Source organism: Sitophilus oryzae, unplaced genomic scaffold (assembly GCF_002938485.1).
Source record: "Sitophilus oryzae breed Bouriz unplaced genomic scaffold, Soryzae_2.0 scaffold_816_pilon_pilon, whole genome shotgun sequence".
Taxonomy (NCBI): domain Eukaryota; kingdom Metazoa; phylum Arthropoda; class Insecta; order Coleoptera; family Curculionidae; genus Sitophilus; species Sitophilus oryzae.
Genome location: NW_022147435.1, coordinates 140,747 through 210,508, shown reverse-complemented (window position 1 = coordinate 210,508; position 69,762 = coordinate 140,747). Strand labels below are relative to the sequence as shown.

At 32.7% G+C, this 69,762-nt stretch overlaps 4 protein-coding genes across 6 annotated transcripts; 3 read left to right on the top strand and 1 right to left on the bottom strand.

Moving 5' to 3' along the window:
* The first annotated feature begins 18,019 nt into the window (after window positions 1–18,019).
* LOC115889622 (zinc finger protein GLIS2 homolog) lies at window positions 18,020–40,063 on the top strand. 2 transcript variants are annotated; one of them, XM_030909672.1, is made up of 4 exons: window positions 18,020–18,251; window positions 38,110–38,269; window positions 38,490–38,719; window positions 39,240–40,063. In XM_030909672.1, exons 2-4 carry the CDS (start codon window positions 38,111–38,113, stop codon window positions 39,868–39,870), a joined length of 1,020 nt encoding a protein of 339 aa, XP_030765532.1. In that variant the 5' UTR covers window positions 18,020–18,251; window position 38,110; the 3' UTR covers window positions 39,871–40,063. The 2 variants fall into 2 exon arrangements, with proteins under 2 accessions (XP_030765532.1, XP_030765531.1); XM_030909671.1 differs by lacking the exon at window positions 18,020–18,251 and having other exon boundaries at window positions 37,723–38,269.
* Window positions 40,064–40,782: 719 nt separating this feature from the next.
* Window positions 40,783–53,632, bottom strand: LOC115889619 (nucleoporin p54-like). The gene is made up of 9 exons (XM_030909668.1): window positions 53,363–53,632; window positions 51,131–51,385; window positions 50,803–50,946; window positions 50,280–50,579; window positions 48,313–48,607; window positions 47,403–47,511; window positions 47,152–47,341; window positions 45,632–46,008; window positions 40,783–41,092 (listed from the first exon to the last, which is right to left on the bottom strand). The coding sequence occupies exons 1-9, from the start codon at window positions 53,409–53,411 to the stop codon at window positions 40,865–40,867; spliced, it is 1,947 nt and encodes a 648-aa protein (XP_030765528.1). The 5' UTR covers window positions 53,412–53,632; the 3' UTR covers window positions 40,783–40,864.
* On the top strand, window positions 52,420–53,441 carry LOC115889620. 2 transcript variants are annotated; one of them, XM_030909670.1, is made up of 3 exons: window positions 52,420–52,567; window positions 52,624–52,819; window positions 52,970–53,441. In XM_030909670.1, the coding sequence occupies exons 1-3, from the start codon at window positions 52,511–52,513 to the stop codon at window positions 53,296–53,298; spliced, it is 582 nt and encodes a 193-aa protein (XP_030765530.1). In that variant the 5' UTR covers window positions 52,420–52,510; the 3' UTR covers window positions 53,299–53,441. The 2 variants fall into 2 exon arrangements, with proteins under 2 accessions (XP_030765530.1, XP_030765529.1); XM_030909669.1 differs by having other exon boundaries at window positions 52,624–53,441.
* Window positions 53,633–54,337: 705 nt separating the features above from the next.
* Window positions 54,338–67,844, top strand: LOC115889624 (F-box only protein 28). The gene is made up of 11 exons (XM_030909675.1): window positions 54,338–54,652; window positions 55,592–55,889; window positions 59,171–59,279; window positions 61,918–62,205; window positions 62,910–63,066; window positions 63,838–63,929; window positions 63,992–64,203; window positions 65,399–65,610; window positions 66,132–66,253; window positions 66,311–66,498; window positions 67,691–67,844. Exons 2-10 carry the CDS (start codon window positions 55,678–55,680, stop codon window positions 66,461–66,463), a joined length of 1,557 nt encoding a protein of 518 aa, XP_030765535.1. The 5' UTR covers window positions 54,338–54,652; window positions 55,592–55,677; the 3' UTR covers window positions 66,464–66,498; window positions 67,691–67,844.
* Window positions 67,845–69,762: the final 1,918 nt, after the last annotated feature.

Sequence of the window (69,762 nt, the reverse complement as noted above, 5' to 3'; positions counted from 1 at the left end):
TCATTGTACTTCGTTCAGTTACGTATTGCTATTACAATATTTTATTTAAAAAACGGTCAAGTTTCGAAAAACGCTTAAACAGAAAAATCTGGTCATTGATTGTCACGATCCTGCTTAAAGCGCTTGACGTAAAAGGCGGATTTTTGGAAAACAGGTTAACTTTAAAGTGTAGAGGTTCGATAGAAGGGATTTTTCGAAACTCGAATTCTAAGAGGTGAAACTATCCCTCAAATATTAAAATATTTTTTATTTAAAAACCGGTGATTTTTCAGGAAAAAAACTCACCAACACGTATATTTTATTTGTTGTTTTTACATATTTTAATTTTTTATAAATTTATACAGGGTGTTTCAAAATATGACCATTGCGTAATCACGATTCTGCTTAAACTGCTCGACGTTTAAAGCTGATTTTGGCAAACAAATTGACTTTAGGATGTAGAGATTCGATAAGGAGAGGTTCCTCGAATCTCAAATCCCAAGAGGGTGAAACCGCCCTCAAATATTACAATATTTGTTATTTAAAAGCAAGCTAGTCTTTCAGGAAAGCTTTAGCAGACAAGCAATTTATTTGGTTTTTACATATTTTTGAATTTTTAACAAATCATACAGGGTGTTCCAAAGTTGGGTAATTTCTTAACCACGATTCTGCTTAAACTGCTTGTGGCAAAAGCTTTTTTGGGAAACGGATTTTCGAAAGTCAAATTCCAACGAGATGAAACTACCCCTGATAGAATATAAAATTCTGTATACGACAAGTATAGCTTTGACTCTTATGGAATTTTTTCTTAATATTTTTCAACAATTTTTTTTTTTTTTCTTGTTTTTTTTTCCAGCTTTAAGACAATATAAGCGGAACTAGCGCTGTCTCTCCCGGGCTCTCCCTCAGCACTATTAACATTTCAGCTCAAACTAAGTCATATTCTGATAGAATACTAAAATTTCTGAACCACGACAAGTAGTTTTTAACTTCTTCAAAATTTTATTAATATTTTTTCAACTTGGTACAAACACAGGTCCTGTTTTTTCAACTTAGGGCAAAATAAAAGAAACAGCGTTGCTCTTCTGAGCTCTCCTCAACTCTGGCCAACATTTCAGCTCAAACTAAGTCATATTCCGATGAATGCTGCCCCTCAAATATTACCCAAGTTATATAACAATATCGCCACTGTGTTTTTCCTCATCTTGACTGTGTGAAAATGTTATCAGTTTGTATGTTAATGGAAATTCTTGCTTTGTATCATCACCATTACAAATGACACATTCGAGCGCGAACGAAGTCGCTGGTACACGCTAGTATAATAATATATTATATTTCAATCTGCCACCCAAAATTCCAAACACACGTGCTTGGATTAAGGCTTGATTAAGGTTTGCAGAGCTTAGCATTTGCCATAAAATACCGAGCACACGTTTACAAAACCATATAAATTATATATCACTGTAATCACAAAACTTCAATATATTTCCGTATTGTAACGGAATTTTAAATCATGTCTTTATTTACGAGAAAATTTAGTCCAAACACCAATATAAGGAATATTTTGTTGATGTTTCCATCAAAATCTTAAAAAAATAAGAAGTTGTTTAAAAATGTGCTACAGTACGGATATCACGTATAATCTTATACTTTAATTTCCGCTTCCCTAACTGTTTATTGTAAAAATACTTGACCAGTTTTACATAAAAAACGTTAAATGCCGAACGCTTATTTTGGTATTTTTTTGGACTACTGAAATGGACTCTTAATCAAGTCTGGGAGGAGTATTGGCAATATTTAACTAAAAACTTGGATTAGACTGGATTTTCTATTATGATTGGTATAAATTATTTTTTGTGCCAATTTTATTTTATACTACATTTTCTTATTGACAAATCTCTTTCTGGGAGGGGTAAATACCCCCATTACCCCTCCCGTATATGCGCCCCTGCTCATAATAGTCTGGAATGAATTATTCCCAGATGTTCGCGAGAGATATTCTGTATTAATAATTTTATTTCAAATATTTATTTCTTTTATTACACTAAATTTAACTGAATAGATTATTTTCAAATTAATTTCCAGAAATTCCCCACTTTGTATAACATAAGAAAGACACGTGGATCATATCAGAAATGGAAAATTTTATCTAAACAATGTGCATCTCTATTACTGAATGTAGGTACCGTATGCTCGAAAAAACGGCGTCAGCTGGCTATGAAATGAAGATTTTTTTTTTTTTTTTATTATGTAAATTCATATGAGAAGCTTAAGACAAATCTTTTTAAAACTGACTTATTGCAGCTCTGGTTATAATATAAATCATATTAATACTAGCCTCCGGTATTCATAGAATATATATTTTTAAATACAATATTTTTAAAAAATACAAAATAATTTGAATATGAATTTTTAAAATCAAGAAAAATGTAACCTTTAAATTTAGAAAAAACTTGGAGCATCATACAGCGTATTTTTAGGCTCTTGCCCGAATATATTTTGCTAAGAACTACATAAGTTAAATTTAAACCCGCATATAATATTTCGTAAATACAAAAACCTAGAGCAAATAAACTGTGGAGGAAGTTAAAAGTCATATATTCTAGAAAAGAAATAATATGGAATGGGAAATATAACTGTTTCTGAATTTCAGGAAAACCAAAAGAAATAAGAAGTAACTTTGAAAGTTGTATAATTACCTACTAATTGTTATAAAAAAATAAAAATAGATTATTTTTTAAAATTTAACAATTTTTTTTTTTTTTTTTTGGAAAATTTTGAAATTTCTCACTTCACATTCAAAACTCACAAAAAACCTCTCTTTTAGTTTTAAAGGCTTTAAAAATGTACTCCAACATTACACAAATGACATATATTTTTATATATTTCTTTTTATAATATAGAACAATATTTGCCTAGTTTTGGAAGAAGATCCAAAAATCCAAAAAAAGGTAAGTTTCATAATGAGTGAAAATCAACAAAAACAAATTTAATTTTAAACAGAGAATATTAAAAGAGATTTTAATTATTTTCACAAGTAATAGTCTGTATTGCCTCCTCGAGCCTCCATGCAAGCTGTGAGACAACGTGGCATGCTCTCAATTAAGTTGTTCAGAAGATGTTGAGGAATGGCTTCCCATGTTTCGCGCGCAGCAATTTCAATTTATTTAAGATACGGGTGGGATCATTCCTTTTGGTAATATGGCGTTTAGCATGTCCCAAGCATGCTCGATCACATTCATATCTGGAGACATCGGTGGCCACCACAGTTTTTTATACCCTCTTCCTCACAAAATTCGCGAACCGCTAAAGTGCGATGGGGAGGAGATGGGGACGAAATACGGCGGCAGGCGTTTGTTTTTGGTATGATGGAAAGAGCAAACACGGATAGGGAATTTTTAAAACATATGTTTCACTGACGTTTACCTTAAATAATGAACTTCGAACTTTGAACTTAATGTTCAAAATTATCGATATTGAAACAAGAAATAAAAACAGGATATTCGGACACAATATTATCGGTCCATTATTTCTTACGCGAGATTTAAATACAGAATATTATTTGGGAACTACTCGAAATCATATTTTTACCTGCTTTACATGATGCCGTTAGGGAAAATCAGGAAGTTTGGTACCAAATGGATAGCTGCCAGGCACATAGTACCCTGGCTGGGAATATTTAGACAATAGTTTTAACGGAACCGTTATAGGTCTAAATCATACAGTAAATTAGCTAGCAAGGTCTCCTGATATTTCGCCAACTGATTTCTTTCTCTGAGGCCATTTAAAAAACAGGATTATACAAGGATAAAAATACCCAAATCTAGACAGGTTAAAAAAAAACCTAATAGAATTTCAGTTTACCAACTAGCGAGTGAAAGAAGAGAATTTTATGATCGCCTGATTTATTGTCTAGCAGTCGATGGAGGAATATTTGAACATCTTAAATCCTGAAGTTCTAACAATTTAATAGTACCTGAATTAATAAGTTATTAGATATTGTAATAATACTATAATTAACCTTGAAATTGATTACTTTATTTTACTTTAATTCATATTAATTTGTATTTCTTTAAGATTTCCGATGGAGGAATGAGTTTTCAATAATAATAAAGCAATAAATAGGTAAATTTTGAAATGACAACTTCATTTGACAGTTATCTTTTATCTTGACTGGTGCTCATAAAGTAAATACAGGGCCATAAGAAGATATTTAAAAAGAAATAGGCGATAACTCGTAAACGAGCTAATCAAAAATATCTAAATTTATTCTTTTGAATGTAGATTTTAGTGCTCTTCAATAAACCTAAATAGGAATTATTCTCTAAAATAATTAGGGAAGTCAATATTTGGACAGTTTAATATTTGCATGGGATTTCCTTTTTCCCGCTCGACGATGCAACACACGGTATGCAATAATTTTGGCCATGTGTGAGATATCATGAAAATATCCTAATATTAAAAGATGCCCTTACATTTGAATAAGAAATTCACTTCGAAAATAGTTTTTCCTTCTCTATCGCGATGATTGGAGCGTCGTGAGTTGCGAGGAAAACCAAACAAATCTGGAAAATGTTAGCGTTAACCGCGTTTTTCCTGCCAAGAAAATGGACGCAACAGCGTGCGTAAGATCGAGTCTAGACGACAGCAATGTCGCGATCTGGAATGAATGAACAGAATAAAATCTTTTTATATTTGTTTCGGTAGGTTAGTGATACCCATTGGCAACTAAAACCACTTCGAAAAAAGAACTGTGACGATAGTTTGAATGCATGATGACAAAAATAAATCGATTTTCTAGAAGGAAGATTTATTTTTAATTATTACTGAAAAAAATGGGTTAGTTCTAACTTTAATGTATTTTTTTAGTTTATAATCCAATAATTATATATTTGCAACAATATGTCCTAAATCAACAGAATGAATAGAAGAATTAAGTTAACTTGGAGTACGTAGGTTGCTTTTAAGTTTTTTACAATGTAAACAAAGAAACGAACAAGTTATAGGAAACAAAAGTGTTGTTGCTTTTCGAAATATTCGCTTTTAATGCCGGGTCCAGACCAAGGTGACAAAAACTAAACACGATTTCGAGACAAAAACAAGACCAACTTGCGACAAAAAATGGGGAATTCTGACAAGACAAACTTGAGACAAATTGTCCACACCGCAAGGACAAAAGTACAACAAAGTCAAAAGTTTAGTTGTTGCGAATGAGTTTTATTAACCATGTATGATTTCACTGGTCTCCTACTGTTCATCCTACACGCCATCCACACTGCGCCGACAATTTGTCGTAAATTATACGAACAAAACATAGACACTTTGACCTTTACCGACTTAAGACAGGGACAGAAAAGTCTCCGAATTTTAAAACAAAATAAAAATGAGACAAAAATGTCACAGAAATATTTCCAAACTGGTTGTAGGCATGTAGGCATTGCAAGTGGCTTGAACATTGATGCTCTAATATCCCTTGCGATTTATATTCATCAGCGAAAAAAGGTGGGTTTTTATTTTATGTGAGTGCAATCGATCACACCCACTGCACATGGAAAAGTGTACTTTGTTTGCCATCTTTCTTTGGCTTCTATAACATCTGCCGGAGTGCAAGGGAATTTTATCCACTGTCCACATTTTTCTATCATCTGGTCAGCAACTTGAGTCACAACTTTAAAAACAACGTTTTGATTTACTCCGGTATAAACCTACCTAACCGAAGAATATATGCCATTAAATTAAAAAATATGCCAATAAATGTATCTCCACACTGATACCACGACCATAAAAATCGGATTACAAAATCAAAGTTGTAACATCAAACTTAGTCAAATTTTAAAAGGTGTAATGGTCTCTAATTTAAGCTATGTTTGTACAACAGTACCTTAGAAACTTACTTAAAGGTACTGAATGATCATCAGTTATAACATCCCTCCTAAAATTCTCCAAACGCGCCAAGGAAATCTCCTTCCTGCTCATCGACTTCCTTCTTTCAATTTTCCTCTTCACCAACGGCATGATGACGAAACTATTCAACTTAACACGAACTTCACACTATATTTTACCGCAATAAAAACACTGATATCGAAAAAACTGTCGAAACCACCACTACTATCATAAGAAACCTTCGCAAACGTGAGAAACCATCGTCATTGACATGATCATTCGTCGTAGAGATGCTAAAATCGACGGGAAATTAACACTAAACGCTTTTAAAAAGTCGCTAATAAATGGAGCGTGGCACCAAGACACATATCACCGCGGTACCACCTAAAAATATCGATCGGAAACCGACGCGAACTGGAAAATCGGGAAAATTTTCGGGAAGAAGCTTTCCAAAAAGCGTTTCCCGAAGAGTGGACGCGCAAAGTAGGGACAGGTTTAAATAGTTTTGGCGGTTCGCACGCACTCCGTGTCCCGGAAAATGAATTTTGCGCCGATGTTGTCTGGATAAGTCCCTCGGGAAATGGAAAATGAACGCCTTCGGGTGGGTTTATTTATATCCTTGTTTCTATAGACGCGGAAAGCTTGCGTGCGTGTAGGCTGATGTGCTTAAAAAGCCAAATTTTAATCTCGGTTTTTTTGGCAATTAAATTAATAATTAATCCATATGGGAACTGATGATTTTTAGCCAAAGAAAAAAATAATTGATTGGAGTTTCAGGTTAAAGATAGTTGATATTATACACTCAAAACGCAACAGACAAATTTTTGGTTAAGTTTAAAAGTGTTGTATACAGGGTGTACCTCTGTTCGCCTCGGTTGATTGATTATACGAAAACGGAAAGATGTAGAAACAAAATATTTTGTGGGTACATGTGGGGAGGCAATGTGCACAATTTTTTTTTTATTATTTTTTCAATATACAGTGTGTTTCCAGAACTAATATCCATACCAAAAGTTATATTTTTTCTTATGGAACACCCAGTATTTTATTCATTTTGAGTTCTTGAGCTCAAAAGCCATTTTATAGGGTTAAATATTATGTTTTAAAATCTTTGGTTTTTGAGATATTTAAAGATGTTTAACTTTGCATGTTACAATAGAATAAATTAATAACACCCTGTGCATTACATTACTTTACTGCAAAATGTTATTGCTTCCTTAAATGTATATTCATGGGTATCAAAAATTGCTGATCTATTTTAAGTTTATCTTACATAAAAACTTCGTTATTTCAAATACAACACCTGTATTTTTTTAAATAAATCAGTTTTTTTTTTTTTTTTTTTTCAAACTATATTAGGGTTTCTATACCTATCTAGCACAACCTAATATAGTTTTAAAAAAAAAAACTTCTTAAATAAAATTGCAATCAAGGTGGCTGGTGTCGCCATATCAATTTTCTAGTGAGAGTTCTTCTTCTTCTTTCTTCTTAAACTCTCCTTTTCAGGAGAGTTGCGTTGCCTAGGCTGCCAGGACCATTCTGGCAGTACTTTTTCTCTTTCTTTTTTCTATTTTCTTTTTTTTTTTGGGTGGTCAAGTTTTATGAACTTTCACCGGTAATAACTATTTTAAAATCGACAGTTACTTTATTATTATTATTTATAATTTATAACAGTTTACTTAAAATTACTAATAGTTTAATATAAGTAAGTATTCCTATTTGTATCCAAGAAAAATAAAGCAGTATCTACTGGCGGAACAGTGGATATATTACTAGTGATTTTATTTTGTGGAAAAATTGCTTTTTTGGCCTCAAGGGCTTTATGCTCAAAGATATCTAACCGGAACTTCCTGATAAGCGTTCTTTTGAAAAACTACTTAGTACTGGTAGTATGGTTTATAAAAAACTTATTAGGCAAAAACCTGTCATTGGAGGTGAAAGAAAATGTATTTACCGTAATTGGCTCTTTTAAGAAAAATCATATATCTACAAGTCATTGTAAAATAAATCAAGAGCTACTTCTTCGTTTTCTTGAGGTAGAATAATAAATACATATTTAATAAATATTACTTATTAAACTATTGAGAGAAATAAATTAAATAAAGTAAACTGCTATAAATTTAAATAATTTTAAATTAAGTCCATAAACTATTGTCGACTTTAAAAATAGTTACTAACAATGTATTTATATAAATTAAATAAAATAATTTTATTTAAAAATCGCTTTTATTCCAAAGCCTGAGCTAGATAGGTATGAGAAACCTAATATGGTTTGAAAGAGCATTTAAATCTGCTTCAATTCTTAAAAATACAGGAAATGCAACAATAACGAAGACTATAAACGCTCAAATAGATAAGTATTTTGATGCCTAATATAAGTATGGAAACAATAACGACAGCAATAAGTTTATTCCCTACCTTTAAACTTAGCACAGAATTAATTCTGGAAATTAAAAAAAAAAAAAAAAAAAAAAAATAATCTATTCTATTGTAACATCTAAATTGGTATCTTTAAATATCTCAAAAAACAATTTTTTTTTATTTATTTAACAATAAACATGACACTCAAGGAATCAAAATAATTAAGAAATACTGGGTGTTTTTTGTAGAATTGAATTCTGAAACCCTCCATATATTCAAAATAATTTTAAATTATTACTTTTTTTTTTTTTTTATTTTGTTTCTTTTTATATTTTAAATTTTAGGTTTTTCCTACAGCAGCGCCGTCTTAAGTCTTCCTTTTTTAAGCGGTTTTATTTATTTTTTTTTTTTTTTTTTTTATTTATTTGGGTCAAAATTAGAAATTGAAATTTAAGTACCTTCCTGTTGTCAGATTGATCTGAAATTTGGTACACACCTTTAGTTCCGATGACAATACAATATAGTAATATCAATAACATTGTAAATCTAAGATGGCCGCCGGTACAAAATGGCGGATTTCATATTTTCCCACAACCCCCCCAATATGGGTATGAAATGAAAGGGCTACACTAGTAGAATACTGTGATTATGACAAAATTTAAAATTCAAGATGGACGTCGTTACAAAATGGAGTATTAGGTGAGGGCATGAGTAGTCGTGTCCAGAACAGTTGTATCCAAGATTGTGTGACGTTAGAAGGACAGATAAAAAAAATAGGTGATGAATTTGTGAAAATATTGCGGTCCAACATTGACGTTACAAAAGGATTGGTAAATGTTGCTATAGGCCACATTACATAAATTGTTTGGCCTCAGTTCCGTCGAACCCAAATGTAAGAAACAGATGTACCATCAGTTTGGATTGACTTTGGCAGAGACAGCATACACGTTATACACCCGAAAGCCATATAGTTTCCAGCAAAATTCAATTATGGTACGGCTGAAAGAAGGATGTTACCCTTAATTTTTGTCATGGGCATCCACCGTCCATAAAATGCAGGGCAGCACAGTCGACCATGCAGTAGTGTAGTTGGGCTCAAAATTGTTTGAGGAAGGGCAAGCATACGTGGCTCTAAGTCGAGTCAAGTCTCTGGAAGGGCTATGTATTGAGAAATTAGATTGTAATAAATTATCAGGTATAAAACCATGTAATAATGATGCACTAAATGGATTAAAATAGAATGAGGAATATTCGGTAGGCATTTCCGTTAAATACTAAAAACTAGAAAATAAAAATCAGTAAAAAATTTTTTAAGTTAAACGGTTTTATCTTATGTGCACTGAAAACTTTAGAAAATAATAATAATATTGGGTATTTTGAACCTAGTTCAGAAATATTTTAGTACTAGGCAGAATAGCTTTTAGGCATATTAGACTAAAATAAAAACGTGGGGCCCATTAACTATTGCTGTAATACTTTCTTCTATACTAAGTGTGGATTGCATCGATTTACTATAATCGTAACTGGAGATTTTGACAATCAATAACCAGCCGTGGCGGCTTCACCAGCGAACGCCGAGCTCATGATCTATCAAAGTATAAAGATATGCTTTGCCATAGGTAGGATTTCAGAGGGGCCCCACGTTTTTATTTTAGTCTAATATGCCTAAAAGCTATTCTGCCTAGTACTAAAATATTGCTTTTCCAAATATGCTAATGATCCAGATTTGTTCCATTTGAAAAAATTGAGATATGATTAAAAATACAATTTGGGCATCTTTTAACCGGCCAGGACAATGCAAGAAAAACATCAGACAATCAAATCTATTTTCCAAGGCTCCTTGATTAAGAATTAGTGTTTTTAACACAGACCCATGGCACTCTAGATTGAAATTTAAAATACGAGTTTGTTTTTAAGCAAAAATGTCAAAAGTTGACATATAATATGTCATTCTACTCAGAGAATAAAGTAGAAATATACCGAGGGGTGCCATTTAAAAATCAAAAGTTGTAGTCATTTCCGGTGAAACAGGAAGTGAGCAAAAACAATTGAATACGTCAATCATCAATCATCATACCAAATGTCGTTTTTTTTATATGAAAAAATAAAAAAGTTATAGGAGGTGAGTCACTTTCGAAACGCACCCGGTATATTAGCAATCTGATAAGACGAGCTTTCTATATGCATTACATATTTAGTATTTTAAATAATAATGGTTTAAAAATATTTTTCTCTCTGTAAAAAGCATATTTGCGTGACATAGAATTATTCAAAACTAAATTTTATAGCTCCATGGTTCATGGTTCACGGGGCGTTAAAAAGGTAGAATAGTAGATACTACCGCACAAAAACTCGTTTGAAATGTACGACTTTGAGTGGGAGACAACAAGAAGAGCGAAGAAAAACAAGAATCTTCTCGCCCTGTATACAGGAGCTGATCTTGTTCAAACCGGATTTATCTTATTCCTGGATCAATCGATACCCCGCACCTTTGTTGTCCTTTTCGATTAGTGGGACTTTCAGGAATTGTTACGTCCACTGATCAATAATTGAAATTGAAAAAAAAAATATTTTAGGAACTATATACAAAAATGTGTATAGCCTAAACGTCAGATTTAGTGATTACCACAGTTACTGCGGCATAAAAAGAAAACGTGGCCTATCTATTTCAAAAATTCAATTGTTCGAATGTCATATAATAATGGCTGTAGCTGTCATGGAATTGAGTTATTAAAAAATTATCATAAATCATTTTTTCCAAATGGGAACCCGCTTTTTTTATTTAGAAGAGCGAAAAGGTTTTTCAATTTATTATTTTTTGATTATACATGTTACTATACTTAAAAAAAATCGGTTTTAAGTGATTTAAGATTTAGTTTTAAAGCGTATATTTTTCTTGATTTTAACAAGTAGCCTATGACTTTAAACGTCAAGTGATGTAAAACAATATATCTGACCATGTTATAGTGTGATACTTTGTTAAAAAATCAATCTGTCATCAATTGTTATTTTCAAGTCAACTTTGCGCCGTTTTCTTTCGATAATATGGTAGGTATAGTCTGTGAAACGAATAACTTTGAATTTGACGGTTCCCGCGGACTTTTCTAGTGTTAATTTTATTAGGTTAGCAACTTGCGGCCATGTTGACGCAATGCCGTCTCTAATAGAATAGCCAATATATAAAATGACAGCGATCTTTATTTCATAGCCATCACTGACGCCTTTTTTTCTATGATATTGTATTATTTGCAAATATAATTTTATGAACATTGATACTTGCAAAATATACATATAAATTTTGTGAATGCAAATAATAATACATCACTATTGGTAGATGTTGAATGTTTCTGTTAAGTTAGATCGATTTTCAAACCCCAAAATTTAAAATATATTTTACATTTTACCCATTATCTTATGTACCGATTCATTATTTGTATATTGTAAAACATTTGCTGCATTTGTATGGTTCATAGTTTATTTACCAAAGTATTTATTACCATAAATAGGTATATATATATATATATATATATTGTATTTATTAACTGTATATTATGTATATTTCATGTAAACTATATCATTTTTAAAATACAAACCAAAAATACGAAGAATAATTATTTTTTCATGTATTCTACAACTTATTTATTAATCCGTAGTATCTAACTAGTGTGACGTCATAAATCTCGCTTCGTCGCTGTTCTATTAGAGACGGCATTGGTCTGATATTTAGAAATGTCAAAAGCTGATGACATTTTACTTTTGACATTATGACATTTCGTGTTGATTTTTGCAAGAAGAATAAGAACTGTCACTTGTTTTATTATTTTTCTTTTCTATTTCACGAATAAAAAGAGTTACCTATCTGATTCGTTCAGGCACTAAATTTAAAGAATATCAGTAACTTTTTTGACAGAGGGATTTTATATTTGCCATGTTGGTAAAAAATAACGGTCAAAATTCAAAGTAATTCATTTTATAGACTATACAGGGTTGTTCACCACCAAAGACATCTTCCTAAATCTATGTTCACCACATACGACACGGAGTATTGTGGCTAAACGATGATATTTTTACAAATTGTAAGTTTGGGGTTCGTTGAAGGACTATTAGAGCTACAATTTAAAAATATTTTTACAAGATACAGAGTGTCCCAAATAAATAAAAAATATCAAAGTTGTATTTTTTAAATGGAACACCGTGTATATTATTACATTTTTAGTTTCTACGATTAAAATAAAGGTAAATTTGATTAAGGTTTATTATACTTAAACCTTACCGTTTTTGAAATATTTTCAATTTTGTGAACTTGCAGTAAAAATTTTAAAGCTTCATTTCTCCAAGGGTATCAATGTTTTTAATACTAAATATTCAATGAAGTTTATTTATTGATCAGTTATTGTGTTGCAATAATAAAAATAATACTACCTTATACAGAGTGTCTAAAAATTTATTTTAAATAATTATTAGCTTCAAACGGCAATAACTTCTTTAATTTAAATGGAATGCCCTGTATATTTTAGGAGAATCAGATGGACAATTAAATTGTCTATCAAATTGTATTATACCATTTTTTACCTATCCCTTCAAGTTTTCGTAGAAAATGCATTTTCTTATAATTTAGACCTCATTTATCAATATATCCATGGAATATTGACATTTTAGATTGTTTTTAAAGCAACAAATCTAATATTATCGTTTTGCTAAAAACGATAATATTACTAGTCTGTAAAAGAAAACTATTTAAATCTTTATAAAAGAGTATACCATTAATTAAATATAACACCATTATTTCCGCCCATATACTAATTAATTACATACTTAATTGTGTTCGTTAATAAATTATTATAAATAAATGTGGATTTGAGTCAGAAATCAATATAATAATAAGTTATCAAATTAAAGTCTCTTTGTTATAAATAAGCATTTATTAAAAAATGAAATATCATTTTAAGGTGTTACTTTTATCACACTGTCTAATGCCCATACAAAATTCAGTTTTTTAGTATTTGGAGCAATTATTATTAATCAACGCAAACAGTCAGTTAATGTAGTTTGAATACTGGAATCATATTAATTGATCCTCTTTAACAAATATTTAAACGGTTTTTTTTTATTTTTTAATGAAATAAACGAATTATATCGACAATATTAGTATCTGTACTCTTTAAAAATTTGGTAGATCTTTAAAAATAATCTAAAATGTCAATAGTCCATGGGTATATTGATAAATAAGTTCTAAATTACAAGAAAATGCATTTTCTACGGAAACTTAAAGAGATAGGTAAAAAATGGTATAATATAATTTGATAGACAATTAAATTGTGCATCTGATTCTCGTAAAATATAGAGGGTGTTCCATTTAAATTAAACAAGTTATTGCCGTTTGAAGCTAATAATTATTTAAAATAAATTTTTAGACACTCTGTATAAGGTAGTATTATTTTTATTATTGCAACACAATAACTGATCAGTAAATAAACTTCAGTAAATATTTAGTATTAAAAACTTTGATACCCTTGGAGAAATAAAGCCTTAAAATTTTTACTGCAATTTCACAAAATTGAAAATATTTCAAAAACGGTAAAGTTTAAGTATCATAAACCTTAATCAAATTTACCTTTATTTTAATCATAGAAACTAAAAATGTAATAATATACAGGGTGTTCCATTTAAAAAAATACAACTTAGATATTGTTTACTTATTTGGGACACTCTGTATCATGTAAAATTATTTTTAAATTGTACCTCTAATAGTCCTTCATCGAACCCAAAACTTACAATTTGTAAAGATCTCATCGTTTAGCTAGAATACTCCGTGTCGTATGTGGTGAACAACCCAGTATATTATCACGATACAACATTTTCAATAATTTCCAACTCTTTGGTTTCCCCATCCCTGTTTCTCAGCTCGACGGTACCGGCCACCAACTGTTTTAATATCCTTGCTGGGGGCATCCCGATACCTTTTTAGCACCAGTCCGTCAGAGAAAGAGACAGACAAAGCAGTACCGGGCAGTACTAGAGTGAGACGGGATGCGCGCGCGATGGCCCACGGTTAGTCTATTAAAACTCCTTTGTATGGGGTCCGTTTTTGATTGGTTCCAGTGGCGTAACGTCACAGATACTATAATAAAAATAGAAAAACTGTCATTGATATAATATTATTATTTAATAAAATAACATGGAAGATTTTATTTGTGAATGTCCTTACTGCCTGAGCCTTGCTGATAATATTTTTTCCAAACTAATTAGCAGAAATATATCGCTAAGTATTGCCTTGGGGCTCTAAATATGTTAAATGTTTGTGTAAATAATTCAAATTCCATTCAATAAGCTTTGACTAACAAGTTAAAAGTATTTTTCTACTTCTAATAGTGATAACTATATTTATAGTAATGATATGGCTAGAGAGTATAGTAATTTGAACCTGTTAGACACATCAGTTCGTGAATTTTTGCATGATTTGCCTTATTTCAGCAATGTTAAATTATTATTTATTTATGCTAATTACTCAATCAACTGATTTTTAATCCAAAAATACGTAGTAGTTACGTAGTGTATGGAATATTGTATTGTTTAATCAAAATAAGTTAATTGCACATAATTTACCTATTTATTTCGATTTTTTTCAAATAATTTCTGAAGTAACGTCAATATTTGGATGAAAATTGGTGTCTGGGAGTTTTTTGACATGAGAAATTTGATTTTGATGTCAATATGACTTCTACACAAGAGGATACGCGCGCCATACTAATTTCTGTCCTTTATGATTATTGCCTTGTGCACACATGCAGCAATGATACAAACTTACAAATTACAAACAAGTAATAAGGAAAATCAATGAATATCTAAAAAAAACAAATATAAATTAGTAAAAACCTTAGGTAAAAACCGACCAACACCACCAAATAACCAACTAACCAATGAATTAACACCCTCCAAATAACCACGCTAACCAACCCGCCAAATAACTGAACCAATCCAACCAAAAAGAGTGAAAAGTGAAACCAATGCAATCAAATCACGCTATAAGCGTTTTTTTATAAAAAAAAATATAAAAAAGTTTTGGTACGATGTGAGATTTGAACCACGGACCATTCGCTTACAAAGCAGCAGTGACCTCAACCACGGAGCCACAGGTGTGCTCTTGCAGAAATACTATCGCTAGACGTTACTTTCCGCCGTTTTAGGATGTCTCGGCATGCGCATGCGCACATGCGATAATCATAAAGGACGGATTTAGGTATGGCGCGCGTATCTATTAATGACTTCTACTTGTAGGTAGCGCCACCCATAAAATAATTAACTAGAAAGAAGTGTCAACTCTGTGTTAAATCGTGGAAACACAATACGCCACCGAAAGCCTTCGTTGTCGTCTGGAGAACTAATTTTCCAATTGACAGGTTGACATGATGGCTTCATTTTTATTTCCGTTTCCGGTTATTCAATGGCGGGCCCTCTTTCAGTTTAAATGTATTTTGTACTCTTTCTTATCATAAATAAAACAAAACAAAATTTTATTCAAACATATTTATTTGAAATATGAGACAACGGGACTAAATAAATAAATATAAAAATAAAGAATTGAATGATTTCTACAGCAATTACTTAATTATATGCAATTTTGACGTAAATTAGTAAGGTATAAGCATGACTTACAGTAATTTGTAAATAAATACGCGTATTCACAGCCATCAAGGATAGAAAACGGGGGCAGACATGAAAACAGGAGCCTTATACAAAATCTCTGAAACAGAAAAACAAATTTTTTTATACTAAAATTAACAATGTAAAAATATCAAGGTATAAAATATAAATATACTGTTTAAAAAAAGCGCCCATTATTCCCAAAGAGACCTGGTTTGTAAATCAAAAAGAAGCAAAAAGAGACTCTTAGTCGGATAACAATCAGATTGTATCAGTCAGATTTACTGCATTATTGACAATAAATCGCACATACTGGAGATAACTAATGTTGGCTATAGTTAAAAATGATCTTACCTTGCTATAAATTGTTTCCATTTTCAAAAAAATCGCCGATCATAAACATAACAAAATTTTCTTGCATCTAAAAATACAGAAATAGTGTTTATTTACTACCTATTTTTAATATACATGGGACATACCTAGTATTGCAGAAACGTCTTTTTCTCCAGGATTGTTCATGTAATAATATATTTTATATGCTTTACTACCTTTATATTTATAAATTTCTGCCGAAATATCAAATTGAATTTACAAAACAAAACTAACCGGAGAGAATTAAAATGGCGTCGAAATTTGTTCTAGAACAAATCTGAAGTTGTCTCTAAAATCTGTCACTTCTAAACTGTGAAGTTAGACAATAGTTAGACAGAAACATTGCTGTCCTTGTCTAGGCGGCCATACTTGTCGTCAGGAGATGACAGGATTGACACTAATGACTGTTTCCAATTTTCCTATTTCACTGTCACCCCCCTGGCGCCACCTACATGTGTTTTAACTGTTTTGAAGAGTAATAAATTTCCCCGTCCGTACCTGTATAAAATTACTGAGTGAAAAGATCTACATTTCCGTGTTTTTTTACGTAATAGATGTCTCTTCGAGATTTAAAACATTTCAAATTTATCATTTCAGTTTAATATTTAGTCAACACGTTTAATTTATGTCAATGATGACAGATGACAGGTATTGATAATTTCGATTCCAAATATCTCGAGAACCATTACTCGTAGCGATTTTTACGAAGAGACATTTTTTACCAAAAAATGTCATAAATGTATATTTTTTTAGTTAGTAGTTCTATATAGGTACGGGCAAAAAGTTATTACAGTTCAAACCAGTTAAAAAATATATAGATGGCGACCTTTACAAGTAGGAGTCATATTGGCACCAAAATCAAATTTCTCATGTCAAAAAACTCCCAGACACCAATTTTCATCCAAATATTGACGTTACTTCAGAAATTATTTGGAAAAAATCGTAATAAAAATGAAACTTCTACACCCTGTATCTCCGAAACTAAGCATTTTAGGACATACATTTATACCAACTTTTTTACTTATTTTTATCTGCAGAATATGCTGCCGAAGTTTCCGAAATACAGTTCGAACCACCCTGTAGAGGTAAATTGTTTCCAATGAACTTATTTTGGTTCCAAAAATATGTAGTAGTTCTATGTTCATGGAATATTGGGACACCCTGTGTACTAGATAATTATTAACATAGGAGATTTTTAATGGTATAGTAATTGATAAAACTATTTCTTGTTATACAGGGTGTCCCAGAAATAAGTGCAAGTATTTTATTTTCTCTCTATCGTTTTTCAAATAAGTCCAAAATAACGGAGTTATTTTACTTTGAAAATGTCAAACAAAAAATGTTTTTTTATTAAAATTTTGAGAACCACTGGATCTTTTCTGGATTTTCTTTCTTGTAAATTTAATCTAATATTTATGTTGCCATATTATCAAGAAATTATGTTTTTCAACTAAAAACTAAAAAAACAAAATATTTTTCAAAAAATTTCGAATTTTCAAATTTTTTTTCGCGAAAAGAACTTCATAGGCGTGTTTCTGGGGTTGAACTATACTACCAGTTCAAATACTTGCACTTATTTCTGGGACACCGTGTATAGGTGTAAAAGATAAACAATAGAAATTTCTTCAGTTATAATAGATAGCAATAAAATAACTTACGGTGTCGAGCGGCTACGCCACTGGCCGTGGATGTAACATGTGCTTTTTTATACAGTTTGGAAATATAAAAAAGGCAACAACACCCGCCTCGGCGGTGGCCGAACCTAGGCCCTACGCAGGGGACAAAACAATAATGCGGGGCTGCCCACCTCTCGCAATCTCGTATTCATTCCGCTTTTGGTTTTTTCATCGCCAAGAACATCCTTCAAAAAACAGATTTTTAACACGAACCGCGTCTGTTACGGTAGTACTTCGCATATTTTTTTACGATTCTTTTGTTTTCGATTTTTTTAACACAAAAAGTCGCGATTTAAGTGAGTGCTGGAGTGAATTTCTTAGAATATTTTTTAAATGGTATGTTGTTTTTTCTTTTGTTTAATTTTTATTTTTTAGTGGTATGTTGTAGGTCACTAAATTACGTTTTTAATTAATTTATTTTTTATTATTTTGTTTTAATTTACCCTTTCATTTAGTTTCGTTTTTTTTTCTATAATTATTTTTTTGTTTTTTTTTATTATTATACCTTTTTTATTTTTTTATTTTGTTTTAATTAATTCTTTGCTTTAGTTCTGCGTTCTTTTTCTCAATAATTATAGGTTTAAAACCTTATTATTTACCACAAAAATTATTATGTGTATAGTTTAAAATTCGAGAAAATTATATATTTATATATGGAAATAGATTTGTGTGTCTGGTAACATTCTAGCCTTTTTTAATCTTTCAGTGTTTTTCAGTTTATCTCAATTTTTAGCTCGATTTTTAGTAAATGACATCTAGAGATTGACTTCGATAAAATTATCATCGATTTTAATTCCCCAGTCGTCTTTGACGCCGTTTTTTTTTCAATCAAGCGGAGAAGTGTTTAATACAAAATGGAACTCTTCAATGTTCGCTACAAGGATAATGTAAAATATTTTATCGTTATCAAAACGTTTATAATAACCATTAACCTCCAAACGAAACTGGTTAGAGCTGGTTCGGAATCCAGATCGGAAAACAAACAATGTTTACACATAAGAACGGTTATGTGTTAGTTATCGGCCTACCACCAGCAGAGATAAATCGTAAGATTTGGCCGTTGGAGTTGGCCAAGACAAGACGAGGTCACGAAAAAGACCTCTACCGTCTGATATAACGGGGAATTTTAACAAAAATAAGCTTTATTCTGGTGATTTGGTTTAGTTTTGATTCTTTTTCAAATAAAAAATTTGATTTTTTGAGTTTATTGCTGGTTGGAAAAGGAGCATCCGAGACGACAACCAACCATAAACTTTGGTACGACTGAGATTGGAGATGGAGAACTAACCTCTGTAAAACTGTCTCATATATTGGCTTTTGTCAAAGTTCTGAGACTCTATGATGAATTATAACTCAAGAAAGGGGGACACAATAGATCTATAAGGTCGCGGTGATGAAATTCCCCCTCCCATACAATCTACCTGGCGACTGGTAGATCAAGACACGATGCATTCAGGAGCAGAGGCCGTTCTTCAACCAGTTGGCATGACGACTTAAGGCGTATCCCCAGTAACTGGATGCAAATGGCTCAGAAGTAATGCAAGCAAACGAGGGAGCCCTACGTCCAGCAGTGGACTTTAGTGGCTGGTTGATCATGATGATGATGATACAATCTACTAAAGAGTATAATAAGGCTCATCGCTCATCATTGTCATTCATCAAAGCAGAACAATTCAGCGTTGCTACAAAGGTATTTGGGTGGCCAACAAATCTCCAGAATGGTGGAAAAAATCACCAGGACAGAAACAGATAAACAAGTTCACACTAGAACACACACCAAAGCTTAGACGGACGACCTGATAAGTAACGACAGGAAAACTGTCAAGACTGTAGTGGTTTTTCTAACAAGGCATTGCAAGCTCACCATGCATTTGAAACTAGTGATGGGATTGACAGACGAAGCCATGTGAATATTCAGTCAATCATCAAAAAAGAATGGCAGAAGACAGTCTTCTATGTTAATGACTAAACCTGGCAAATGTGTGATTCTTATTTGTACAAGAAGCTATACGGAAAGTTCAGTCTCCAAATTACTGGATTTTGTGAAAAGGTTACTATAATCTACTGAAGAATGCTTAAATAAATAAATAAACAACGCTTTATTGTACAAAAAACCAAAACGGCTTCATCGACAAAGCACTCACAAAACAAACAAAAGCACAAAAAAATACAAACAACAAAAAATACACAATACAAATAATACAATTCAAATAAATTTAAGTCATTAAAATAACAAAAAGAATATACATGGACAATTGCAGAACAGTACGCAGTAAATAGATATAATTTTAGAGTTATAAAATATTAAATACTTGACTTTTGACCAGTGTGTGAGATGATCAAAAGTTTAAAATTCAAAATTGTTCATAATTAAACGTCAACAAAAAAGTCGTTTACCGTATATAGGGCTCTCTCCAGTAAGTATGATTTTAAAGTTTTACGAAATGCGGGAAAGAATGAAAGCGACTTGATATTCAAAGGCAGATGATTGTACATTTTTTTGGCATTGTACAGTATTGAACCTTTAACTAGTTCTGAGCTCGGGGATGGCAGATAAAGATCGTGCTCCGCATTCCTAAGTGGATAGTTATGAGATGGACCTTCGGGAATAACAGATATGTGCTTGCGGATTAAGCAAACGGATTCAAAAATGAATAAAGAAGGAAGAGTCAGTATTTTGAAATTTTTAAAGAAATTCTGGCAGTGAGTTCTACTGTTCAGTCCCAATAAATATCGAACTGCTCTCTTTTGGAGTCTAAAAATACGATCAAATTTTGTTGCGTAGCAAGTACCCCAGAATGGAAGGGCATAACGAAGATATGACTCAAAAATGGCATAATAGGCTATTCTAGAGGTTGAGAAGTTAAGTTCCTACTTAAGCAGGACTATATGAATTAATAAAAAATCGGTAAAAAAACTTTTAAGTTAAACGGTTTTATCTTATGTGCACTGAAAACTAGAAAATAATAATAACAATTAGGTATTTTGAACTTCTAGTTCAGAAATATTTTAGTACTAGGCAGAATAGCTTTTAGGCATATTAGACTAAAATAAAAACGTGGGGCCCATTAACTATTGCTGTAATACTTTCTTCTGTACTAAGTGTGGATTGCATCGAGTTACTATAATCGTAACTGGAGATTTCGACAATCAATAACCAGCCGTGGCGGCTTCACCAGCGAACGCCGAGCTCATGATCTACCAAAGTATAAAGATATGCTTTTCCATAGGTAGGATTTCAGAGGGGCCCCACGTTTTTATTTCAGTTTAATATGCCTAAAAGCTATTCTGCCTAGTACTAAAATATTTCTGAACTAGAAGTTCAAAATACCTAATTGTTATTATTATTTTCTAGTTTTCAGTGCACATAAGATAAAACCGTTTAACTTAAAAGTTTTTTTACCGATTTTTTATTTTCTAGTTTTTAGTATTTAACGGAAATGCCTACCGAATATTCCTCATTCTATTTAATTCATTTAGTGCATCATTATTGCATGGTTTTTTACCTGATAATTTATTACAATCTAATTCCTCAATACATAGCCCTTCCAGAGACTTGACTCGACTTAGAGCCACGTATGCTTGCCCTTCCTCAAACAATTTTTAGCCCAAATACACTACTGCATGGTCGACTGTGCTGTCATGCATTTTATGGACGGTGGATGCCCATGACAAAATTAAGGGTAACATCCTTCTTTCAGCCGTACCATAATTGAATTTTGCTGGAAACTGTATGGCTTTCGGGTGTATAACGTGTATGCCGTCTCTGCCAAAGTGATCCAAACTGATGGTACATCTGTTTCGTACATTTGGGTTCGACGGAACTGAGGCCAAACAATTTCTGTAATGTGGCCTATAGCACCATTTACCAATCCTTTTGTAACGTCAATGTTGGACCGCAACATTTTCACAAATTCATCACCTATTTTTTTTTTATCTGTCCTTCTAACGTCACACAATCTTGGACACAACTGTTCTGGACACGACTACTCATGCCCTCACCTAATACGCCATTTTGTAACCACGTCCATCTTGGATTTTAAATTTTGTCATAATCACAGTATTCTACTAGTGTAGCCCTTTCATTTGATATCCATATTGAGGGGGTTGTGGAAAAATATGAAATCCGCCATTTTGTACCGGCGGCCATCTTAGATTTACAATGTTATTGATATTACTATATTGTATTGTCATCGGAACTAAAGGTGTGTACCAAATTTCAGATCAATCTGACAACAGGAAGGTACTTAAATTTCAATTTCTAATTTTGACCCAAATAAACAAACAAATAAATAAATACCGTAGGGGTCGAGCTAAATAAAACCGTTTAAAAAGTAAGCTAGTCATTTAACCATTCTGTGACTTCAAGTGTGAATATCTTGTTGAACTACAAAAAAAAACAGTTCAAGGCAGTTGGTTAGGTTATAATTCAAAAACCACTTTATCAGATTTGTGAGAAAGGACAGAATCGGCAGAAGATGTACAGAGAAGGAATCAACTCCAATAGGCACATTCCGTGTTAGTTTGAGGCCTACATAGCAGTTTGGTAGTTATAGCTATACCAAAACAGGAAGAAATATAGTGGCCGAGAGAACACCAAAATAATGCCAGAAGAGATAAGCCAATTTTAAGTTATTTTACATTATACATCATCATCATTTTCAGCTCATTCAACCGTTTTCTTTGTTTGGGTACAATGCTGTAATTTTTGTGATCCATCTAGTGTCCATTCTTTTTGCCAGGTGTTCTGCCTATTGTCACTCGAGAGATTTGACTCTGTGGATGACATTTATTACCTGGGTATTTTGACGTATCCACTCAATTTTACGGTCTCTCTTGGTTATTCCCAGCATATTTCGTTCCATTGGGCGTTGTGCGTCCTGCAGTTTCTTTATGATGTCCATTTTAAGTGTCCAGGTTTTGGGTGCCTAGGTCAGGACTGGTAGTACACATTGGTCGAATGTTTTCTTCTTTATATAAAGTGGCATTCTAGATTTCAATATGGTTGAGTTTCTTCCATAAGGACTCCATGCTAATTTAATTCTTCTGTTGATTTCTGGTATATAGTAGTGATCCCGAGCTGTGTATTAGTTGTCCCAAATAGATATATTCCTCTACTATCTCTAGTGTTGTGTTTTTTATTAGAATGTCTCTTTTGTATACATATTATATATTAAATAACAGGAAAATAAAGAAGAATAAACGTGTTTTTTTTTCGTTACAGGCAAATTTCTAGCAAGCTTGAAAGACAAACACTTGCTGAAGACAAACAGACTATTCAACATGCAAATAATATAGTATTTAAACGCTAAAAATGCATAATCCCGTACCCCGTACCCTGGATACAGCAATTTTGCTGTAAACAAATCTAACGTCTCACAGTGTAACGAAATTAGGAAATGCAGGACATTAGCCCAAAAAACAAAAAATTTAATTCATCAAGTTTTTTATATAGATGGATAAAGGACATCCCAGAGCTCCACCATGTGAGATATTTCTTGAGTTGACCTCTTAGTCGGGGAGTTATGGCGGGTTAAAGTTCTGGTTTCCTTAATTTACCAAATCTGTACAAAAATTTCATACAATGAAATTTATTATTTTCAGAAGTTTCTTTGTGTTGTTCAATTCCAACAATTTTTTCCGTAAGGAGAGGTCTTTTACCAACAACAAACCAAAATTTGAAAAAAATTGGGACATTTTTTTCAAGTCTAGTTTCTACATGTTTGTTATGTCTTTCAAAAAAACGCTTACATTCGCGCAAGGTTATATATACAAAACATCATAGAGTGAACCTTCTAGTATAGTGTTGCATATAAATTTCATCCACCTAGATCCGAACCTGGAAGAAAAAAATAAATTTCTTCGGCAATAATTACGTTTTCCGTTGATTCGACCGTAGTTTTTATCCGTAATTTTTTGTGCTATAATATAATTCTTTATTGAAAAAGCTATACGCTTTCTAGGAACATACTGAATGCTTTTAGGGGCGAGGAACCATCCTCACATTGGGGTGGGGGACAGTTTACAACAATTCAGAAAATCTCAACATTGGAGAAAAATTACTCAAGAGAATATTTTTTCAAACCGGCAAAATTTTCTTCGATGTATTTAACACTCCACCCTCAATGCTGCATCATTGTTGGAGCCAAACTATTGAAGATCTTTTGCACAACTTATTGATATATTCAGATCTTCTACTTTCACATCTGCGACCAAAGCACTCTAAAAATAAAAAAGTAGACTTGTTTCCGGAAGCGAAAGAGCTCCTGTATATGGATGGAGAAGAAATTGAGAATTATTTTTAAGCATGTTTTATGTAAGTGCCTTACATATTATGTTATTTTGAAATAATATACACCCCACATAAATTATCGCATCACTTATTAATTTGGAAAACTGCAAAGTATTCTTAAATTCTCTTGGTTAACAATAATCTGAAAAGTTATTTGCATTAATAGCAACTTGTTAAGGAATGGAAAGTATACCATAACTCAGGCAGACCTTAGATTTAAGTTTTTCACATAAAAATGTTTGAAGTGTTTCAAGAATAAATACTACGAAAAATATAAGTGTTGCGAAATTTTTTGTGAGGTGTGTATTATGGTTTCCTTTGTTGAAGTTGAATACGTTTTTTTCGCATATTACCATATTATTTAATACTGTTAAAAGATATTAGCCACTTGTGTCGTTCTCTTTGAGTTTTGCAGTCTTATCTAATTTATCCTTGATTATTTGAATATTTAGGAATGTTGATTGAGTTTTGACATATTAGCGAGAGATAAATGATTGTTCGACAGTAATTTGATAACGTTTTTGGTCCATAAGAGCTATAAACTCTTCGTAAATAAAAAATATACCTGTAAAGTCCTTTTATAAAACTTCGTATTTTTTGTGACTTTTCATTACGCCTTTTTTTACTCTTTTCGCCCTGTAGCAAAAATTCCTTGTCATATTATTTAATTTCCGTCAAAAAATGTCAGCAAGAATAGTGATAACTGAAGAAAAATGCCAATGTCCCACTATTTTAGTTTTCGTTACACTGTGCGTCTGTCTAAGCTCTTCAATACCCAAATCAAACAAGTGGATTTAATTACGAAGTGTCATGAGATGGGCCAGGGGGGTACCGGAGTGAGGGGGGACGAGATTAAACACACATAATAACGACTAAAAATAGAGTATCTCACTCGTTGCCTTGATTATTGTTGTTGCAACTGTCTAGGCACTCGACAGCCAATCGTCGTGTTTTTCGATTGAGAAAAAAGTGTCGTTGTCTACCGAAAACCTTATAACTGGTTTCTGTTCAAATATTGACACGAACTTTTGTCGAAGTACGAAAATATCTCGCATTAATCCCATCGGTATCTGTGTGTGTTTGTTAGATTTTTAGATAAATAATGTACTATATACAGAGTGATTTATTGTTGCTAAAAAGCACCATGTTGAGTTTTCTCTTTGGTTGTTCTGTTGTACGAACCCTAACAACTATATGTTGGGACAAGGTCTTTTTTTGCAATAAAAATAGTAATTTGTTAAAACGACTCAATTTATTTTGTTTATTATTCTAAATTCAAACATTACAATATTATCTAGACAATTTTACTATATTTTTATAACTTTGCAAACAAATCACTATTAATAATAGCTTATTTTGCCAAAATCAAGCCAAATTTGCTGACAACTATATATTGAAATATCTAGTAAGCCATGAACTTTTTCAAAAATCTGAAAGGCGCATATTTATGACCCAACAAAACTGCAATTCTTTCCCCATTTAACCGACTCTCTATCTCCAGTAGTTTCCGAGATGCCCATAGACAACATCGTAGGAAACTCACCCTGTATAACTTGGTAATATTTGAGGGATAGTTTCATCTCGTTGGAATTTGACTTTCGAAAAATCCGTTTGCCAAAAATAAGCTTTTTACGTCAAGCAGTTTAAGCAGAATCGTGATTACTCAATGGTCATATTTTATGAAACACCCTGTATAAATTTATAAAAAATCTTAAAATATGTATAACAACAAAATAAAATATACGTTTTTAAGAGTTTTTCCGAAAAACTCACCGGTTTTTAAATAAAAAATATTTTAATATTTGAGGGATAGTTTCACCCCCTTAGAATTCGAGTTTCGAAAAATCCCTTCTTATCGAACCTCTACACCCTAAAGTCAATCTGTCTTCCAAAAATCAGCTTTTTACGTCAAGCGCTTTAAGCAGGTAATCACGATCCTGCTCAATCAATGACCAGATTTTTCGAAACACCTTGTATACATTTTTAAAAAATCTTAAAATATGTAATAAAACAATATAAAATATACGCGTTTAAGCGTTTTTTCGGAAACTTGGCCGTTTTTTAAATAAAAAATATTGTAATATTTGAGGGGTGGTTTCACCCTCTTGGAATTGGAATTTCGAAAAATCCCTTCTTATCGAACCTCTACACCCTAGAATCAACCTGTATGCCAAAATTGAGCTTCTTACGTTGAGTGGTTTGAGCAGGATCGTGATTAATCAGTATGTCACTTAAGGATTTTATATATTGGTATAGATTATTTTTTTCAAATGGAAATCCACTTTTTTTATTTCACTAGTGAAAAGGTTTTTCAATTCGTTACTTCTTGATTATATGTTCCTATACCTAACATATATCGTTTTTAAGTTATTTAAGATTTTGTTTTAAAGCCGTGAATTTTTCTTGATTTTTCCCTCCAAAAATTTTAAATATTTTTTTCTCTCAAAAACGGTTAATGTTAGGTATAGAGTGTTTGATATAAAAATTCATAAAATTTCATTGAGAATTTAAATATGTAATAAAAAAGGGGGGACCCATTTAAAATAAGAAAGTTGCTGTCAACTTCCGGTATTTCCGGAAGTGCCACCATACTGGAACTATTTTGAATCGATAGATCTCATTGTGAAACAATGATGTGCAAAAAATCCCAGATCTAGATGTTGTAGTTTTCTAGAAACTTCTAATGCACGCACAGCTTGGGACACCCTGTATAATAGTAATAATATAATAAATATATAGTATAGTAATAAATAATTACTACGAATAATATAATACGTACAAAAACAATTATTAGTATTTGTTATCTAAATAGTTGGATTTATAATTGAAAAATTAGCCAAATAAATTGCGAAACAGTATCGTAAACAATAAAATTAGAACGCTATAATATACAATTGTATTTTAGTGTAGAATGGAGATAAATTTAGATGCATTTTTAATTTATTAAGAAAAAACTATATTGAAATTATAAGCTGATACGCCACTGATAGAAACGAGGTCTGAGTAATAGAAGTGATTATTTTTAGTTCAAAATATCGGAGTTTTTGATAATGGGGTAAAGATGAGACAATTGACATAAAACTTGACATTATATAATTTGAATTTAAATAAAACCAAGTAATAACATCTAGAGCTTGACGTCGCCAAAATTATCATCGATTGTCATTTCGCAGCCGTCTTTGACGCCGTTTTTTTCGATCGAATGGTACATTTAGTTAAAGAGCCTCAAATTTTTTGCATCCTATACATATATTTAAAAAAATATGCCAGCATACTTAGTATAAAGAAAAAGAAACTCGATATGGTGTTTTTTGAATTAGTGGACCACCCTGTAATACTTACATAACCACTAAACGTTTAAAAAACTCATGAATAAACTAAACGATTAGAATTTTATGGTAAATACGAGAAAAAATATCTGTAAAATATCCAGAACGAATGGTTACCAAATCAAATAATTGTTTATGTTAGAACACCCGAGAGGTCATGTTACTGGCCTCCTGGTCGAATTTGGCGAATGTAAACAATGCCAATGTGAAATAATGCGCCAAAAATTTCATATATTAATGTCCGAATTCAATAGAAATATTTACAATAAAATAGAGCGATCAACAAAATGTACTTATCTTTCAGGAAAAGTAGAAAAAGAGTATTTATTTAACAAGTCAAATTTTAGAAGACGTTTGATTTTTTTTGTAGTTGTGTTGAGAGAAAAAATTTTATAAACTGACCCTCATCAGTCATCGGATTGAGAAAAATTACCTGAAAGACATGTAATTTCTTTGATTCAAAACTCTTTTTTCATAAAATATAAATATACATTGGTGATAATATAATGTTCTGCCATCGTTCATCGTCACGTCGTATATTAACGAACTCTCTTTCACTTGACAGCCAGATGAAAAGAGATTGGTGACGCCATTACGGCATTTTCTAAATTACTGCACGTTGTTTTTAGCATGGCTGGGAAACTTAAATGGAAATGACTATGATGATCGATGGAAATGATCGATGAATGCAACATAAAGTTTAGACTGCTGCTCTTTTACTTTTTCCTGTAGTTGGCGGATGGAAAATATGGAATCGACGGTGCCACGGTTGGTACAATATCAGGTCGCACAACGTTCAAACAAAATAAGCTGAAAATATCCAAAAAAGACCGTAAAAGAATAGAGTGGATAGAACAAAAGACCCAGGTAATAGATGTCATCCACAGAATCAAATTCCTCAAGTGGCAATAAGCAGGGTACCTGGCAAGAAGGACGAACAACAGATGGACTATAAAAATTACAGCATGGTACCCACGATGAATTTAGAGAACTAGAAGAAGATCAAACCTGAGATGGGACCATGATATTAGGTAATTAGCAGGGATTACTTGGGCCCGCATAGCCAACAATAGATAACAATGGGCCTAACTGCAAAGAGAATATCTAAATATGTGAGGGAGCCTACACCATAATTGGAAATGGACAAAATACACAAAAAATAACATCGTTTCTAGAAACAGTGACACAGAAATATGTGAAAATTAATCAAATCACAGATCTAAGACAACAAAAACTATGTTCTCCCCTCAAATGATACTAGTTCTCCTAATCCAAAGTCATTTGTTGACATATTATGAATTCCCACTCACTTTTGTAGTACCTATATCTAAAAATATATGAACAAATATGCATAAACCTTAAGTGTTTAGGACAAATTCAATGACAGATAATAGACCTGTTGAATGCAGGATTTGATCAAGTGAATTTTTGACGTCAATGATCCCTCAATTAGATGGCTAGTTTTTTTCGCAAAAAGAAGATGCAAACTCGACAAAACAAACATTGCGTACACTCGAAAATACGTTATCTTATAATAGTCTAGCAAATGTCGACGGTACTGGTTATAACCGGTTCGAGATTATGCAAATAAAAATAGTTAAAATTCCCAATTCAGATGCTTTTCGCGGATTATTTTTATTATACTGGTTTTTGTGCGATACCGAGGCGATTCTCGATAAAACGTACGAATTTTCAATTGAAATTTGATAGCTGAATTAAAAAGAAAATCGAAGATATAGAGGTCTACTTTTTACGCCACACTGTATGTCGCTATATGTACAGGGTGGTAGTAGATTGTAGTACAGTAGTGTCTGTAGATTGTATGGGAGGGGGGAGTTAACCACCGCGACTTTTTTTTGAGAAACTCCTAATGACTTTGCAAAACTTTGTTAAAAATTATATATTCAAATAAAACTATATTAGTTATTATTAGTTTTAGGGAAAAAGATAGTACGCGTCCTTATTCAGGTAAATTACCTCTTAATTAACTACTTCCGAACCCTGATTACTATTAGCTTTGTAAAACTAGTAAATCTGAATCAAGTAATAAACTATCAATTTCATTTATAATAAATCTTTCAAATGGTGTTTTTAGTTCATTTACCTGGACTGTAGTATTTTGGCCATATAAATAGATTTCTAATTTCAGATGTAAATGTCCTATGTATTTAATAATTAAAAAAAGCCGAATTTTTCATCTGTATATGTGATAAACCAAAGTATACTCTCCTTATCAAAATGCTGATCACACATCCTGCTGTATTTTTTCACCACAAATTCATCACGATGAATAGCTTGGAGCCACTATTTCTGAATATTCCTATCATTAGGAAAGTGAAAACCGTGGTTTTTGAGGTTAGACCGTAATTTACAGCGCGGCACGGAACACTATAAGACATTATAAACCTTTTAAATTGTATAATTGCACACACTTATAATCACTTTATAGTTTAAATACCTCTTTTTACAGATTTATAACTTTTTTCACCCTTCCATTACCGATTATAATTACCACGGCATCACACCTACCGATAAATCGATGACTGTAGAGGGCGTAGAATATCGATAAAATACATAATATATACTATAAAAAATATCTATTTTTTATTGTTTTTTCTCATATTATACACTATTGTGAACTTAAAATATTCCTTTACTAAATTTGATTGATAAAAAGTGAGAGATAAACATTTATTGACTGGTATGATTTTTTCCGTATTCTATTAAAACTATTTTTATATACTCTAATATTTTTAAAAACTCGGAAAAAGACATTTTAAAACTTCGAAATATATCTGGTGAGTGAACAAAGATCCACAATTTGAACTTTTATCGGGTAATTATCAATGCTGCTAAATAGAGTTGGGCCTCCAGTTGGTGACGTCACGAGATTTTTACGTCACAGCTGCCTGGCCTTGTTATTACGGTGGTTACGTTCTGGTTCAGTTAGTGGAGTGTTCGCTCCTTTTCTAGCTAGATCGTTTGCTTTTTCATTGCCTTCTATCCCTTGGTGAGTGCGAGCAGCTACACAGAGTAGGAGGACTTTATTTTCTGTGCCTAATTTGTTCAGCTTCTCTAGGCATTTTTTTACCAACTTCGAATTGATGGTTACTGAGTTGATCGCTTTTAGGGCTTTCTTGTTTCCGATAGTTCCTATCTAAGATAAGTTGTACACATCTTTCGATAGCCTAGATTTCTGCCTGTAGAATGCTGGGGTAGGTACCCATTGGTTCGGAGTATTTAGTTTTCGGCCCAAATACTTCTATCCCTATTCCTGCTTTGGTTTTGGAAGAATTAGTTTCATACTTTATGGTATGGACTTTTAACTTCAAAGCAAACGTTTTTATTGCTCAACACTACATTGAGGTGTTACTCAAAGTTGGTATATCATCCACTGGGAGTTGAAAGAGTGTGAATTTCCTTACAGAGTGATGAAAATTGGTCTGTTTTAACAGAGAACCCTTATTTCTAGACTAGAGAGATCAAAACCGACATAGATGTCATGGACTCGATTTCTGAGACATATTTGAAATAAAAGAAAGAATTCACTTAAATTATTACTTAAAGAATTACTGAAATTATTACCAATTTGAAAACAAACCGAATTAGTTTAAAGTAAAGTACTTCTCTTGAAGAATCGCCCACTTATCGTCTTTACCAATGTATTCAGTTCTCTCATTCGGGTGTCCTATTTACAAGTACCACCTGAAAGAGGGTTAACAATGCTAGACTTTGCTAGTTGAATATATTTAGTTGGTCAAGATGTGACTTAGTTTCCATTTCACTAGTCCGAAAAAGTAACAAAATAAGCGTTCGGCATTTAACGTTTTATGTAAAACTGGCTAGGTATTTTTACACAAATGAAGAAGTTAATTAAAGATAAAGGATTATACTATATCCGTATTGTAGCACATTTTTAGGAAACTCCTTTATTTTTAAGATTTTGATGGTCAAACATCAACAAAATATTCTTCATGTTTGGACTAAATTTTCTCGAAAATAAAGGCATAATTTAAAATTCCGTTACAATACGGAAATAGATTGAAGTTTTGTGATTACAGTGATATATAATTTATATGGTTTTGTAACAAATTGCTCACTATTTTATGGCAAATGCTGAAGCTCTGCAAACCTTAATCAAGCCTTAATCAAAGCACGTTTGTTTGGAATTTTGGATGTGGCTCAACACGACAAGATCTGGCTAAGCCTTAGGCAGATTTCTGAAATATAATATTTATTTCCTTCGGCCACACTTTTCTATTAATGTAACAAAAACATCTTGGATATTGTTGTTAATGCTGTATTTTAACAGCTAAAATCTCGTAATCCTACAAGACACACACACCTTGTAATTACAAGGTGGAAGTTTTTCATTGAAAATTCGACAACCTGATACAAACTGAACATATATTCGTCGCCGATACGTTATCTAAATATTTTGAAAATGAAAATAAATTATATATTTCGATTGGGGCCAAATCGGGGATGTAGGACGGACGCGTTGCGTTATATTTCGTAATTCTCGTAATACGCTAAAGTAATTTCGAGATAGGATTTATTAGGTGTATTGAACTGGATTAGAAGTGCCCAGACTTTTTTATGTCCGATAACGATGACGCTTCATAAAATGCGATTTATTTTGTTTGTTTTTGGAAACTAAAAATATATAAACTTGAACAAAATGGAGGTACAATTTTATATTTTCCGTTGAGTCTTTAGATTTAATCAAATTTTTTCACATCAGAGTTTTTTTCATTTAATATTAATATTATTTTATTACATCCACATATGTAATACTGACATACTGTATGGTGTGGAAGAATGGATACTGAAAGTAACAAACAATAAAAAGAATTAAAGCCTTCAAAATATGGACCCTACGACAAATGACGAGAATGTCCTGGGTCGACCGTGTGAAAAATAAAGACATTCTCAGAAGAGCTGGTCTAAAAGAACGTGAACTCTACAAAATCACCAAAAAGAGAAAAATAGCCTGTTTGGAACACATACTACGTGGAAAAAGCTATAATTTTCAACGCCTAACTCCCCAGGGTTTGTTGCTCAATAAAAATTGGAAATAAAATAGCAAAACCATTTAAAATATCAAAAGGATTAAGACAATGGTGTTGCCTGTCACCAACTCTATTTAAAATATACGTCAACCAAGCTTTAAAGCAGTGGAAAAGCAAGTGTAGGGGCATGAGTATACCAATAAGTGAAGATTCTTGTTTATACACTTTGTTTGCAATTCGCTGTTGATCAGGTTATTTGTGCAGGAGAGAAAGATGACTTGGCATATATGATACGGAAACTTAAAGAGGAATACCAAGTTTGGGGACTGGAGATGAACATCACGGAAACTAAATATCTCTGCCTTGGGTAGGATCAAACAGCAATAAAACTGGATAATGAATATATACAAACATGTAACGAATACAAATACCTAGGCGTTACTTTCGATAAATCCGGGAAAGACGACAGCGAAATAAGCTCGAGAATAGTCAAGGCCAGAAATGCAATAAAATGTCTGAATAATATACTCTGCAGTAACGAAATAAGTAAAGACAGAAAACTAAGGATTTATGATGCGATAATCAAGAGCATGCATTGAGAAGTTATACTGGAACCAAACAGCACAAATAAAATTGTCCAATACCATGTCCATTCCCATACAAGTTAGAAGGGGGGTGCGACAGGGTTGCGTGCTGTCTTCACTCCTATTTAATTTATACTCAGAAGCTATTTTCCAAGAGGCCCTGCAGGATGTGGAAATGGGGGTCAAAGTTAATGGAGTGTGGATTAATAATATCCGCTATGCCGACGATACGGTCTTAATTGCAGACAATATACGACAACTGGTCAACAAGGTAGGAGAACAGAGCAAAGCAATGGGTTTAAACATCAACATCAAGAAAACTAAATTTATGATTATATCCAGAAACCCAGATATGTTTATAAACTCCGTCCTAACATTTAACTCAAGGCCCATAGAAAGAGTAGATAAATTTAAGTACTTGGGCATCTGGCTCTCCGAAGATTGGACATCAGACAAAGAAATTAAATGTCGCATCGAACAAGCTCGGCAGGCATACTTGAGGTTTCGAAAAGTACTTGTCTGTTCTGATTTTGACCTTAGTCTTAGATTAAGATTCGCAAAGTGTTATGTGTGGTCGGTGCTCCTTTATGGTATGGAAGGTTGGACATTGGAAGCAGCTACCATCAACAAATTGGAGGCTTTTGAGATGTGGCTATATCGCAGAATCCTGAAGACACCTTGGACGGCTAGATTGACAAATGAGGAAGTTCTCAGACGCGTTGACAAAGAGCGTAAATTATTTGAACTGATTAAAAAGAAAAAGACCGCATACCTGGGGCACATAATGCGAAACCCCAAATATCAATTCTTGCATTTGTTGATAGAAGGCAAGATCGAAGGCCGGAGGGGTATCGGAAGGAAGAAAATGTCTTGGCTGAGGAATATTAAACAGTGGACAGGGCTACTCGATGTTCAGTCGTTAATACACACCGCCCGGAACAGAGAAGCAATGGAAAATGTTATCGCAAACATCCAATAATGGATCTGCACTAGAAGAAGAAGAATCGAGAGCAATCATGGAGGATTAACGGAGAATAACAAAAGAAAATGACTGGCGATAGAAATGGACGCGATAAGGAGATCAGCACGAACATCAAGGCTGGATAGAGTCCGAAACGAGACAATCAGGGATAAAATGGGTAGACAGAAAACTATAGTAGAGGAAATAGGAGAGTGCCCAGCTGAAGTGGTATGGACATGTGAGAAGGGTGGACAACACGCGACTGCCTCAGAAGATACTAAACCGGCTTCCACAAAAGAGAAGGAAACGGGGAAGACCAAGGACAAACTGGATGGAGGGTGTCAAGAAGGCGATGAGCTCAAGGGATCTGCGTGACGGAGACTGGGATGTACGAAACCAATGGCGACTAAGTATCGCACAACGTCGAAGGACGTTTCAAAAGCGATTCTTATATACCTATATGGACAGGCATACAGGAATACAAGCACTCCAAGCACAGGAACCCCCTGGGAACCGAAAACATTCCGAATAACCTTCAAAACACGCAAAATGACACCGAATCGAGCTATGGAGGAAGCAGCTTAATCCGTCTAGTCTGTGGTGCCATCGAAAATAGTCCCGATAAGCGGCTGATAAGACTCGACGCGACCGGGGATACCGGTTCGAACCGGTTACCGGGTCAGGCATCCAACTTGTAGCGGGCTCTTATCAAACCCCCTGACAAGAAAAAGCCGCGAACCGGATCGCGCCGGTTCGCCAAGACGTAATTCTCTTTATTCGAAATCGAAATGTAAATATGCTCGCGACTTTGCCCCCCTTGATGTGTGTTAATTATGTTAGTATCAGTGCAGGACCGTAATTTTATAAAAGTTTATTACTTTTTTTGCATATATGATACTCTTTGATAGATGAAAGCATTAAACAAGTGGCAACAGAGACACCTTAAAGGTTGTCGCCCACTAGACCGCGGCGCGACGCGGCGCGGCGCCATGTGGAAATTTCTTTTGTCTGCTTGCCATGTATTTAAATGGACCAACGCACATTAGAGCGCGCAGCGCAGAAGCGCGCCACGGAATTTCCGTCAAGAAGTCGGAGGACTTCTCTAGCAACTTTTTCCGTCTCCCGCGTTTCGGCGCGTTGCAGTGTGCGTACTCACAAGGGAGATAATTTTGCATTCGAGTCTTTTCAGTTGGCTTTTTGACTAGGAACTAGTGATATGTATCAATGGCAGAATTGTATTTTTAAAGGTAAATTAGGCAAATCGATTTTCATAAATTAATATGATATTTTTTTTAGTTTTCCCTCACTAGAGACAGATGGACGAAATGCCTTTCTATCAAAGATTTAATATAATTGAGGGGTGTAGAGGCAAAACCGGCAATCTCCACTTTTTAACAAAAGTGACAATTTTTAAATTCTAATTATCTAAATATATAAAAAAGATCAGGGTTTTTTTGACCACATAACTAATATACACATCAGAATAAATAAGAATTATCAAAAATATTAGTAATTTGTCTCTTCTGAAAAAATATGATGAGTAGATATACCCGGTGTTTTTTCTTCTAAAACCCTCAATTGAGGAGTGCGTAAAATGTTTCCTTTATATTTTGTAATACTGGAAAAAATGATTTTGCCTTTTATTAAATCTGGAAAAAGATGGTAAAATTCTCCAAATTTCTTTCTTTTTTTGTTAATCGTATGAGTCCAAACTTTTCCTCACCCCCTCTTCCTCTTCCTCTGTTAGAAGAGCACAAAAAATACGCTTTCGTCCGTACTTGAACTCATTGCTTTAAAAACTAAACTACAGTAAGTAAAAAACACTTCGATTATAACTAAATAGCGTTGCCGCGTTTCAAAAGCGCGCTATAGTGGGCGCAGTCCCTTCGCACCCGGAAAAAATTCTCTTCCCAGCGCCGCGCCGCGCAGCGGTCTAGTGGGCGACAACCTTAAGGTCTGATTTCCTAGCGACGCGACGCGACGTCTGGCGTCAACGGCCCGCCGCGCACTGGTTTGTTTCCTTATAAAGCGATGCATTACTTTTCATGGATATACAGGTTTAGCCACGTACGTTCAAAAAACGAACCAGTGTACGGCAAGATGCAGACGCCAGATGTCGCTAGGAAATCGCACCTTGATTATGAGTTTAAAATAAACGCGACGCGTCGCATCGCATAGTTTTCTGTGTGAACTTACACTTAGTCAGCCCTGCGCCGAATTATATCTATGGTTGGCAATAATGAATTTAAAAATCGCGCTCTCCATTACGTATCTATAAGTTTCATTGATATCGCTTATACATGTACAGGGTGGGTCAAATTCGACGCTTTTAAATGGAAACACCCTTTTCTATAGGAGATAGGCGAAAACTAATATCGGTGTCTGGAGCACAATTTTCATCAAAAACATGATTGTGAAAACCGCACATCAATATCTGTTACAATTTCGGAGTTACGGGGTGTTTTCAAAAATGTGCATTCTTAACAAATCGCTGTAACTTTTGTGCTATGGAAAATTTTGTATTTCTATGAAAACATTTCCAAAGCACCTTTTTACGTAGAATTTAATGGTTTAAGTATAATTTTTTTAAAAATAATAATTTAAGAGTTATCAACAGAAAAATTGATTTTTTATTTGCGATTTTTTATATACCCTATATCTCGAAGAGGAATCGAGCAAAATATCAAGTGTGTTATATTTTTGGAAAGGTAATTTTAAATTCTTTTGAGTAAATTAAAAATATACAGGGTGTCCCATATAAAAAATCAACTTTTCTGTTGATAATTCTTAAATTATTAATTTTAAAAAAATTATACTTAAACCATTGAATTCTACGTAAAAAAGGTGCTTTGGAAATGTTTTCATAAAAATGCAAAATTTTCCATAGCTAGCAAAAAAGTTACAGCGATTTGTTAAAAATGCATATTTTTGAAAAACACCCCGTAACTCCGAAACGGTAACAGATATCGATATGCGGTTTTCACCATCATGTTTTTGACAAAATCGAAATTCGAATTAAAGAACATAAAGATTATTTAAGAAAGGGAGATTTTCCCAAATCTAAGATTTGTCAGCATTCATGGAACACAGGGCACAGAATAAATTTTAATAACGCCAAAATTATAATGATAGAAGCGATATCCTCTAAAAGAAAAATAAAAGAGGCTTTTTGAATACAATCTAATAAAAATAAATGTATTGCTCATGCATCTGTAGATGTTAGTAATATGTATAGCAATAGCTTCTTTGATTTTAAATAAACATAGCTTACGTAAAAATTAAAAATAATCATACAGAAAGTTTGGGGCTTTTTGGTTATACCTTATTAAGTAATTGTTATCAGGTATTAATTGTTAATTTTGTTTAACTTGATATAAATGTCATTTTAACAGAACGTCAACGGTTTTTGTAGACGTACCCTGTTTTAAAAAACTAAAGTGCTCTCGAATAGTTGAATTTAAATATTTTAAATAGTTTTTTTCTTTATTCTTTGTATTTTTTTTTTTGCTTCCGACGACGGAAAGAGATAAATTTTCCGAAACGTTAGGCAAATTTGTATATCTGTAAACCTAACTACTGACAAGTAGTTTCCGTTGAATTAATGCCGACAGTGTTTACAAAAAATAACTATTTTATTTTGTAGATTTTCTTGTAGTGGCGAAATACCCATATAAGATTTTTTTGGAGAAAATTTAATATATCTGATCCTCTTGTTTCACGGGCAAGTACCAAGTACGATCCTGCCAATTCAAACAAATCGTTATCAGTCACGATATAATTAAAAGCTAAAACCATCTTTTAAATACACATAACCAGTTTCCTTCAAATATACCGGATTTTGGACATAGCGCTTCATTTGTCGACATCCCACCGGCCAGTTTACATTATATTGTTTAAACAATTGCCTCAGCACACTAGTTTTTTCCATTACTTTGTTTAATTTACTCATATATTACTTATAAAAGTATTTTTAATATATAAAAAATAAAAATAATTATGTTGTCAACTTATAACAGAATGGTAGTGGGACAACCTCTCCAGTACTACCAGGGCTACGACAGTTCTCCTCCATTAAATCCAGGATTTTCATACTTTAAGCAATTTGAAAACTATTCTACGCCTATGGAGCACCATGAAGAGTACCCCATGACAATTTCACCTAGCAATAGCACCCAGGTGAGCCAAAAAAACTTTTCTTTTCATATTCGGGGACTTTACAGTGAGATAAAAAGTTATTTTAAATGTTTTACTCAAGGTCAAGTAGATGGGAGTGATTTAATATAATTTTCAGTGGCGTATAAAGTGAAAAAGATTAAATATGAAATTTATTTTGACTTTCTTTTATTACATGTCAATTTTCTGGGACACCCTGTATATATTTATGTTTTATTTACAGAGTGACAGTGATAATTCGGTGTCTAGCATCGAAGTGCCGTCGCAGTCCATAGAGATACCGAAAAAAGATGAAAAAAGACAGTGCCTTTGGCAAAACTGTGGAATAATTTTCACGTCGTTGAATGAGTTGGCCAGTCACGTGGGAAACTGTCATTCGTCCAGCGGACCGGGAGGCTTATTCTTCTGTGGATGGGACGGATGTACGAGGAACAACAAAGGATTCAATGCTAGGTAGCTAACTAAACCTATTTCAACCCCTCGTATATTTAAAAAAATTACTTTGGCTTGAAGAAAAACGAATATTTAAACAATTTTAGAATAAATCGTCATAAACATATGTTTTTAGCTCCCTGTATGATATTTAATCGGTTTCTTTAGACAGATCGAATATACATATTGACTTTCCAATAAACTGAGATCACGATTTTACCAATGCTTACTCAAAAGCATGTTTTTATCAATATTACTTTTATTTTTATCTCGAAAACTATTAGAGATAGATATAGGAATGTATCATCCAAAATTAATGAGAAATAAAAAAAATATATTTCAAAAATATCATAATTACAGTGTTCGATTTAAAATACTTTTTAAATGAAGTGGCAATACTGTAATGCTGAAGAGAATAAGTAAGAATCCAAATTTTCAAAATAATCCTACAGTCCATTCTCATTAAACATCTAATCGTGAATCACCCTCACCCTGTATAATATAATCCTTTAAAATTAATGAATTTCTCCTCTTCTTTCAGATACAAGATGTTAGTCCATGTCCGCACTCACACAAACGAAAAACCCCACAAATGTTACCAATGCGAAAAATCCTTCTCCAGAGCAGAAAACCTAAAAATTCATTCAAGGTCCCACAGCGGGGAAAAACCCTACGCCTGTCCCGTTCCAGGCTGCAACAAAGCCTACTCCAACTCCAGCGATCGTTTCAAGCATACCAGAACCCACTCGGTCGAAAAACCGTACCAATGCAAGGTCCCAGGGTGCCAAAAACGGTACACCGACCCGAGCAGCCTAAGGAAACATGTCAAGACCTACAAGCATTTCGTCAGTGACAGTTCTGAGGCCAGCCATCAAGTAGCCGTGCCCAAATCACCAGAAACAATTGAAAATCGTGTGGAATTCGTGCAAGAAACAATAGAAAACCACGTTCCTGTCATAACTGTCAACAACATCAACTGTGAGGCTCGTGCTCAAGGTCATACAGAGGACATCTTCAGGCTGGGTGCCTTTATTGACATTAAAAGTGACAGTTACGGGTTTGTTGACACTTATGACAGAAAAAAACTGTATAGACCGTATGAAATTGGCACTGAAAGTATACCAATGGAGTTGGATACTCCTCTAGATCTAAGTTTGAGAAGAAATGTCTGATATGATTACGTGTTATTTTTTTTTTTTTGATTGCAAGACTGTGTTTTCTATTTTTATTATTCAGTATTAATGAGTGTTTTTGTTTGTTTGTATCGTTATGTATACCAGACAGTAATAAAAGTATGTGATAATGCTATAAAATTATATATTTATTATATTTGTATTTAATAAAGTTTAAGACAGATATTGTTAAGCAATGTTGTTTTTCTTAATTACCATTTTAAACTGAAAAAAAAACATTCAAAATATTAAATAAAAACCAGAGATATTTAATACTTCCTGCCATTACTCGCTGAGGAGTATTTGACACGCATCAGAAGATGGTTTCATGAGCTTTTCTGTGACTGAAAAGCCCGATACGTGATGTTATCTCTCTTCCGCACTCCGGACATTCAAAAATCTCATTAATTTGTTGCCTCTTTATGCCTCTGTCGTTGTTAACTGAGTTTACGATTCTTCTCCATGTGCTGAATTTCAGAGTCGATATTGGGCTTTTCCGAAATCAAACTGCCGAGATAATTCAATTCCGCTACATATTCCAATAGTTCTTCTTCGATTTTTATAGCATTGTTGTGATTTTCCGGGGGACTGCACATGATTTTAGTTTTATTGATGTTCAGCTTATGACCCAAAGCCTCGTATGCCCAGGTATATGTGTTCAGCAGTTCTTGTAATTGCTGTAACGTTTTTGCAACTATAGCGCAGTCATCAGCGTATTGCAGTTCAGTGTTTTAAATCTTTTTATGTGGAACAGACCGCCATCGTATCTGTATCTAATTCCCATTCCTCTTTTCAGTAGTTTGCTGTCCACTATAATAGACAGACACAAAAATCGGCACCCAAGAGATGTATGTATTTTTTTTTTCTTTTTTTAATTCCAATTCTGGTAGAAAAATAAATAAAACAAAAAGCCACAAAATAAAAATACTTTATTTACGTTAAAAGAAATACAAAATACATAATCCTTAAATAACCTAAAATACAAGATGGCGGCTTAAAAATGGCGTCTTTCGGACAGTTGTTTCAGTCCGTCGGTTATAATTTTCAAACTCTTCATGTCGTTGTTGATGATGTTGATCAGCTGCGTGATTCCGTGTTGCTCCATCTTCAGGAATTGTTTGATTTCGTCCTGAGCATCTGCATCGATTCTGTAATTGGCTTCGGTCTGTTTTTGCGAGTTTTCGATCATCTTGACGTGGGATAGTAGTTCGTTGATTTGACCCTGAAAAAAAAACAGAATTTTTTCGTATTTTTAGGGTTCCGTACCCAAAGGGTAAAAACGGGAACCCTATTACTAAGACTCCGCTGTCCGTCCGTCCGTCTGTCACAAGGGTCTATCTTATGAACAGTTATAGCTAGACAGTTGATATTTTTACTGAAAATGTATCTATGTGGCCGCTATAAGAACAAATACTAAAAACAGAATTAAATAAATGTTTATAAATAAAAAAGTACTTTCACTAAATATTATCTTTTAAGTAAGAATTTTACATAGAATCTTTCAAGTCCGCGTGGTTAAAGCGTCAGGACTTTACGCTGCTATGACGTTGGAGCCGTAGTAAGGCAGGTTCGAATCCTAGTCAAGGCGACTTTTTTTTAATCGTTTTTTTTTAATTTTTACATATTTATTATAGATTAATACAATTTTTAGTAATGTGTTTCTTCATTTTTTTTTAAATTGTTTATACGCGCATTCAAAATTTCAGCTAAATCGGGAAAAAGCTTATAATAATATAGTGTCTAATGTTGTATAGATAATGAATGGTACGGAACCCTTCGTGCGCAAGTCCGACTCGCACTTGATCAATTTTTTCGATCATATGACTGTACATATCTATGATATGTATATCAGAAATGAGCGAAAGAAGTTAGCTGAAGTAGGTAAAAAATCCAGTATCATATACAGGATGTTCCTTAAGGATATGATAATATTAATGTAAAAGATGGTGATTCTTGGACGTATTCTAAGAAAAAAAATCATATACAGGATGTTTCAAGAAATATGTGCCATCTCTCGTGGGGAGATCCTCGCGTAAAAATAGCGACATAACCAAACTAAAAAAAAAATTTTAGAAGATTTTACCACCTTGTATGCATGTATTAGCCCAGACAAATGATATAAACAGAGAAAAGAAGGTACCCAAGATATATAAACCAGACGTAAAGGACAAATGAAAGATATCAAATGAATCACAACCAGGTAAGGGCACAGTAAAGCTGGAACTGAAATAACGCATCTACGCCTATCGTGACGTCGTTTTTTATCAGTCACGTGGAATGTTACGCCATAATGAATAAGTTATTGTTAATTATGTTGTTAGAATTTTAACAAAATGATTTGGTACTCTAATTTCAATTAAAAATGTGACAATTACAAAAAATATAATCCATGTTTATCAATAACATAAAACTGCTGTGTCTGTAACAAATAAAGCCCTCAAGAGATACAAAAACACGAGACTTTTAAGATCTTTTTTGTGTCTAATATTTTATATCAAAAGATATTTTCAGAATATTAATAAATAACCTTCGATTACTACTAAATAATAAAATGGCTATACTAATAAACCACAGGTCATAATGTTTTTATTTTGTATTTAATGGATTTTCGGGTACTATTACACTGTGTATTAATAGTTTTTTTATACATTAATTTTAGTTAATATCCCTACTGGTTTCATAAAATAATATATTAAACATTAATGAAACATAACACTACTAATATTCACGGGCATGTTTAATACACAGATTAACCTTATACATTGGTTTGTTTCGACCCGACATATACAAGCACTATGGAAACAAAGTGTTTGTTTATTTACAAATTCATTTGACCACAGAATTAATATAATCTTTTTTTTTATAATGACAGTAACGTATTTTTGAATCAAAATTTCATATCAGTATAAATAGTTTCATAGAATATAGTATGAATCACCCTGTATATTAAATAGACACTCTAATTGCGTGGTTAGTGTTGTAAATGAAAATATTGGAAATTTCCAAACGTGTCTCGGAAATATTGGAAATATTTTTAAAAACACTTAAATCTTGTCATTAACGATTCAAACCCGATGTTTATTAATATATCTTTCATATTTTGTAACCCTATAAACATTAAACTTACTAATAGAACAGTTTTACAAACATATAATATGGTGAATATATCGAGTTTGAGGATTCACCAACTTATTTGCAACCTCGCATTTCTACGTGAAAGTCCCGAGCTCGTAAGTCATAACGTAGTAAAAACTCGCTGGTCTTCAATTTTGACCAATTTAAAAAGTGTATAAAATACTAGGCTCAGTTTACAAGGAGTTGCAGTTAGTCAAGAAGCAACACAAATGATTGATAAAAATGTTAAGCAGTGGATATTAGATGACGAAGTATTTTGGGCCCAAATTTCCAACGTAATTAACATTTTTGAACCTATTGGCAAATGGTTAAAAATTGTAGAAGGAGATTATAGCACTATTCATTTTGCTGTAAAAGCATTTTGTGATATTAGAAGGGTAATTCAGAATAATCTTGCATTGTCCTCACTTGACGACAAAAAAAAATCCGAATTGTTGGAGTTTGTTGTACAAAAGAGAAAAATTTGCTATTAAACCCATTCGTTATGCTGCAGAATTACTAAATCCAAAATCACAAGGTTCTGAACTTGATGAAACCCAAATTCTTTCTGCCATAGAATGCATACTTAATATATTTCAAAAAATAAACTCAATATAAAGGGGCAAGAAATAATAGATAAAATAGCAGATTACCGTTGTAGAAGTGGCAAGTTATTTGGAAATAACTTCATATGGAAAAGTAGTTTTGATAACCCAGTCTCCCGGTGAAAAGGACTGTGTTCTTCATCTTCATTATCACAAGTAGCTTCACGAATGTTGATGATGCCAGAATCTTCGGCTGCTACGGAACGCAGTTTAAAAAAGAGAAACAGACTTACTAATGATAGAGCCGCTAAGCTACTCTATGTATCCCACAATGAAAACTTGCTGAAGAAAATAGGAAACGGCAATAGATCAATTTTTATTTCCGATACTATTGAAGATTTTGAGGAAGTAGACTGGCAAGAAGATGTTATTGAGTGTGATGCTGATGACAGCGATAAAGATATGCCTCTTGCTCGACTAGTGTGTCAAAAATATTTTTTTTTGGACAAATTTAACCTTAATTTATTTTTTAATTTGAAGAATAACTCTTTATTTGTGTTTATGTATAAGCATTTTGTGTTTTGCGATGTTTTGTTATGATTTTTATAAATAAAAATATTTCAGTTTTTCTTATTTTTTAAAATATTTCATATATTTCCAATGTTTCAGGAAATATTTCGGAAAATATATTTCTGGAAATTTTACATCACTATGCGTGGGTCATAAAACTGTAATAATTATTTGGACACAGCTACTATCTATCTTCACCTCTAAAATTTGTAGTAGAATTCTATACAAACCTTTCCGTGACACCCTGTATATAATTACTGCATTAACAAACTTGAAAGATTATAATAATTTCTGGAATACCGCTAAATTAATTTCTATTAGACGTTAGATACGTTTAAAATATTAAATTAAACGCAAGAACTGATTTTTTTTAATAAATCAAACGCTAGTAATAGCTGTTGGTTCATTTGAACTACTACGCGGATTATTCACAAACGTGGCTCGTAATTTACGTTTTATCTGTCATATAACTTTGAATTTGCACAATTACGCCTAATGCAAAGCGATTTAAGTTGCGTGCAATCGATAACGCGCGAGGTTTTTTGGCTAATACCCAAACAGCTGCTCAATAAATCTCAAGTTTCTCGATTGAAAAATTATACAGCATCCCAAAAAAATAAACCTCGTTTAAAAAATCTCTGATTTCTTATAAAATTTGACAACGTATCCTCGAAACTGTATGGCCAAGAAAAGTTGAACCAATAATCCTACACGCTCATCTTCATTTAAAAATTTTTATTTACAATTTTTGTTTATTTTAATTTACAAAGATTGGATGTGACAATTTCACATTTCTGAGAGCAACGACGATTGAACTTGTTTCCATGGCTAACTAAGTGAAATTAGTCCAGAAAGATAAAAATTGGCTATAAGTCAGTAATTTTGTGAAAGAAACATATTATAGCTTATATCGCTAAAAAGCTTAAAAAATGGCGCTTTTTATGAAGTCATGGCCAACTATGGTTTCCATTAAAAAAACATATGTTTGTGTCATAAGTCAAAAATGACAGGCTTTAGAAAAAATCGGAGAACTCAAACTCCTTAGGAATGTGATTATCTACAACTTTTATCTGAACACTTTTTCTCTAAAATAGATTATAATGGAATTAGGGACAATTTTTAAAATAGCCAAAATTTGATTTTTTCGAAATATCTAGTAAGCCATGAACTTTTTCAAAAATTTGAAAGGCGCATATTTATGACCCCACAAAACTGCAATTCTTTCCCCATTTAACCGACTCTCTATCTCCAATAGTTTCCGAGATGCCCATAGAGAACATCGTAGGAAACTCACCCTGTATATGAGACGAGACATTTTTTCCAAATAGCAGATACCGAATTTTTCTTTCTAACAATAAGGAAAAAATAGGAAAGTGAAAAGCAGGGTACCTTCCTACTAAAATTAAGTGCTCTCATACTTGGAGAGAATTTTTTTGAGGTGTCTACCAACCTTTTTTTCAGAGAATAAAGTGAAAAAAAGTCGATTTTAACACATACTCGTATAACAAAAAACTCAAAAACATTCTCCTTACCTTAAACTGTTTGGGAATATTAAGCTGAACATGCATCACCTCCAATCTACCCCTCAGTATCTCCTCTTCAGGCTGGATGGCTATTCCCACCTTCCTGGTACTTTCCTGCTTCACGAGTACCCTCAGAATCCTATGTTGCAACTCCAGAAACTTCTGTTTAAGTTCGCTGATCTGTGCTATCGAAGCGGAATGTCTGGTCTTCAGTTGAGTGATGTCTTTGTTCACTCGTTCGAGGAATGAAGAGTGAAGACCCGTTTGGTACTCCTGATTCAACATGCGAGCTCGAAGGTCTGAGAATCCGTTGATGGGTACGGGGATGTATTTTTTGGGGTTGGGGTTGTCTTGGACCGCTGCTTGCCACATTTGTTGGTCAATGCCTGCAAAAAAAATTTTTTTTTAATATTACAACCTGTTTTTCATTGACACAACATAACTATGAACCCCGGACACAAACGGTACATTGTGAAACAGGAAATTGTAAAGACAAACCAGCCCTATAACATTTTAATGAACAGTGCTTTCCATAAAATCAATAAAATGAAAAATATACGAAATAATATACATGTACTGATTTCTTTCGGAAATCGACGACTATGAAACTATGAACCGTTCCCGGACACAAACGGTACATTATGAGACAGGAAATTGTAGAGAGAAACAAGCCCTATAACATAGGATACAACATTTTAATGAACAGTGCTTTCCATTCCATAAAATCAATAAAATGAAAAATATACGAAATAATATACATGTACTGATTTCTTTCGAAAATCGACAACTATGAAACTATGCCCTTCCTGGACACAAACGGTATATTGTGAGACAGGAAATTGTAGAGAGAAACAAGCCCTATAACATAGGATACAACATTTTAATGAACAGTGCTTTCCATGAAATCAATAAAATGAATAATATATGAAATAATATACATGTACTAATTTCTTTCGGAAATCGACAACTATGAAACTATGAACCCTTCCCGGACACAAACGGTACATTGTGAAACAGGAAATTGTAGAGAGAAACAAGCCCTATAACATAGGATACAACATTTTAATGAACAGTGCTTTCCATAAAATCAATAAAATGAAAAATATACGAAATAATATACATGTACTGATTTCTTTCGAAAATCGACAACTATGAAACTATGAACCCTTCCCGGACACAAACGGTACATTGTGAGACAGGAAATTGTAGAGAGACACAAGTCCTATAACATAGGATACAACATTTTAATGAACGGTGCTTTCCATAAAATCAATTTTATATAAATTAAACGCTAGAGTTGTTGGTTCATTTGAACTACTACGCGAAATAGTCACAGATATGGCTTGTAATTCATGATTTTTCTGTCATATAACTTTAAATTTGCATAATTGTTACTAATGCAAAGCAATTTAAGTTTCTTAGAAAATATCACAACCTGTTTTGATAAAGTAAAACAAAAAATTAACTAAAATATAGAACATTAAAAAATTAAGATTAAGAAAAAGTAACTTATCAATTTCAATAATTACCTGCAGGTGGGTTTTTGAGATATTCCTCCAACTCCGCCCTACTGGGAGTGACAAATGGAGTGACACCTGTCACGCCGACGTTCATCAGCTGTTGTTTCTGATTGGGCTGGTTCAAAAACGTTGCCAAATCAGTGGCGGGTATTTTTCTACTAGTGCCCGTCACTCCTTTTTCTGATACGCATATTTTAACCTAGAAAAAAAATAAAAAAATAATTTTTTTTTGAACATTTGGGTATTCAGTATTAAATTACCTCAGTTTGGGATTCAGAAATAGCTTTCACCATAAGTATATCAACAGTCAAATTTGGTCTGTTTCCTAAAATACCTCCTATGCCATTCTTTAGAACTTCTTGTTGGTTTCTATAAAAAAATAAAACAAAATAAGATATGATAAAAAAACGGCGTCAGCGAGAGCTATGAAATGAAGATCGCTGTCATTTTATTTTTTCAACTGGACGCGGTTTTTTTTCGATCATACGGTACATTATTCTACAATTATGTATTAGTGCAATTATTACATTTCACGATATTAATAATTATCGAATAAAACCTTTGAATAAGATGAAGGAAAGAGTATAATGCTATCCATGTATTCATACAAAGTAGACGGACAAAGGGCCCTAGGGTTGGAATCCTTGACAGTTCTGTTTGACGATTCATTTGACACATTTGAATTTGATTTGAAATGTTGTGGATTTGTCAGCCTTTACCGAGCTTATTTTATCTTATTTATTATTTATTCTACTACTAATAGTTGTTATAAAATTCACTTAAAATTAACTAATTATATATTTTTTCTTGCATTTTTGCTTTTATTTAATACTTGTCAAAGATTAGATGTAAACGAATTTAGATACGTCAATTTGACTTACCTGCTTCAGTAGCGTATCGGATGTTTGTGTGTTAATAAATAATTATAACTTATTGACAATGTAAAATAAAACAACAAACTATTGAGTCTATCCCACGCCTACCCTATATCATATTTTTACACGTTTTGAATAAAATTAGAACGGCACTGATAAATCGGAATTTAAGTCGGCCATTTTAAACGAATGAAGCTTTAGTATTTTCATTCAATGCAGTTTTTTCAATACTTCACACCCTGTATAATATACCTATCCTATAAAACGTTTTTTTTTCTTATTCTCATAAACTTACTTTAATTCATCCACTTTCTTACTGAACACCAACTTCACAATTCCTTCAGAATTATCCTGCTCCGGTATGACGTTGTACCCCATAGCTTTAAACCTATAAAAGGGATTTTGAGGCGTGTAATCTACAGGAGGCTGAGTGGAACTATAGTAGCCCTTGCCTGTACCCCAACAGGCTTGAAGCATGTTCCATTTTTTCAAAATGTCGTCCCGTTCGTCGTTAAAAACGTTGATGGCGTATACAGAAGCTACGACTTGTTGGTTTTTGCTTTGGGGAGTTTGTGGAGTAGGCTGTGGAACTAGAATGGAGAAGATTTATTATTTTCTCACAATCAAAATCTCGCTTTGATGTACTCCTATGTCGTTACCGTCGAGAGAGAATACACCACAGATTATACAGATTATAAACTTTGTTTTTTCTTTATTGTTTTTCGTGGTTCCAATTTTCGGAATCGGGCACTAGTTAGGTTACTAGTTTGCGCACATAGCACGCCCACTTATGGCCTGTAAAATTGTGCACAGCGCCTGACCGGCACAGTTATTAGAGAGATATCGGAAAACGGAATAGCGTCATGCAGTATTTACGCGTACCTTATCATGGTTCCGATATGCGCGAGTCAATTTTTAACGCAACACCCGCTAATGACGTTACCGCCTGACGTAATTTGCGGATCAATTACACCACGCGCTATTTCTAAATAACGTTTAAAAATTGCTTAAATGGGCATGTGGGGGTATTTGACAACCGGGGCCGGCCGGCGAGATCTTTTATTTTAGGTTATGTTTGAATTGTTTTGAATTATTACTTTAGTTTTTATTAGAAAATTTGATATTTGAGTAGCTGGGATTAGTTTTAATTAAATAAATATGGCTCAAAATATGGATTCCACCTCTTCCAATATTAAAGAACCTATAAAGAGGCTTAGGTTTAGAGCAGATGACGACTTAGCCCTTCTAAGAGAATTTGTTGCTTGTTGCCCTAAACCCACTGGCAGACGTTGAACAATAAAGCACTGGAAATAAGCACTTTAGCCCTTTAGTTTTAAAGTACCTAGTAAACAAAACAATTTCAAAGTTTTAAATTCAAAGTTAGGTTAAGTTTAAATAGCGGACGCGACGCGAACAGAATTCTTTCCGATCCGATAACTATAAATGAAGAGAGTTAATACCAAGTTAATACCACCTCACGTAAAGGAAATAACACCTGGCCTAATTAACGTCCATGCCCGCTATTCGGTTTAGCGATATCTCTCTATTACGCTGTTTATTGTTATTTTACGCGAGTTTATTTTTGCGCACAGGAAATTTGACTCGTTTGCACATATAAAACAATTTTCGTACCACGAATTAGGAACAAGATTTTTATCTGTATACTTATAGGATACCTAATCTGCGGTCACACATACCGTAAGGTGACGTGGAATATTTGATACGTCATCCAAGGAAGACGTTTTTCGGACAAAAGAATTTTTGTCGGGCAAAGAACGGTATAAAAATGTGCATTTATACTCAAACTACAAAATTTGAAAAATCTCACGTAAGATTATGGGAGGGAGAATGTCACAAAAATGTACTGTTTTAGAAGCAATACAAAAGATGGTATTTTATGCGCATCTCTGGAAATAGAGGCATATTCACAGCAAATTATTCAGATAAATCAATAAAAAACTGGAATAACGGAATTTGTTACAAAGTAGTTTTTGATTTTATTTTTTTTTATGTATGTAACTTTTGAGATAATATGTAATTCATATCATGGCTATTTTACGGTGAGATACCAATCTAAGGGATTTTTTTTAAATTCCATTGATAACTATCCCTAAAAAATCAGTAAAGTATGAAATGAATAAAGTGTGTAATTATTAAGAGTTACGCCTATCGCCTCCTTTCAATGACGTCACTCGTTAAGTCGTCCGGCCTTTTATTCTCGACGGTACCAGCCTTGAAAAAATCCAAATTACAAATTCTTACCTGCTGCTTGTGGTGGTTTGGCTCCAAACAACCCCGTTCCAGTACTGCTTATTCCGAATCCTCCAAAACTGCCGGTAGTTCCAGTACCGAAACCACCAAATCCCGCGGTGCTTGTAGTGGTAGTTCCAAACGTCGAAGCACCAAAAAGCGACGGGGCGGTACTTTGGGCTGTTCCAAATAAGCCTGTACTACCAAAAGGAGCGGCTGTGGTGGTTTGCTGGCCAAAAGAAGTACCGAAAAGACTTGGAGTGGTTGTAGTGGGTTGTTGACCGAATAATGAAGGTTGCGCAGCTCCTGCACCTAGTGTAAGTTACAAAAATACCTTAAAATTGGAAATTTTTGCGTTATTGGTAACGCCGCATTTACAAGAGCATTCTATGAATGCTACCCGACCAAAGTAGTAAAAACAGATGTAGATGTTACAAGAAAAATTAAGTGTAGTAAAAAAACGCAATAAAATGTACAACAAACAATATTATTTTTAATAATTTGATGTAAAAATGGTGTAAAAATTCGTTCTTACCAAATAAACTGGGGGTACTCTGTGATGTTTGTACCCCACCAAACAAGCTAGGAGTCGTTGTAGGAGCGCTACCAAATAACCCTGTAGTGGAAGTGGCTGGAGCTCCAAAAATACTAGGTTTTGTGGTTGCAGTCCCAAATAAACCTTAAAACCAAATTAGCACAAAAAGAATGGCATGTTTAACTATAAAGACCAGGAGATATAGAGGTATATATAGAGCTCAAACTTTCACAGTATTTTTTTCGTTAACAATTTCAATATAACAGTCTAATGTATATGTGCTACCTCTATATCTCTGATAAAAACCCCGTAAATGAAGTCTACCAACCTGTACTTTGCGTTGGTGCGCTACCAAACCCGAAAGATGGCGCGTTCGTAGCCGGTGCTCCGAAAGTACTGCCGAAAGCAGGGGTAGCGCTAGCGGCGGGGGCACCGAAAGTACTACCGAAGGCTGGCGGAGCGCTGGTGGTGGGTGCGCCAAAAGTAGAGCCAAAAGCGGGAGCAGGTTGGGTCTGGCCGAATCCAAAAGCTGTAGATTGGGTCGTGGTTGCTGGTGAACCAAAAGTGGTACCAAATCCTGGAACTAAAGATTATTTATTTAAATGCGATATCCCTAGAGCTGTTTACAGACTAAGCCGACAAAAGATTGAAAATAAACTCACCGGCAAAAAAACCGGCCACCAAAAACTAGTCCCAATTTCAAAATTGGATTTCTCGCGAACCACTCATTAGATTTTGATGATTTTTTTTAAATTGTAAATTAATTCCTTCTTAACGGATGCTACATCAGAAATTTTCATTCCGAATTTATTTTGGGCATATACAGGGCACAACATCAATAATTTGTTACATCACTAAAAATGGCTTCTTTATTATTGACAAAATGAGGATGTTTGTTGGTGATATTGTTGATAAATTCCCTAGCGGCTATGTGTTCTTCATTGTTAAGGTGCTCTTCCAGGAAACAGCGGGGTTCAAGAAATTCGCGGCAAAATGTATTATTAGTATGTTATTTTGTAAGGCGGAGAAGCATTCTTTGTCTTCTGATTTAAGAATAGGCATACTTGATACACTTTCGTTAAATTTTTAGTAAACCAAATTTCTTACAAAATTCGGATTTTTGCGAATATTCGCGATTTTGGGACCGAATATTTCGGAAATTTCTGAAATTTCCTGCAAAATTCGAATGGAAATATTCGCTACCAACATCACTAGATGGGACCATGATATTACGAAATTAGCAGGGATAACTTGGGTTAACAATAGACAAGAATGGACCCAACTACAAAGAGTGTATCTAAATATGTGAGAAAGGCTACACCATAATTGGAAATGGTTGAATAAGCTGAAAATGATGATGATGTGATTGTCTAGAAGATCATAAAAAATCTTGAATAGAAAAAAATAATATATTCATTATTTTACAAACTATTATCAGACTATTATCCTTGTTTGTATATATACTGAAATTAAAAAAAATAATTATTACATTAATGACTGTACCACACTGTAATTTACACAAAACTAATTAAAATACATTTATTTTTACCTGTTATCACTGACTCACAAGCATTTAAAAAAGTGCAATTTAAAATACACCTTGAAAATAAATTATGCTAAAAAAATCGCCAAAAAACTTGATAACACCATACTTGCCATACCAAAATCGTATTTTTTTTTTGTACTCAAGGTTCAAAACACATACAACATGGATTTTATAGTCGACATGACCAATAAAATCAAAGAATTCTTTATTCCAAAGATGGTAAAGAGATGGTACGTAGTGAGTAACTACCTTAAATGTTCTTAATTTTTTTTTAGGAATCTACTGAAAGTACTTTTGCGCCTCAGAAATTAAGTCCAATAACATTCGAGATCACTGCAAAGGCTTTTACACAACAGATGAAGAGAAATAGTAGTGTTGGAGATATAATACCGATTCAACCGGCAGAGGAAGTTAACAAAATAATATCTCAGATAATAAACACGTTTAATAGTGATGCTAACTTTGCCGATGGTCCTAAAAAACCTCTGATTCCTATGGCTACTACACCAATCACTACAATGCGAACTGTTCAGACTAACATTACAAAAGCTGTGTTCAATGCTAGTAAACAGATATCTCAAATAATAAACACGTTTAATAGTGATGCTAACGTTGCCGATGGTCCTAAAAAACCTCTGATTCCAATGGCAACTACACCAATCACTACAATGAGAACTGTTCAGAATAACATTACAAAAGCTGTGTTCAATGCTACTGAACAGATGTCCAAGAATAAAAAAGAAACAGGCTTTTTCAACGCGTATATTATTGCTGCTGTAGTGCTCATTGTCCTTTCCGTAATATGTTTAACAGGTACAGTTATACATAAAAGCAGAGCCCTGAAGAAGTTGAAGAATTCCAATGGTAAATATAACGTTTCCCAAGGGAAGAATAACTTCAAAAATAACGAACTACAAGATAAATCAAAGAAACTGAAAAATATACCGTAATAATAGAAAATAATTTAGTTTTATCCTGTTTAATGCTATTCATAACAATGTTGTTTACACTTACCTTTTGGGGCGGTGCTGCCAAAACCGGTACTCCCAAACGAGAACGACATTTTTAGTTATTAAACTAACATCAAAATCTACCTTTTTGTGTTATTTTTTGTTAAATAAGACGCCTTTTATTGCCGTAATTTAATAACCTACTCTTAGTGTAACATAACCACAAATAATTTTAACAATTTTGACAAGTATTCAAAATTTGTACAGGTGGCGACATCTTTTATGCAGTAGATGTACTCTATAATTAAAATGTAGTGAACTTTATATAAAATGTTTATTGTTTAAAAATTAATAAAATAATTATTAAAATTGATATTGTAATTTGTTTTATTTTGCAATAGTTTATTTTTCATTATTATTCATTCATTTAGTTGTGTAATTTTAGAGAAATATACTTCTTTAATTGAAAGTTTGGGAACGTGCGGGGCTATATTTAGTTGTGTTTTATTTAAAATATTTATTAATATAGAGTTAATAAAATATAATTTAAAAAATTAGATCCTTTCCAAAAACAATTCGGTTTCAAGTTTTTTCTCTTAGCGCGCATATCGTGTTTGTTTTTACGCATGTGCGATATGAGGACAAAATAAATTGTCAAGCGAGGTTGCCAGTAGTTTTTAAAAGTAGTAGATATCTCATTATTATAAATTAAATTTTTATTTATTTATTAAAAATATGAAGATATATTTTTCTATTTGTAAGGAATTAACCAGGGTATATAAAGAAACAAAATAATTTAAACTGTGTTTTCGAAGTGATCTTTGAAAGCTTTATATTATTATTAATATTAGTTTGTGTTAAAGTTTATGGTTTATTGCTTATTTTTAGTACATTTACATAAAATTGAGATCGTCAGTAATACATGTAAGTTAACAATTAGAGAACCCTTTACGAATTATTAAATTTTTTTGCTTTAAAAATATGACTTTCTTTGTCAGCAAAACGGAAAAATATCAAGCCCAGATTTTCAATACCAAACTATCGACGAAGCGGCAACACAGCCTTTGTCTTGGTCCAACAGTGGGTTCTTGCAATGACAAAGTTCTGGGTTTCTTCGTAGTTTTTTCGGGAAAACTTTCCTAAAACCGTACTCTATTCGCGTAATTATAATTTCAAACCGTTTCTCAATCCCTCAGTTCAAGATCCATCTCGAAATTTTATCGGTATCGCCGGAAATCTATCCAAAAATATTACGGTGCAAGGTTTATGAAACTGAGCACAATCAGGGAATAGAATGATTGACAAAATGTAATAGCTATCCGTTTTAAAAAGTTTACATCAAATTAAGCAACTGGTAAGTGTGAAACTTTTCCTGTGTCTTTTTCATTATATTTTCGGTTCAGAAAAAAATATTTTTCAACGGATTTTGCCAGGATTCAACCTAAAAATATGGTTTGAATTTGGTAAATGGCTTTGGCCAGTATCTGCCTTTCTAAGCGATCTTGGCTGGATAACTACAATCATCTATGATTTTTCGGGTACTTGTGTCTAAGTTCTAGAGCTAATTCAAGCGCATAAGTACTTTGGAAATTGAAACATGCAAGTTTATTAATTCAGGATACAGCCATTTTTTACTGGGAAAGAATCCTTTTCAGTTAAAAATTTGACTAGTTTGGCTGACGATTTTATAATTCTCACTCGTTGCATTCGGTATTTCGTCACTTTTTTAAATATTTTATTTACGGGCGAGAATGTGGGGATCAATATAGTTGTTTTTATTACAGTTTTATTGTACAATATTTAAATCTGAGAATAACATAAACTTTTATGGTCAATTTTGTTTGGGGATTGTTAAATTTTGCTTTCAATGTACTTTAATGTGAGTTTATAGTTTTATAAACCTTGTAGGTGTGTATAAATATTGACATTAAATTATTTTTATTGATATTTAGTAGCAGGTACACAAAGGAAATGATCTCTCTTCTTTCTTTTTTTTTCTTTAATTCAATATGAAAATACCTTAAACCATAATGATCAAATTTCTTTGGGGAATGTTAAATTATTCTATTACCTATTCCTAATCTAAATTTTATAGTATTATAAACCTCTTATTAACATGTTTCTATTATCTTTCAGAAGTAGGTTCTGTTTTTTATTTATTATAGCTCAAACAATAACAATTATACCACTTAGATATCTGATGATATGCATATTTTCAACTATTATAAGCACACCATTCAGTGCTCTTTCAAAGAAGGTAAAATTGACTTGAATTTTGTCTCTGTCTTGGCAGGGGGTGTCAATAAATAAGGAGATTACTCGCCATTTACAGTACAAATTTCAAAATTAAGTAGGAACAAATCAAGAGTCCGAAGCAACATGGTGTCCACTAGGTTAATGTCAATTTACAACAGCAATAGCAATGGGGAGTCTTCTTCGAGTACGGCTGCTGGCCCCAGCGAGGTCCAGCAGTTCTACGTGGAGAACAACTATGGCCCCGCAAAGTTTACTAGGAACAGTGTTACGGCCATGGCGAATTATGGGGGGCCTAGCACTTCTTCGTCGTCGCAGGGCATAGTGCAATGCTACAGGTTAGTGAGACGAGTATTTGTAGGAATTTTTTCGGTTTTTATCAGCAGGTACTTTGAATTTGTGAGACAGGATACAAGTGCTTGTTTAGAGGTTTCAAAAAAGAATTTATTTTTGATTAAATTTATTTATAAAAATAACTTAGTTTTTTTTCATTAAGACAGTGTTATAATTTGAAATTTAATTTATGTTTCTATAGTATACAGAGGTACAAATTTTCTGAAGCAGATAAGAATTATTTTTAAGTATTTTTTGTTCATTGATATAATACAGGGTGGTATGAATTGTATTGCAAATACAAGTAAGTAAAGAAGTTTGTATAAATATCCAACAAAGCTTCGTTTTGGAGATACAGGGTGTAGAAGATTCATTTCTGTTTTAATTAGGATTTAATATTTGGATGAAAATTGTGTTTTCTTGACATGGGGAATTTGATTTGCATGTCAATATGTCTTCTACTTAAAAATTAAACTTCTACACCCTGTATCTCTGAAACAAAGCATTATAGGACAAAAGTTTACACAAACTTTTTTACTTATTTTCATCTGTAGAGTATGGTGCCGAAGTTTTCCGTATACAATTCGGACCACCCTGTACAGGGTCCGGCAATAGTGTGTCTTTTAACTTCGTCAACGCCAACTTCTATTGGTTCAAAAAAGCGTCAGTGGATTGGGATGATTTTTTTAAACGGAACACCCTGTATATTATTGCATTTTTGGCTTCCTTTCAGATTGCTTGACATAATCCTAAGATATGAATCAATATATTTCGATAGTTTCAGAGATTTTAATAAATAAAAAAAAAATATATATTAAAAAAAATTTAGTTTAAAAAAAATCATCCCGATCCACTCACACTTTTTTTTGCCACCCTGTAGAAGTTAAAATAAAAAAAAATGTTTGGGCTTAATCAAAATTATTAAGTTTTTTATTCTAGGAGCTACAGAAGCCCGACGCACTATTGCCGAACCCTGTATACAGAATTCTAAACATTTTTTTTTTTTTTTTTTGAAACCATGAACCCTAACGGCCATGGCGAATTATGGGGGGCCTAGCACTTCTTCGTCGTCGCAGGGCATAGTGCAATGCTACAGGTTAGTGAGACGAGTATTTGTAGGAATTTTTTCGGTTTTTATCAGCAGGTACTTTGAATTTGTGAGACAGGATACAAGTGCTTGTTTAGAGGTTTCAAAAAAGAATTTATTTGATTAAATTTATTTATAAAAATAACCTAGTTTTTTTTCATTAAGACAGTGTTATAATTTGAAATTTAATGTATGTTTCTATAGTATACAGAGGTACAAATTTTCTGAAGCAGATAAGAATTATTTTTAAGTATTTTTTTGTTCATTGATATAATACAGGGTGGTTTGAATTGTATTGCAAATACAAGTAAGTAAAGAAGTTTGTATAAATATCCAACAAAGCTTCGTTTTGGAGATACAGGGTGTAGAAGATTCATTTCTATTTTAATTAGGATTTAATATTTGGATGAAAATTGTGTTTTTTTGACATGAGGAATTTGATTTGCATTTCAATATGTCTCCTACTTAAAAATTAAACTTCTACACCCTGTATCTCTGAAACAAAGCATTATAGGACAAAAATTTACACAAACTTTTTTACTTATTTTCATCTGTAGAATATGGTGCCGAAGTTTTCCGAATACAATTCGGACCACCCTGTACAGGGTCCGGCAATAGTGTGTCTTTTAACTTCGTCAACGCTAACTTCTGGTGGTTCAAAAAAGCGTGAGTGGATTGGGATGATTTTTTTAAACGGAACACCCTGTATATTATTGCATTTTTGGCTTCCTTTCAGATTGCTTTACATAATCCTAAGATATGAATCAATATATTTCGATAGTTTCAGAGATTTTAATAAATAAAAAAAAATATATATTAAAAAAAATTTAGTTTAAAAAAAAATCATCCCGATCCACTCACACTTTTTTTTGCCACCCTGTAGAAGTTAAAATAAAAAAAAAATGTTTGGGCTTAATCAAAATTATTAAGTTTTTTTATTCTAGGAGCTACAGAAGCCCGACGCACTATTGCCGGACTCTGTATACAGAATTCTAAACATTTTTATTTTTTTTTTTTTTGAAACCATGAACCCTAGTGGTAAAAAATTATTAGGAGTCATTGTGGAATCTAAATGTTATATAACTATGAATTTATTAAAGAGAACACACGGTTATTATCCACTTAATCATTTAAAAAACAAAACCTCCACGCTTGTTTATAGATTCACTTAAAAAATTTAATGAACATCTCTCTGATGAATTCAACAGTGATTAATCTGACAATTTTTTATTATGCAGAATGATAGATACAGTCAGGAAAAAAATCCTGATCTGTAATAATACTTTTAAAAAATATGACTTTATACGGGGTGTTCCAAAAAACACGTGCCATCTCTCGTCCGATGCTGTTTTGTTTCGTAGAAACAAGGGGTTAAGGTCTTCATTTTTTTTTTGATTTGTAATTTGCTTCCAAGTGCTTTTAGCGATTCAAATGAAATTTTGAGAGTAAAAATTACTATAAGTGCGACATATTTTTAAAAAAGTTCGACAGATTCACCAGGGACGTGCATATGGGATATCATGTGGGTAGGCCTTTTAATGCTGATTAAAAGTTCTTTCTGTTAGATATTTTGTTCATTTCGGTCTCCTATGTTGATATCAGAAATAAATCTTATTCTTACTTGAGAAATCTCTCCACGCGTTATGGCGCATGTTTTTTTGAAACACCCGGTAGAGGGTATAAATGTATACCAGTTTGGAGACATAGGAAATCCCATGCATATTTTGAACTGTCCAAACATTGGCTACCCTGTTAGATTTACAGCCAATTCAAGTAAATAGGGTTTTTACAGATCTGCGTATGCTAAATACACATCAAAATATGGAAAATAAACACTAAATAACCACAATACACCAAAAAGCTTTTACTTTTACACTGGACGCGCGTTTCGCTAACCTTGTTGTGATGAACAAGACTATGATCAGTCGTGATCATCTGCTGATGCTAACATCGTTAGCGAAACGCGCGTCCAGTGTAAAAGTAAAAGCTTTTTGGTGTATTGTGGTGATTTAGTGTTTTATTTTGCTGTGTAACACCAAAAGTTCCAACCACAATCCAACTGTAATCTGAATACACATGCCAAATTTGAATAATTTTGGCTCAGCCGTTTTTAACTAATTTAAGAAAAACTGAATATGTTTTTAGATTAAAACCAAATAGAATCATTGTTGCTTTGCAAAAATAAGACTTATATTTCAGGGTCAATTCGCAAACGCCCTCAACATTAAGATTTTTGGACCTGCCCCAAGAAGTAATAGAGAAGATTTTTAGTTATCTGTCGTTTAACGAAATATGCAAATTGAGACTAGTAAGTCGCCATCTTTGAACGTCAATTATTCACATACATACTTTTTATACTGTGGCCACTCTGTATTAAGTTTTTTTTTATTTGAAATTAATTATTTTGAGTCTTTTTTGAAAAAAGGTATTTATCATTTCATAAAAAGTGTTTCTGTAAGTGGGTTTTTAGTATTTTGGAGATATGCTAATAGATTATGCTGGTATTTATTAAAAAAAAAGTTTATAGTATCATTTCAAATAAGAAAAATGATACAGTAAGGTCAACCAGAGGATAAAAAGTGTATTATTTTATTGCCTAGTAAAATCACTGAAGTTTGAAGCTATCGTGTCATACATTATAAGCTTTCAATGTGTTAAGCACTATTTTTATCATTTTAAATGTTTAAAAAATAGTTTTCAGTTCTTTTTGAATCAAGAATTACATAAAAATCTTCAGGTATACCAAAACTCTTATTTAAATTTAGGATAGTCAGTTGATTATTAAAATTTTTATTTCTTCTTATTAACTACATTTTTTTATCTCAGTGAAATAAGTAAACATAGAGGAGTTTTAACGTATTGATTGATACATCATTCAGATTTTTTATTTATAAATTCTTTGAATAAAAAGATGAAGGAAGGAGCATATCAAAACACATGCGGAGCGCGATGGGGACCAAAAATGGCCGACTTAAATTCCGGTTTATCAGTGCCGTTCTAATTTTGTTCAAAACTATTAAAAATCCGATGCAGGGTAGACTCAATAATTTGTTGTTTTATTTTACGTTGTCAATAAATGTTGGTAGTTATTAAAATTGTTATAAAAACATATAATTCTAATAAAAAGAGATAAGTTACAATAATTATTTATTAACACAAACATCCGATACGCTACTGAAGCAGGTATGTCAAATTGAGGTATCTAAATTCTTTGACAAGTAGTAAATAGAAGCAAAAATGCGAGAAAAAAATATAATTATTTAATTTTAAGTGAATTTCATAAATGATCAGTATACTTCACGTATGTATATTATAAAGTCACTTAATGAAAAGTGACTTTATTATTACCCTCGATTTTTGACCGAGATCTACCACTCGCTACACAACCAACTTTTTTACTTTTTTTTTTCTATAAATCGCAGTCATTGTTAATTTAAGTTCTGCCATAATTTCCTTCTAGATATAACTACTTCTAAACAACTACCAGTTGTAGAATAAATACTAAATAACATAAAATACCTAAGCTCAGTAAAGACTGATAAATCCACAAAATTTCAAATATGTCAAATGAATCGTCAAACAGAACTGTCAAGGATCCCCACCCTAGGTCCCTACCTTCGTCTATCATGCATGAATACAAAAACTAAGACTAAGTTTAACAAATCGAGCCTAGAGGCACAGATTAGGTATACTATATGTATACAGATCAAAAAATCTTATCCCTAATTCGTGGTACGAAAATTGTTTTTTATAACGATGTGCAAACGAGTAAAATTTCCTGTGCGCAAAAATAAACTCGCGTAAAATAACAATAAACAGCGTAATAGAGAGATATCGCTAAACCGAATAGCGTGCATGGACGTTAATAAGGCCAGGCGTTATTTCCTTTACGTGGGGTGGTGTTAACTTGGTATTAACTCTCTTCATTTATAGTTATCGGATCGGAAAGAATTCTGTTCGCGTCGCGTCCGCTATTTAAACTTAACCTAACTTTGAATTTAAAACTTTGAAATTGTTTTGTTTACTAGGTGTTTTAAAACTAAAAGGCTAAAGTGCTTATTTCCAGTGCTTTATTGTTCAACGTCGGCCAGTGGGTTTAGGGCAACAAGCAACAAATTCTCTTAGAAGGGCTAAGTCGTCATCTGCTGTAAACCTAAGCCTCTTTATAGGTTCTTTAATATTGGAAGAGGTGGAATCCATATTTTGGGCCATATTTATTTAATTAAAACTAATCCCAGCTACTCAAATATCAAATTACCTAATAAAACTAAAGTAATAATTCAAAACAATTCAAACATAACCTAAAATAAAAGATCTCGCCGGCCGACCCCGGTTGTCAAAAATCCGCACATGCTCATTTAAGCAATTTTTAAACGTTATTTAGAAATAGCGCTTGGTGTAATGGATCCGCAAATTACGTCAGGCGGTAACGTTATTAGCGGGTGTTGCGTTAAAAATTGACATATCGTTAGCGTTAAAAATTGACACGCGTAAATACTGCATGACGATATTCGGTTTTCCGCTATCTCTCTAATAACTGTGCCGGTCAGGCGCTGTGCACAATTTTAGAGGCCATATGTGGGCGTGCTATGTGCGCAAACTAGTAACCTAACTAGTGCCCGATTCCGAAAATTGGAACCACGAAAAACAATAAAGAAAAATCAAAGTTTATAATCTGTATAATCTGTGCTAGAGGTAAGGAGAATTATATTCGTGTATTGGAAAGTGGTCATCAAAGAGGGAACAATTAAGATGGCGCTGCTGTAGCAAAAGTTCTACATTTGCAAGGCATAGATGTTGCCATTCTTTTTCAGAACTAGAACTGCACTTTTAATTTTAGTGCCTTTATCAATCAAACTTTCAGTGATTTCTGCTATGAAATAAATAATTTTTAGCTCATTTTCTAACCAAAATATTCTTTTTTTCCAACCAACCAAAAAAAATAGGTGAACCGTCGTATAGACCAGATCTGCGGCTTCATACTGAACTCCACCTTCCTGAAGCTTCAAAACCAGATGCTGCAGCGGTTCCAAGAGATCAAGAGCAAGATGCCGCGCAGGGAGTCTGCGCGCAGGAGTCACTACCTGGCCTGCGAGAGCGACATCATCGAGACGTTGCACATGCGCTTGACGCTCTTGCAGATGTCGTTCGGCAAGCACATCGAGCGCAAGCACGTGTGCTTCTTCCCCGGGGAGATCCTGGACGAGGTCTACTCGATTTTGCATTACATCAAGGTCAGTGAAAGGTTCATATTGAAGCACAGTACGAATATATACTCGGATTAGTGAAATAAAGATCTTGAAAATTGTGTCTATATATTTTTCCTACCTTTATTTTGGGGAATTAATAGGTATTTCACCACTGAAACAGAAAACTTAGGAATTTAAAAAATATACGAGGGTATTCAGAAAAATTTACTAAATATTGATTTGCTCTATTTTTACAAAAATCCTTTTACTCTTACCTTATACTCACTTAAGTTTGATTTTTCATGCATCCGTTATGCGATGATACAATATTAATTTTTTTGGTTGAATTTAAAGACTTCGATTGGTTAGAAAATTGTGCAGTTTTTAAATTAATCTATGACCAATCAGAGCGCCGTGGGACCATCGTATCAATGGATAACGGACGCATGTAAATCAAGCTTTATGCAATTGTCAAACAACAAGTACAAAATATCAAACAACTAAAAAGTTTTTCAAAACTTTCCGGAAAATGTCTTAATAGATAATAAAATTTTAAATTTTTTGCAAAAAAACAGTGCTTGCGATTATTATCTGAGACATTCTGTTAAATAAAAATAAATATAATAGTAATAAATAATATTGTTTTCTATATTTCTGTACTTTTTTGTTCATATTTTTATTGATTTTGATCTGTTTCAGAGATGTAAAAATCATGTAACGTTATTTAAAATATCGATCTTATTTTCTAGACCACATCTAAGCTAGATTTACCTTACAAAGTAACGGACGAACTTTTCGACTTGTCCACGATGGCTATGGAATACTTCAAAGAAAAAATAGAACCAAACTTGCCGGAAATCGCCTACTTCAGTGCCGATTTTCTTAATTTTCCCAGCACCTTTTCCAGTAAGTATTTTGCCCAGTTTATTTGCCTTTTTAAACCGCTATGTTACAAGCACGAAGTTTCGAAAATTAATATTTTTAAGATTAACAAACTAACTAACTTTTAATTGAAGTCAGTGTTAATGCGATGTGGTCAATTTGAATTTTTTCCCTAGATTTAAGGAAAAAAATTATATTTTTTTGCTATGTAGCAATCGTTATTTAAAAACCAATACAATAATCTAAAATAAGACCAATCTTTCTTAACTGAAGTAATTTTTATGCAATCTTGTCAGAATGGTAATTTTTTCCTTAAATTTAGAGACAAATTATTCCTTACTTATTTTTTTATGGAACAGTAGTAATTTGACTCCCAAATCGCTCTACAGTAAGACCAAACTTTTTTAACGGAAGTCAGTTTTTATGCGATGTTGTCAGTTTAGTAATTTTTACTAATTTTAAAGGAAAAATTCTTCCTTGCTTTTTGCTATGGAGCAATACTAATTTAACACTAAAGCTCTCTAAAATAAGACCAATCTCCTTTACAAGTGGATTCTTTTTTAATGCATTGTTGTCAGTTTAGTATTTCTAAATTTAGGGAAATATTATTTTTTATTTTTTGCCATGAAACAATAATCATTTGAAAACAAAACCACCATAACATTTTTTTAACTAGAGCCACCTTTTCTGTAAATTTTTGCCAAGTTTTTTCGTCATTTATTAAACCACTTTTTTGAAAATCAATATTTTTAAGATCAATAAAATGTTAACATAATATTTTATAATTCTCTTTAGGTAGTAGCTCTAGTAAATACGGTTTGGAATCGCCAAATTTATCAGATTCGTCAAAAGTAGATCACAACGACCCCGACGTATTGGACGGAGAGGTAAGTTATTCTTTTTTAAATATGAACAAAACTGTAATTCTGTAACGTTTTTGGTACCGCAGGAATTCGTAGAAATACCCCAATCGAACATGGTTCTGCGCAAACGCATCCGCAAAATCAAACAAGGAATGAAGCGCTACAACAGTCAATTGACAGTGCTGAGACAGGAGCTGAAATCGTGCAAAAAGAAAACCGCGGATCAGCAGAAACAAATCAGCGACCAGCAAAAGCAGCTGGCCGATCAGCAGAAACAGACTTTAGAATATGCAACCAGGTACTGATTTTTGTACTGAATTGGGTTCATTCTAAGACTCGAGGGATAATTGTTGTTTATGTTTATTTTTTATGCAATGTTGTCAGTTTAGTAAATTTTCCCTAAATTTAGGGAAAAATTCTTACTTACTTTTTTGCTATGGAACAATAGTAATTTAACGCTGAAACACTCTAAATGAAGACTCGTCTCTTTTTCAGTTGGAGTCGTATTTTTATGCGATGACGGTTTGATACTTTTTTCCCTAAGTTTCAGGAAAAATTCACTACTTTTTATGCAACCATGTTAATTTAGCACTAAAACACCCTAGAGTAAGACCAACCTCCTTCTCAACTGGATTTTTTCCATTCGGTGTTGTCAAATTAGTAACTTTATCTCTAAATTTAAGGAAAAATTCTTTCTTTTTACTAAATTTACAAAACAGCGAAACACTGTAAAATAAGACCAATCTCCTTTTCAGCTTTAGTCGTTTTTTTTTCATGCGATGTTGTCAGTTTAGTAATTTTATCCCTAAATTTAGTGAAACATTCTTTCCTGCTTTATTGCCATGGAGCAATAATAACTGAAACAAAATAAAACAATCTGCAATAACAGCAATCTTTCTAAACTGAAGTAATTTTTTATGCAATATTGTCACTTTGCTAATTTTTTCCCTAAATTTAAGAGAAAGTTTCACTTGAAGTATGGAGCAATAATAATTTGAACACCAAAACATTCTACAGTAATACCAGTCGTTTTTATTGTCATTTTAGTATTTTTTCCTTAAATTTAGAGAAAAAAAATCTTACTTTTTGCTATGAAACAATAGTAATTTGAACTCTAAAACACTTGATAATAGGTTTAGTATTATTTTAACTGGAGTTATTTTTTATGCGATATTGTCGGTTTAGTAACTTTATCTCTAAATTTAAGGAAAAAGTCTTTCTTACCTTTTTGCTATGAAACAATAGTAATTTGAACACAAAGATACTCTACAATAAGACTAATATTTTTTTAATGTCAGTTTTATGCAATGTTGTCAGTTTGGTAATTTTCCCTAAATCTAGGGAAAAATCTTCCTTACTTTTTTGCTATGGCACTAGTGAATGCAAATTTTTAATAAATTATCTAACGGAATTATGAGTTAGTTGCAGTGATAAAATTGGGTAAACACTGAATTAACTTTATTCAAAGACTCCAAGCACTAAAATCGTTTCAGATTGGACGAGTACGACAAGAAAAACGAAGAGATCTCTAGAAAATTCAGCACCCTGCTTCAGGAACTGAACAAATGCAAAACGGAACTGCAATATTGGCGGTGCAAATCACCCGCTACACCCGCCGTATGTAACGCCTGTGGCAGTCCCGTAATTCCCCATCCCGAAGAGTTACAGGCTTTGGTCAATCAAGGCGTGAATCCCGAGGGTTTAGGTAAGTACTGTTTTTTTTGTTTTTAAATTCGCATTGGTATAAATAAATAAATGCCTTTATTGTCAAAAAAATTTTCAATTTGTAGACAAAGGTAAACTAACAAACAAAGTAAAAAAAAACAAGGTACACAAACAAACAAACAAAAGATAATACAAAACATTATACAAATAATATTGTCAGTCTTATTGTTAAAATAAACATTTATAAATATTTATAATGTCAAAGAACAAAAAATAAAAATAATATTCAAAGATATTTAGCTAGTTTATAGTAAAATATCAATGACCTCTAAATAAATTCATTTCGATGTCATTAGCAAATATAGCAATAGCAAACATTAGACCAGTGTTTACAAGATCAAATTTAAAATTCAATAACAAATAACCCCCGGCGATATTGTCAGTGTATACAAAAAATACCGCCATCTGGTGACAGAATATTTCTATATTTGTACAGGCCGGTGGAAAATTGAATTATGAACAAGGGTTGGGAATATTTAGTGATTTTTTTTGTTGTTGCAGGTTTAGAACCAATATCTGAACTAAATGTACAGAATTCAGAGCAGGGTTCTAGTAAATCCGTCGACGTTGAACCGGAAGCGTTGGCCAAACCGGAAATAGATGCTCCAATTAAAGATAAAAAGGTGCGTTTATTTTTTTATATATACAGGGTGATCCAATTCTTCGATTTTCTTCGGCAGATCGATACCCCACCTAGTTCCCCGGCCACGGCCGCTTCAATTCGAGGCGTCAAACGGAAATCTTCCGAAGAAAAGGAAGAAGAAAAGCCGTCGACCAAGAAGAAGACGAGACATCAACCGGCGAAGATGCGCAAACGGTGCGGCAAGGTGTAAAACGGTCTTGGATCGGTTTTTGAGAAGAAATAAAGGTCAGTATTAAACACCGAAACATTCTACAATGAGATAAATCGTTTTTTTAACTGGATCGATTTTTATGCGATGTTGTCAGTTCAATAATTTTTCCCTAAATTTAGTGAAAAAATTCCATTTTTTGCTATGGAAACTTGACCGCCAAAACGCTGTAGAAGTAAACCAATGATTTTTTTGTTGACATTGTTGTCAATTTAATATTTTTCCCTTAAATTTTTTTTTGAAAATTTTATGTTATCAGTTTAGTAATTTTTCTGTAAATTTAGTGAAAACATTCTTTTTTTTTGCTATGGAATAATAGTAATTACGCGCAGTGAAACAGTCAAGCACCCTAAAAGACCAATCTCAGCTTTTGTAGTTTTTTTCATGCGTTGTCAGTTTAGTACTTTTATGCCTAAATTTAGGGAAAAATTCTTTCCTACTTTACTGCTACGGAACAATAATAATTGAAACAAAAAACAATAATCTACAATAACAGCAATCTTTCTAAACTGGGGTATTTTTTTTTGCAATATTGTCACTTTGCAAATTTTTCCCCTAAATTTAGGGGGAACCTTCTTTACTTTTTGCTATGAAACAATAGTAATTTGAACTCTAAAACACTCGACAATAGGGCCGGTTTTATTTTAACTGGAGTCGTTTTTTTATGCGATGTTGTCGGTTTAGTAATTTTTTCTCTAAATTTAGGGAAAAAATCTTCCTTACTCTTTTGCTATGAAACAGTAGTAGTTGGAGCACAAAAATACTCTACAGTAGGACTGATCTTTTTTAAACAAAGTCAGTTTTTGCAGCCTTGCCAGTTTAGTAATTTTATCCATAAATTTAGTGAAAAATTCTTCCTTTTTGCTAAGAAACAATAGCAGTTTGGACACAAAAGTACTCTACAGTAAGACTGATCTTTTTTAAAGAAAGTGAATTTTTATGCGATGTTGCCAGTTTATTAATTTTATACCTAAATTTAGGGAAAAAATCCTTACTCTTTTGCTATGAAAGAGGAGTAGTTTGAACACAAAAATTAGCTGCAGTAAGACTGATCTTTTTTAAAGAAACTCAGTTTTTATGCGATGTTGCCATTTTATTAATTTTATCCCTAAATTTAGGGAAAAAAATCCTTACCTTTTTACTACGGAACTACTAAATGAAAGTTTTTAAATGAAAAAAAAAACAATTTTGTGTATGTATTGATTTCAGATGCCGTGGATAGACGAAATAACGAGTCTGTCGACAAAATCAACCAAATTAACTTACAAATTAACACGGGGTCCGGCATAATTTACACCGGACCCCCACTACCCCCTCCAACACACGTTAAAACAAATAAAAACCACACGATATAGCGCTTCAATTCCGTAGTCAATGTGTAGCTGCAGCCTGCAAAACCAGTTAAAATAGTTTTTAGCCAAAAAAATCTAAAAAAATAATGATAATGTCAATGTAGGGTACAATACGCGCGCCCCTGGAATTTTTCTTCGGTACGCCTCTGGTTTTTACCCTCCCCGATCGCTGTAACCTCAAATAATTGTACCACACATCTGTTTAGAACGATGCTTTAGTGGGATTCTGTGAAATCTTGAATTTGTGGTGTATGTATTGTGTTCCAATAATTTTTGGGCCATTTTGTATTATTATTAGATCGTCATATTTTTCCTCAAAATTTTGGAAAACTTTTTAGAACCGCAGGTTTAACAAATTTTTCACCAGCTATCATAACAAAATAACTTTTAAAAACCACTTTTTACTTTCTGTAAAAAATAAATCCAAAATCCAATTTTTGTCAAAATTTAATATACATATTATGATTAATCTACACAACAAAAATTGACAGACATTTTCACTTAAAGTTATACAGAGTATCAAAAAATCTATATACTTCTAGAGCCACAGAATCCCATCTCAGTGAATTTAACAATATCAAAAAATCATACAAATATTTATACACATAATATACAGGTACGTTCCGAAAAATCAAAACTGCAATATCAAAATGTTTTTTGAATCCTGTGGCGTAGCGAAGAATTTTTTCCGAGGGGTCCTGCTCCAATACTATGAAAAAGAAGAAGAAACAATATCTTTTTTAAAGTTAAGTATAAAGAACTACGAAAATACCTAACTCTTTTTCCCAGACATCTCTAGATGTAGCTTGTACAATAATGCTCTTGCACCGCGTTCCACAAGATTTATATACAGGGTGAGACAGTTTTGAAGTCAGACAATATTAATACATTTTTCTGTAGAGAGTTTTTTTGGGGAAGTAAAAATTATTTTGATTTGTTTATATTATTTTGGTTTATTCTGAACTGATTGTATGACAACTGGGCTTTATTACAAAGAACTTCAGATACTCTCTGATTGGATATTAAAAACTACTCACCCTGTATATGATTTTTTTCCGTCTAAAACCTATGGGGTTATTGATAAAAGTCTATTTTATGAATCTTTTGATATATCTGAAGAAAAAATAGTGGAAATAAGAAGTGAAATAATTTAATTATCGTAGTTTTGATATTATAAAAAAATGTATTACACAGGGTTGTTCACCACATACGACACGGAGTATTGTAGCTAAACGATGAGGTTTTTACAAATTGTAAGTTTTGGGTTCGATGAAGGACCATTAGAGGTACAATTTAAAAATAATTTTACAACATACAGAGTGTCCCAAACAAGTAAAAAATATCAAAGTTGTATTTTTTTAAATGGAACACCCTGTATATTATTACATTTTTAGTTTCTACGATTAAAATAAAGGTAAATTTGATTAAGGTTTATTATACTTAAACCTTACCGTTTTTGAAATATTTTCAATTTTGTGAAATTGCAGTAAAAATTTTAAGGCTTCATTTCTCCAAGGGTATCAAAGTTTTTAATACTAAATATTTACTGAAGTTTATTTATTGATCAGTTATTGTGTTGCAATAATAAAAATAATACTACCTTATACAGAGTGTCTAAAAATTTATTTTAACTAATTATTAGCTTCAAACGGCAATAACTTGTTTAATTTAAATGGAACACCCTGTATATTTTACGAGAATCAGATGCTCAATTTAATTGTCTATCAAATTGTATTATACCATTTTTTACCTATCTCTTTAAGTTTCCGTAGAAAATGCATTTTCTTGTAATTTAGAACTTAACTATCAATATACCCATGGCATATTGACATTTTAGATTATTTTTAAAGATGTACCAAATTTTAAAGAGTACAGATACTCTATTGTCCATATAATTCGTTTATTTCATTAAAAAATAAAAAAAACTGT

Bases quoted from the DNA above. Each gene is read 5' to 3' on its own strand.
- LOC115889622 (XM_030909671.1), top strand. From the start codon at position 38,090: ATGTTGTCAACTTATAACAGAATGGTAGTGGGACAACCTCTCCAGTAC. The intron at 38,270-38,489 runs GTGAGCCAAAAA...TTTTATTTACAG, and splicing joins CACCTAGCAATAGCACCCAG to AGTGACAGTGATAATTCGGT. The intron at 38,720-39,239 runs GTAGCTAACTAA...CTCTTCTTTCAG, and splicing joins AACAAAGGATTCAATGCTAG to ATACAAGATGTTAGTCCATG.
- LOC115889620 (XM_030909669.1), top strand. From the start codon at position 52,511: ATGGATTTTATAGTCGACATGACCAATAAAATCAAAGAATTCTTTATT. The intron at 52,568-52,623 runs GTAAAGAGATGG...ATTTTTTTTTAG, and splicing joins AATTCTTTATTCCAAAGATG to GAATCTACTGAAAGTACTTT.
- LOC115889619 (XM_030909668.1), bottom strand. From the start codon at position 53,411: ATGTCGTTCTCGTTTGGGAGTACCGGTTTTGGCAGCACCGCCCCAAAA. The intron at 48,608-50,279 runs GTAAGAATTTGT...TCTCCATTCTAG, and splicing joins CAAACCACCACAAGCAGCAG to TTCCACAGCCTACTCCACAA. The intron at 47,342-47,402 runs GTAATTTAATAC...TTTTTTTTCTAG, and splicing joins TTTCTGAATCCCAAACTGAG to GTTAAAATATGCGTATCAGA.
- LOC115889624 (XM_030909675.1), top strand. From the start codon at position 55,678: ATGGTGTCCACTAGGTTAATGTCAATTTACAACAGCAATAGCAATGGG. The intron at 64,204-65,398 runs GTACTGATTTTT...AAATCGTTTCAG, and splicing joins ACTTTAGAATATGCAACCAG to ATTGGACGAGTACGACAAGA. The intron at 66,254-66,310 runs GTGCGTTTATTT...TTTCTTCGGCAG, and splicing joins CTCCAATTAAAGATAAAAAG to ATCGATACCCCACCTAGTTC.